The sequence below is a fragment of the Corvus moneduloides genome, chromosome 23 (genome assembly GCF_009650955.1).
Source record: "Corvus moneduloides isolate bCorMon1 chromosome 23, bCorMon1.pri, whole genome shotgun sequence".
Lineage (NCBI taxonomy): Eukaryota > Metazoa > Chordata > Aves > Passeriformes > Corvidae > Corvus > Corvus moneduloides.
This window is the reverse complement of record NC_045498.1, coordinates 5,029,664-5,090,611: the sequence shown is the minus strand read 5'-3', so window position 1 is coordinate 5,090,611 and position 60,948 is coordinate 5,029,664. Positions and strand designations below refer to the sequence as shown.

The following is a 60,948-nucleotide window of genomic DNA, read 5'->3' as shown; positions in this document are numbered from 1 at the left end:
ATTCCCAATCCTGCCATAAACCAGCCCCTCTCCATAAGCCTTCTCCAAGTGCAGCTTCTCCTTCCCTGAATGCAGCTCCAGGGCCTCCAGGACAGCCCCAGGACCACCCTGGGAAGCTCCAGGATGCCCCAGAGCAGCTCCAGGATCACCCTGGGAAGCCTCCAAATCCCCTGGGAAGCTCCAGGACCCTTCTGGGAATCCCCAAAGTCCCTTGGGGCAGCTCCAAGACCCTCCTGGGCAGCTCCAGAACTCGCCTGGGAAGCCCCAAAGTCCTCTGGAAAACTCCAGGATATCCCAGAGCAGCTCCAGGATCCTCTTGGGAAGCATTAGTCCTCTGGGAAGTTCCAGGACCCTCCTGGGAAGCCCCAAAATGCCCTGGGGAAGCTCCAGGATACGCCAGGACAGCTGCAGGACCCTCCTGGGAATCCCCACAGTCCCATGGGCAACCCTAGGATGCCCCAGGGCAGCTCCAGGACCTTCCTGGGAAACCCCAAAATCCTCTGGGAAGCTCCAGGATGCTCCAGAGCAGCTCCAGGGCAGCCCCAGGGCCTCCCAACAGCCCCAGGACATCCCTGGGAAACCCCAGGATGCTCCAGAGCAGCTCCAGGACTCCCCAGGGGCAGCCCCAGGGCCCCCCAACAGCCCCAGGACATCCCTGGGAAACCCCAGGATGCTCCAGAGCAGCTCCAGGACTCCCCAGGGGCAGCCCCAGGGCCCCCCAACAGCCCCAGGACATCCCTGAGAAACCCCAGGATGCCCCAGAGCAGCTCCAGGACCTTCCTGGGAAGCTCCAAAATCCCCTGGGAAGTCCTAGAACCCCCCCAACAGCCCCAGAACCCTGACATTCCCACCCCTTCCCTGTGTCTCCGTTGCCTCCCCCTCTCTCCAGGACCACTCCATGGGCAGTTTCCCACCCTATCCCAGGGAATGGCAGCACGTGGCACCCACGGGGGCTGCAGATCCCGGGCTCACCCTCGCAGGGACACCTCTCCCGGGCTCCCCCACATCCAGAGGGCTCATCCCTATCCACATCCTGCCCGGAGCCCCTGCAGCCGAGCCCCGGGAATCCTCTTAGGGGACTTTTAGCGGGATAATCGCATTGAGCCACCCCCTTGGTGCCGGCACAAACCCAAAAGGGAAAGGGGAAGGTGCCGAGGAGCCGGCAAAGCTGAGCTCCTTAAGGAATTAAGAGACATCGGAGATGGGAGAGCTCTGATGGAATCTCAGGACAAGGCTGAGGCTCGGGGGTTTGTCCATCCAGGGAAGCAATTCCCAGGGGATTGGTGTCACACAGCTTGGAATCTGCAGCACCAAAGCATTCCCAGTGTGAGCTTGGTGATCCCAGAAAAACCAAAGGAAGCGAAAAACTGCCAATGGAACTGAAAACTCCATTGCCATGAAACTTCCTGCTGTCCAAAAGCAGCTGGAAAAAAATCCTTCGGAGAATCCTTTAGGGACATTGTTTTCATTATCTCTTCCCCCAAACAACGTGTTCCCAGGACTAGCACTTCCTCCACAAAGCTGGAAATTTCATGGAATAGCCTTCCCTGCTGGGAGAATTCCGGCTGGTTTTCCAAACTCTTCCGCACCAAGGCCTCTCTGGACAACCTCCCTCCTCCCTGAGTTTGTTTATATGCTTTGAATCCCGTTAGGAAACCATTCCCTCCTTCAGCGCTGCTTTATCCAAGTTTCCATATTTAGTTCTTCCAGCTATTCCTGTTCCTGAACCAGCTTTCCTGCCGGGACCTGCTGCATCCCAGTTTTTCCCTCCAGCAGCTGCCACGGCGGGGGGGAATTATCCCACATCCTCCCTTCCCTGATGGATGCTTGTACCCACTGACCCACCCCGATCCCAAATCGCTCCCCAGGCCCTAATCCCGCGATTGGGAACGCAGCGAGGGCCGGGTGCCGGTGCTGTCCATGGGATGGAGAGCTGGGAATTGTGAGGCTGGCGGGATTTTAGGGAGGGACAGAGTTAAGGAAGGTTTCCTCGTGGCACGTGGCTCCATGTCAGCCGGCAGAGGCAACGCAGGGAAAGCGCCGGAGGAATTCACTGGGAGCAGGGAGACGCTGCTTAGAGGGAAATCGGTGTTTGGATCCCGGCAGCCAAGGTGAGTCCAAGGGCAGCGCTGGAATCGCCGCCTCTCCGCCCAAATTCCTCCTTCGCCGGGATCCAGGGCTCCGGGGGTGTCCCCATTGTGTCCCTGTCCCCCTGGGTGTTCCAGCGGGATCGGGGCCGGGAGGGTTGTGCATTCCCAAATCCCAGGCTGAGCAGGATCGGCTCCAGCTCAGCCCGGAGGCTCCCGAGGTGCCGGGCTCTGGCTGGGGACTCTTGGGGTCCAGGTGGGGACAGCAGGGAGGTGGCAGCTGCTCTTGGGGTCCAGCTGGGACAGAAGGGGCAGGTGGCAGCTCCAGAGTCCAACTGGTGGCTGGAGGGTCCAGCTGGAGGATCTTGAGCTCCAACTGGGGGGTGTGGGTTTGGTTGGGGGCTTTGGGGTTCGTTTGATGGGTGTAGGGCCCAGTTGTTGGGTGTAGGGTCCAACTGGAGGCTCTCAGGGTCCCGTTGATGGGTGTAGGATCCAGCTGGAGGCTCTCGGGGTCCCGTTGATGGGTGTAGGATCCAGCTGGAGGCTCTCGGGGTCCCGTTGATGGGTGTAGGATCCAGCTGGAGGCTCTCGGGGTCCCGTTGATGGGTGTAGGATCCAGCTGGAGGCTCTCGGGGTCCCGTTGATGGGTGTAGGATCCAGCTGGAGGCTCTCGGGGTCCCGTTGATGGGTGTAGGATCCAGCTGGAGGCTCTCGGGGTCCCGTTGATGGGTGTAGGATCCAGCTGGAGGCTCTCGGGGTCCCGTTGGTGGGTGTAGGATCCAGCTGGAGGCTCTCGGGGTCCCGTTGATGGGTGTAGGATCCAGCTGGAGGCTCTCGGGGTTCGGTTAATGGGTGTAGAGTCCAGCTGATGGGTATAGGGTGCAGTTGGAGGCTCTGGGGTTCAATTGCTGGCTGTAGGCTCCGGTTGAAGGGTACAGCCTCTGTCTTGCACCTTTTGGGGTTCAATTGCTGGGTGTAGGATCCAGCTGGTGGTTCCTGAGCTCTGTTTAATGGCTCCAGACTCCAGTTGAAGGCTGTAGGGTCCAGCTGGAGGCTTTTGGGGTCCAGCTGCTGGCTGTAGGTTCCAGTTGAAGGCTGTAGGGTCCAACTGGAGGCTGCTGGGGACCGGCTGCTCCTTCCATCATCTCTTCGGATCCACCTGATGGCTGCACGGTCCTGCCACCGCCCTTTGGGGTCCGGCCGCCACCTCCCTTCGCGCTGCTCCCGGGCCGGTCCCTCGGGGGCTGCCGGTCCCTCGGGGGCTGCCGGTCCTTCAGGGGGTGCCGGTCCCTCTCCGCTCCGCCCGGGCCGTCGGGGCCGGGCCCGGGGCTCCCCCGCCCGCCGCTCCCAGCAGCCCGCCGGGAACGGGGGAGGAGCGGGCACGGGCGGCGGCGGCGGCGGCGGCGGCAGCGGTGAGTGCCCGCGGGGTGCGGCGCTCCGGGCGCCCGGGACAGCGGCGACAGCCCCGGGCCCCGCGGCCACCGGGCCGAGCGGGGCCGCACCTGCCCCGGAGCATCCCCGGCCGCCGGCGGGGGAGCGGGGGAGGTGGATTTTGGGGATGCCCGGTACAGCTGCGGTACCGGGGAGCAGCGGGATGCGCGCTCCGGGAGCCACGGGAGGGGGGATGGAGGGAGAGGAGGGGTCTCGACCCCCGTGGGGACAACGCCGGGGGTCCCCGCGTACCCCGCGGCTGCCGGCACCCCTAAATCACCCCCCAGGCTCTGAGCTGGGATGCGAACCCCTCAAAATCAGCGCTGCGCCGAAAACGGGGGAGCTACGGCCGCGCTCCCCCCGTTCCCGAGGGCTCCCGGGGCCGCTTTCCCGGAGCCTTTCCCGGTGCGGGGCGGGCAGCTCTTCCCGGCCGGCGGCTCGGCACCGGGAGCGCCTTCCCGTGCCATCCATCATCCCGCTGAAAGCCCGTTGACGTCAACCCCGTCCCGTGCACGGCGGTCCCAGCACCGGGAAAACCGGGATAGGGACCGGGAAAAGCGGGGAGGGTCCTGGGGAGGGTCTGCCCCAGGACATCGCACGGGGCTCTCCTCGTCCTGGGCTTCCCGGCGTCTCCAGCCTGGGATTCGTACGTGGATTTGCCTCTTCCTCGATCCAGAGCCTCTCCCGCCCTCTGTGGGGTTTGGGGCAGGTGCTGTGGTCGGTTCTGGAGGGAAAATTAAGGAGTGGGTGAGGAAGGGTGAGAGGATGCCCTGGGACGGGCAGAGCTCCTGTGCTGCTCCCTCGTGCCGCAACCACGGGGACAACAAGTGGGGACAGCCCGAGGGCAGCGTGGGCATCACCCTGGCACCCCAACGGGCACGGGCCTGGCTGCTCACAGGGTCCCCTCTGTGCCCCCAAATGGTGCCCAGGGCCACATGTGGGAGCTGGCATTAAGCTGCAGGATGGCTCCCATGGCAGGTGATGGCTATGATGGCCTCTGTGGTGGTCAGTGCCCACCCTCAGGGATCAGAGGGGCTCTGTGGTGGTCAGTGCCCACCCCCAGGGGTCTGACGGGCTCTGAAGTGGTCAGTGTCCACTTTCAGGGGTCCAGGACCCATGGCAAGGGGGCTTCTGAGGCTGAACGCCATCCCTGGGTGCCCAGGGAACATCCCGGGGGCTGCGCTGCCTGTCTCGATTGTGCGCTGGGAGTGGGAGGCTGCGGATCCTGTGGGATCACGGGATGGGCTTCACTTGCAGCCCAAATCCAGGGCTTTGCTGCCAGCCATGGGAGCCTGGGATCATTTTTCCACCGTAGGACAAGGGACCACCTGCCCAAACCAGCCCTGGCTGCTCCCAAACCAGCCCTGCCTGATCCCCCTGGCTGCTCCCACACCAGCCCTGCCTGATCCCCCTGGCTGATCCCAAACCAGCCCTGGCTGATCCCAAACCAGCCCTGGCTGATCCCCCTGGCTGCTCCCACACCATCCCTGCCTGATGCCCCTGGCTGCTCCCAAACCAGCCCTGCCTGATCCCCCTGGCTGCTCCCAAACCATCCCTGCCTGATCCCCCTGGCTGCTCCCAAACCATCCCTGGCTGCTCCCAAACCAGCCCTGGTTTCATCCCCTGGCTGTTCCCAAACCAGCCCTGCCTGATCCCTGGCTGCTCCTCAGCTCTCCCCTCCAGCCCCAGCTCTCCCTGGGCCCGTTTCTTCCCGCACCAACACCTCCCCAAGGCCACTCCTGCTGTGCTCACACCTCTCTCTCGCTGTTCCATCTCCAACATCCCTTTGTGAGGCTGAACTCCTGCCACCTCCCACATTCCCAGCGCTCCAGCTTTGTCCCCATTCCAGCCTTTGTGGGACAGGGACAGAGGGTGACATTGCAGCATCTTGAGCTGCTTGGCCCCAAATCCAGGGGTGAATCCCCCTCATTCCATCCCCCTGGAGCTGCTGCCATCCCTAGAGCTCAGCTCTCCATAGGCTCCCGCTGCAGCGCAGCCCTTCAGGAAGCACCACACGGATACAAGATGCAGTTTAAGGTGGTGAAAATCCCTAATTTTCCTGCTTATTAAATCCCGAGCCGTGTGGCAGCAGCTCTTGGCGTCCCTGTCAAGGCGCTTCAAATGTTTTGTCACCACATCTCCGAGAGCAGGGAGAGAGCCTCGGTCGGGAATTACTGGGAAGGGATTGACAGCTCCGCTCCTCCCGCTGCCTGCCAGGCTCAGGAGCTGCTTCCTTGCCCTGGGATGCTCTGCTGGGAGCCTCTCCAGGCTCCTCATCCTCCCCACGGACAGAGAGACTCCTGGAGATGGAGGTTTCACCCTGGAAATCGGGAATTGTGCAGATTTTAGCTGTTGGCTTGTGAAGCAACACCAGAGCTTTTGGCCTCATCTTCTTCCCACAAGTTTTCCAGGGAGCAGCACCTTGCTGGGATCATCCTGTGTCCCTTCCTCCCATCCTCCTGCTCTTCCAGGGATGCAGGAGCCGGTGCCAGCCTTGGTGAGATGCCCCAGCTCCCCGTGCCACAGCGAGGGGTGTTTGCCGCAGGCTCTGCCCCCTCTTGGCATCGCTCCGGCTCCCAGAACTCTTCCCAAGTTTTCTGCTGATCCCTGAAGAAGCTCGGGAAGAATTGTGCAGCCTTAGCAATTAAAAAAGCAACTTTTTCTGCAAACAAAGCTGCTCGCCCCCGACTCCTGCTGGGCTCAGGAGCCAGCTGGGACCTGCGGGATGGATGCGGCCGGGCAGGGAATGTCAGATCCAGCCAGGCTCTTGGCACATCCCTCTGCTGGACGTGGATTTGGGGGTGTGGGTGGGTTTGGTGACCCATCCTGGAGCTGGTGGCTCATCCCTGGAGACCCCAGGAGCACTGGGCAGGTGCCAGCGGCCAAGGGTGGAATTTGGTCAGCGCTTTGGATCCTGAGGGATTTCGGGCTACGGAGCCCCTGGAAGGCTCCAGCGTGGAATGGGGAGGACAAGGGGGATCTGCGGGGCGCTGGTGGAAGGAAAGCAGATGTTCCCTGCTGATAGGAGCAGCAGAAAGCTGGAGCTGAGAGCAGCCCTTCCCCTGGAGGAAGCAGCTCCATGAAATATTGATGGGATTCACACACAGCAGCCGAGCCGAGCGCGCTGCATTGCAGAGCTCGGAGCCAAGCAGCCGGAAAGGCAGCGGCAGCCGGGAATGGGAAAAGCTCCTCTCCCATTCCCTCCGTGCCGGGGCAGATCAGCCCCGGCCCTGGCATGGCCGTTCCAACCCTCGGTGCCACCGGGAGAAGGGTTGGGATCTGAGCGGGGTGACCCTGTTCCAAACCCATCCCAACGCCGGTTTCTTGCATCCCCATGGAGCTGTCCCAGTTTTTGGGGCCACGCGGCTGCAGCGTCCCACTGGCCACAGTGGCTGCTTGGTGCCAGCTCCTGCGTGTCCCCAGCGAGGTCCTGCTCCGTTCCCAGCTGCCCACAAGCAGCGCCGAAGTGCCAGCAGGGCCGATGATCCATGCTCTGTCCTGGGATTATCTCCAGGATGAGTTGGACCATCGGGAATGCCCGCTGCTTGCCGCAGTGTCCCCGTGGCTCTGGTGGCCAGTTGGGCTCGGCGGGCGCTGGCCGTCCCCCAGCCTGGCCCTGCCGGGTGGCTTTTGCTCCTCGGATTCCTTGATGTTGCCAAGGAAACGCTGGGATTCAGCACGGATCTGATTTAACCGGGCGCAGACGTCACGCAGGGACACGGGGGACAGGGACGGCGTGGTCAGGACGCTGCCTCCGGTGTCCTGCAGCCCCGAATCAGCCCACCGGGGAGGGCTCGGACATGGATGACCTGGAATTCCACACCTGTCCCACCCTCCTGGTGGAAGATGGGCACGAGGTGGGTGCAGGAGAACGCTGTGTCCCACCGGAAGATGTTTGGTTCTCCACCCCGGCGCTGCTGGATGGATCCTTCTGGAGCTGTGGCATCGGGAGATGGACGCATCCTTTGGGAATGGGGATGGAAAGGGAATTGCCACGACTGAGGTGTGTTTGGGCACAGCGCGTTTGAGGAAGATTCCCATGGGACATTCTTCCCGTGCCACTGCTGCCTGGAGACCCCACACAGGGCTGTGGCTCCCAGTCTGGATCCCACTGGTGCTCCCAGTCCATCCCCACGTCCAGGAACAAATGGAAGCACTGAGAGCACCTGGAGCAGCCCCAGCTGCCTTCAGGCTGCAGGAATGCCGTCCCACAAGAGCCATTCCCGGGTCTCTGGAAGAGCTGAGCCCCTGGGGACATCCCTGGGCCATGCACTGGTCACTGTCACCAGCATCCCCCGAGCTCTCCACCCACACCACTGCCACCAGCGCTTCCCATCCCGATGGAAAACCAGGCCAGGCTCCCATCCCAGCACCTGCCCTTTGGAAAACCATCCAGACCGGAGCCATCCTGTGGGATTTGCTCCAGGGCCTTCCTCCTCTTCTTCCTCCCAGCCACGGCTTTGTTAAACCTCGCTCATCCAACAGCCAGGCCTTTCTCCAGGGGCTTTTCCTGTGGGATCCCCTGAGCACAGCCCCATCCAAACTTCCCACTTTTTCCAAGAAATGGAGCACATTCGGAGCCATCCTTTAATTTGAAGCCGGTGCAGCAGCAATAACCCTGCACCTGCAGCAAATTCCAGCCAGGACAGAACTTTCCTAACCTGCCAGAGCCAGGAGATGCTGAATTCCAAGACCTGGAGCTCCTCCCAGATTCCCAGCTCACGTGCACCCAATTATCCCCCTTGTTGGGCAATTAAAATTATACGAGCAGCTGCCTATCAAAGCTGAAGCAATTAATTAGAACTAAATGCTTTTAGGGGAAATAAGCCCATGCCTTATTCCCAAATTCTTGGAGGAGCTGGGATGCTGCAATTCCTGCTGTGTTGTTGCCCAAGGACTGGCAGGGCCTCGAGGTGGCAGCTCTGGCAAGCTTTTATTCCCAAAAGTTTTAGGGAATTTTAGGACCTTCCTGCTCCAGACATCCGCAGTTTTCAGTGCTGTCCCTCCAGGCTCGAGGCAGCCCCAGCACAGGGGGCAGGAAGAACCTCCTGTCCCACTGCTGGGGGTTTCCAGCCCCGTTTTCCCCTGGGAACACCCACCTTGAGGGTTTTGAGGGAGCAGACAGCTCCCAAAATCCCTCTGCCTCCTTCCCTGGCAAGGCAGCATTCCCAGCCACCCCCACCGTGCTCATTTAGCACCTTCCTCCTCCTCCTCCTCCTCATTTCCCACCTGTGTGGGGGCACCTGTGGGGCTGCTCCCTTCTTCTCCAGAGCTTTTCCCAAAGCATCCATTTCTCCCTTCAATATTTTGCCCCTCATTCCTGTTTCTGTGGCATATTTGGGGTCAGCGCTGCCTCCCAGGCCTGGGTTGGTCCTTCCCACACCTGTAGCCCCTGGCACTGCCTGGTCACCGGGATCTGTCCCCTCCTGGGGTCACTGGGATCCATCCCCTCCTGGGACCGGGATCCTTCCTCTCCTGGGGTCACCGGGATCCATCCCCTCCTGGGATCACCAGGATCCTTCCTCTCCTGGGGTCACTGGGATCCATCCCCTCCTGGGGTCACTGGGATCCATCCCCTCCTGGGATCGCCAGGACTCATCCCCTCCTGGGATCACCGGGATCCTTCCCCTCCTGGGGTCACCGGGATCCATCCCCTCCTGGGATCACCGGCATCCATCCCCTCCTGGGATCACCGGGATCCATCCCCTCCTGGGATCACCGGCATCCATCCCCTCCTGGGGTCACTGGGATCCATCCCCTCCTGGGATCACCAGGATCCATCCCCTCCTGGGGTCACCGGGATCCATCCCCTCCTGGGATCACCAGGATCCTTCCTCTCCTGGGGTCACTGGGATCCATCCCCTCCTGGGATCACTGGGATCCATCCCCTCCTGGGACCGGGATCCTTCCTCTCCTGGGGTCACCGGGATCCATCCCCTCCTGGGGTCACCGGGATCCTTCCTCTCCTGGGGTCACCGGGATCCATCCCCTCCTGGGATCACCAGGATCCTTCCTCTCCTGGGGTCACTGGGATCCATCCCCTCCTGGGACCGGGATCCTTCCTCTCCTGGGGTCACTGGGATCCATCCCCTCCTGGGATCACCAGGATCCTTCCCCTCCTGGGATCACCAGGATCCATCCCCTCCTGGGGTCACCGGGATCCGTCCCCTCCTGGGATCACCAGGATCCATCCCCTCCTGGGGTCACCGGGATCCGTCCCCTCCTGGGATCACCAGGATCCATCCCCTCCTGGGATCACCAGGATCCATCCCCTCCTGGGATCACCGGGATCCTTCCTCTCCTGGGGTCACCGGGATCCATCCCCTCCTGCGGCCACCCTGTCCTGCCTCGAGCCCCACTTTTCCCAGCCCTACCACTCCCAGCAGCTCCATGGCATCTGGATCTGTCTAGAGGGATCCAGGGGAGTCATCAGCTCTCTGAATCCCGGCCCAGGGATGCTCCCAGCACATCCCACCCCGCTGGACCACTGTGCCCCTGCTCGGGGCTGGGAGGAGAACTGGGTCAGCCGTGTAACCATGGAGATGCTGAGGGAGATGCTGAAGCAGCGCCAGCGCAGCCCCGGCTCTCCAGAACCCTGGAAAGATTCACCCGCCCTGGCACCCTCTGGATCCGGCCGGGATGGGGCTGCGAAGCTGAGCTGAGCCTCCTCCTCCTCCCCGGCGCAGGGCCGGTAAGCCGCCTCCATCTCCTCTTTTTTTAAAATATTTTTTTGGGGTGCCACGAGCGGGGAGGGCAGAGCTCGGCCCCCGCGCCGCCGCGATCCAAACGCAACAGGGATCCCGTTTTTCCTGCCGCTTGTGCTCCTCCATCGGCGCTGGGGGATGCTCCAGCCATGACACGGCTCCCGCCGGTGTCCGGGGGCTCCGTGCGTCCCTCGGGATCTGGGGCTGGCTCTCCGGGGAACTTCCCGGCGCTGCCGGTGGTTTTTGATTCCCGCAAGGACGGAGCGTGGTCGCGGTAAGCGCTGCGGGGGCTGCGGCGCTGCCCCGGGAGCTCGGGAACGCGTTCCCATGGCACGGCAGGAGGGGGCTTGGATGCGGCGTCAGGGAGGATGGCTCCGAGGATCCCGCCGGCTTGGGATACAGGGAATAAATACATGGAGGGGAAGAGGGAAATGCGTGTTTGAAGGGAAAACCGGTGCCGTTCCCTGAGTCCCCCCGCGCTGCCGGGAAGGGGGAGCCGGGGCAGGGGCAGCAGCGGGGCTGCGGATTCAGCGTCGGGATGAGGGTGCTGTGGTGGCATCGGGGGTGCTGTGGTGGCATCAGAGGTTCCGTGGTGGCATCAGAGGTTCTGTGGTGGCACCAAGGATGCTGTGGCCATGCCGAGTGTGCTGCGGCCATGCTGAGGGCACTGTGGTGGTACCGAGGACGCTGTGGTGGCACCAAGGGTGCTGTGGCCATGCCAGAGATGCTGTGGTAGTGCTGAGGGTGCCATGGCCATGCCAAGGGTGCTGTGGTGGCACCAAGGATGCTGTGGCTGTGCTGAGGGCACTGTGGTGGTGCTGAGGGCACTGTGGTGGTGCCGAAGATGCTGTGGCCCTGCCAAGGATGCTGTGGCCCTGCCAAGGATGCTGTGGCGGTACCAAGGGCGCTGTGGCTGTGCTGAGGGCACTGTGGTGGTGCTGAGGGCACTGTGGTGGTACCAAGGGTGCTGTGGTGGCACCAACGGTGCTGTGGTGGTGCTGAGGGCACTGTGGTGGTGCCAAGGATGCTGTGGTGATACTGAGGATGCTGTGGCCCTGCCAAGGATGCTGTGGTGGTACCAAGGGTGCTGTGGCTGTGCTGAGGGCACTGTGGTGGTGCTGAGGGCACTGTGGTGATACTGAGGATGCTGTGGCCCTGCCAAGGATGCTGTGGCCCTGCCAAGGATGCTGTGGCTGTGCCAAGGCCAGCTCAGCTGTGGCAGCCACAAGCTCCAGCACTCAAACCCAGCCTCCAGCCCAGCTCATCTCAGCACCAGGCACCCCCTGAGCCCCCAACCCAGGACCTGCTCCGGGGCAGAAACAGATTGTGCAGAGAGATAAGGGGTAAAATCACGGGCAGGGGAAAGCAAATCCTCCCTTCGGGCTGAGGAGCGCGCTCCGCTTCCTTTGCGGCGGATTATCCCTGTGTGTGTTGCATTGGAAATGATCCCATTAGCGCTCTGCTCTCCTGATCTAATTTGCTCCCACCAGAGCCTGGTGCTCTCCGGGCGGCTGGAGCGGCGAGCAGGGGACAGCAACAGGAGCCTTTTGTGTTCTCCTGGCCCTATAGGGTTGGGTTGTTCAAGGGATTTCTCACCTGGAACGTGGAGGGGCCTGGGCTGGGCCTGGCTGAGCCCTCTGGCAGAGGGATTTGTGTTTGTTCAGGCACAGCCTCATCCAGGTTTGCCTGTGGGGAAACTGAGGCACGGGGTGCGGCGGGACGCTGCGGCTGGGGAAGAGTTTGGGATCCATTCCCTGTGTCGGGTGCATCCTAAGGGAAAACTCAGAGATTGCAGCGGGTTTGGAGCCGGAGGGTGGCATTGGAAAGTGTCATCCCAAAGGATGAGCCCAAGGCAGCGGATCAGCCCTGATCCCTCTTCAAGGAGGTGCTGGACATTGGCACATGCCTGTGATGGGGCAGCTCCGGAGCTGGGATGCACCTGATGCCAATGGCTCCATCCGTCCGGAGCTGGGATACATCCCACACCGATGGCTTTATCCCAGGGGCTCCATCCCTCTGGAGCTGGGATGCATCCCACACCGACGGCTTTATCCCGGGAGCTCCATCCCTCTGGAGCTGGGATGCATCCCACACCAACAGCTTTATCCCAGGGGATCCATCCCTCTGGAGCTGGGATGCATCCCACACCGATGGCTTTATCCCAGGGGATCCATCCCTCTGGAGCTGGGATGCATCCCACACTGATGGCTTTATCCAAAGAGCTCCATCCCTCCGGAGCTGGGATGCATCCCACATCAACAGCTTTATCCCAGGGGCTCCATCCCTCTAGAGCTGGGGCTCATCCCACACCAACAGCTTTATCCAAAGAGCTCCATCCCTCTGGAGCTGGGATGCATCCCACACCGATGGCTTTATCCCAGGAGCTCCATCCCTCTGGAGCTGTGGCTCATCCCACACCGATGGCTTTATCCCAGGGGCTCCATCCCTCTGGAGCTGGGATGCATCCCACACTGATGGCTTTATCCCAAGGGCTCCATCCCTCTGGAGCTGTGGCTCATCCCACACTGATGGCTTTATCCCAAGGGCTCCATCCCTCTGGAGCTGTGGCTCATCCCACACCGATGGCTTTATCCCAGGGGCTCCATCCCTCTGGAGCTGGGATGCATCCCACACTGACGGCTTTATCCCAGGAGCTCCATCCCTCTGGAGCTGTGGCTCATCCCACACCGATGGCTTTATCCCAGGGGATCCATCCCTCTGGAGCTGGGGCTCATCCCACACTGACGGCTTTATCCCAGGGGCTCCATCCCTCTGGAGCTGGGGCTCATCCCACACTGACGGCTTTATCCCAGGGGCTCCATCCCACATCAATGGCTTTATCCAAAGAGCTCCATCCCTCTGGAGTTGGGGCTCATCCCACATCAATGGCTTTATCCCAGGGGCTCCATCCCTCTGGAGCTGGGATGCACCCCACATCAATGGCTTTATCCCAGGGGCTCCATCCCTCTGGAGTTGGGATGCACCCCCCATCAATGGCTTTATCCCAGGGGCTCCATCCCTCTGGAGCTGGGATGCACCCCACATCAATGGCTTTATCCCAGGGGATCCATCCCTCCGGAGCTGGAGCTCAGTGCTGAGCCCCCCTGGGCACAAGGAGTGGGGAGAAGGCCGTGGGTCAGTGCCTGGGCAGAGCCAGGGGGGAAACCCCAGCCAGGAGGGAGCTCGTTAATGACATTAATGACTAAACACCCGCTCACCCTTGGAATTGATAAATCCACGAGTTCAGCGGTGCTGGAGCTGATCCCACAGCTCCTGCCAGGTCTCATCCCAGTCATACCCTGAGTCCATGATTCCCATCAGGTCCCGTCCCAGCCGTGCCCGCTGTGGAGCAGCAGAGCCCCCAGCCTGCCCCACTCCCCCTGCCGCAGCTTCCCCGCGCTCGTGCCCATCCCTCTCTCCTGAAAGGGAAACATTTTTCCAGGCGCTGCCTCCATCCATTATCACAAAGTGGCTTCGCTTGGCCTGCAGTTAATAATTCACCTTTCCCTGGAAGATGGATGCTCCATCCCGCTGGAGTTTAAATATTCATGGGCAAGGGAAGGCGGCAGGGCCGTGCGGGAGGTCTGGCATCCACCTCCAGTGCATTCTCTGCTCCAGGGATTCCCATCCCGGGGTGGAATCACCTGGAGCAGGCTGACCTGGACACGGTTTGGAGAAGGGGATGTGCAGGGAAAACTTGGCCGGATGCGATTTTGGACACCCTCAGGGGTGGATGGGGCTGTCCCCTTGTCCCTGGCTGGGCAGGTTGGTGACACTCAGAGCCTTCTGCCCACCCTGGTGTCTCCTGGCTGTTGGGAGTGTCCAGGTCCTACAGGGAGCTGAGGCAAGGCTGGGTGTTCCCCCGGGGGGTCCTGCTCTCATGGGTGGGAAAAAAATCTTGGAATATACTGAGATGAAGGGAATCCACAGGGATCATGCAGTCCAACCCCTGGCCCTGCACAGACATCCCAACAATCCCACCCTGTGCATCCCTGGGAGCGTTGTCCAACAATCCCGGAGCTCTGGCAGCCTCGGGGCCGTGCCCATTCCCTGGGGAGCCTGGGCACTGCCCAGCACCCTCTGGGGGAAGAACCTTTCCCTGATTTCCAGCTCTCTCTGCATGGTGCCACCTGAATTTCCCGGATTTGTGAACACTTTGAGGGGACCGCCCATCCCTGCGGGGATGCGACAGCGGTGCCACAACCGCTGCCACCCCTCAGTGCCCAAGGCGTCTCCGCTTTGTCCCCGCAGCTGATCCCGGGCAGCAGAGCCGGTGCCGGTGCCGGCGGGCGCGCTGACCATGTTCAACGGGGATGCCAGCTCCTCATCCGCCCGGAATGTGGTGCGCAGCTCCAGCATCAGCGGCGAGATGTACAACCTGGAGAAGAGCGCCCGCGGCAGCGCCGACTCCGTCACCCTCACCGCCAGCAAGAAGCGACGCTCCAGCCTGGGCGCCAAGATGGTGGCGATTGTGGGGTTGTCCCAGTGGAGCAAGAGCACCCTGCAGCTCAACCAGACCGGTGAGAGGCCACCCTGATGCCTACCTTGGGGTTTAGGTGCCCACCCCTCGTGCTTTGGTTGCCTGGGTGTGATGGAGGCACCTGAAAATGGTGGCCTAAAAATGGCCCCTAAAAATGGCGCCCTAAAAATGGCGCCCTAAAAATGGTGCCCTAAAAGTGGCGCCCTAAAAATGGCGCCCTAAAAATGGTGCCCTAAAAATGGCCCCTAAAAATGGCCCCTAAAAATGGCGCCCTAAAAAAGGCCCCTAAAAATGGCCCCCTAAAAATGGCCCCCTAAAAATGGCGCCCTGAAAATGGCCCCTAAAAATGGCGCCCAAAAAATGGTGCCCTAAAAGTGGCGCCCTAAAAATGGCGCCCTAAAAATGGCTCCTAAAAATGGTCCCTAAAAATGGCCCCCTAAAAATGGCCCCCTAAAAATGGCCCCCTAAAAATAGCCCTAAAAATGGCCCCCTAAAAATGGCTCCTAAAACTGGCGCCCTAAAAATGGCCCCTAAAAATGGAACCCTAAAAATGGTGCCTAAAAATGGTGCCTAAAAATGGCTCCTAAAACTGGCGCCCTAAAAATGGCAACCTAAAAATAGCCCCTAAAAATGGCCCCCTAAAAATAGCCCTAAAAATGGCCCCCTAAAAATGGCTCCTAAAAATGGAACCCTAAAAATGGCCCCTAAAAATGGAACCCTAAAAATGGAACCCTAAAAATGGCCCCCTAAAAATGGCCCCTAAAACACCCTAAAAATGGCTCCTAAAACTGGCCCCCTAAAACTGGCCCCCTAAAAATGGCCCCTAAAAATGGCCCCTAAAAATGGAACCCTAAAAATGGTGCCTAAAAATGGCTCCTAAAAATGGTGCCTAAAAATGGCGCCCTAAAACTGGCGCCCTAAAAATGGCAACCTAAAAATAGCCCCTAAAAATGGCTCCTAAAAATGGCCCCTAAAAATGGTGCCCTAAAACTGGCGCCCTAAAACTGGCCCCTAAAAATGGCGCCCTAAAAATGGCGCCCTAAAAATGGCCCCTAAAAATGGCTCCTAAAAATGGCTCCTAAAAATGGCACCCTAAAAATGGCACCCTAAAAATGGCTCCTAAAAATGGCCCCTAAAAATGGCCCCTAAAAATGGCACCCTAAAAATGGCTCCTAAAAATGGCTCCTAAAAATGGCACCCCCAAAAAAAACCACCAAAAAAAGGACAGCTAAAAATGACACCTAAAAAAGAACCCCCCAAAAATACACCTAAGAATGAAACCTCCCCCCAAAAAATACACGTAAAAAATGACACCTAAAAATGAAACCCAAAAAAATGACACCTAAAAATGACACCCCAAAAATGAAACTTTAAAAAGCCACTTAAAACCCCCCTTTTTAACCCCCCAACCTCGGTTTTTAGGTGCCCACCCCCCTTGCTTTGGTTGCCTGCGTGTGATGGAGGCATCTAAAAAAGATGCCTAAAAATGACACCTAAAAAACTACACCTAAAAATGACACCTAAAAAACACCCCTAAAAATGACACCCCAAAAAATGCACGTCAAAAATGACACCCAAAAAAGGCCACCCAAAAAATCCCGTTTTAACCCCACTCCAGCACTTCTGCAGGTGCCAAATTTGCCAACCCAAGGTGAGGATGTCGCTGGAGCTCTGCCCAACCTCGGTGTCCCCCTCACCAGTAACTCCCAGTCCTGGCTGCGGGCAGGAGCTTGGAGAAAGGACGCTCTGGGAAATATTTAAATATTTAAATATTTAAATGCTTTAAAATAGCTGTTCAAGGGGCGGGGGAAGCACAAAGCTCCTTTTAGCGCAGGCTTTTCCCCGCTTCTTGCTTTCTATCCCTGGCATTCCATAATCTGGGAAAGGAACGGTTAACCCGGAGCCCTCCCGCCATCCGAGAAGTGGCTCTGAAGGGGTTAAATTCCCCCCCCAAAAAAAGCACAGCCGCACCTGGAATGGCAGGGCCGGGATGCTCCCTGCTCCAAACCCTTCCGTGGGGACAGCCCCGAAGGAGCAGGACAAAGGCGGCGATGCCACCGCGCACACATGGGCACACGGCGGGGGCCGGGGACAGTGCCAGGGGTGTGCCACCCTCCTCCCGCTGCCATCTGCCACCGCCCGGGACACGTGGGGTGGAGGAAAGGGGGCATCAGGCGGTGTTTGGGGCTGTGCCCACGCTTTGGGGGTTGCTGTCCCCTCTGGCACGGGGACGGGGCGAGTTTGGAGGCCAAGGGGGCATCAGGCGGTGTTTGGGGCTGTGCCCACGCTTTGGGGGTTGCTGTCCCCTCCGGCACGGGGACGGGGCGAGTTTGGAGGCCAAGGGGGCATCAGGCGGTGTTGGGGCTGTGCCCACACCCTGTGGCACTGCGGGGTGCTGTCCCCTCTGGCACGGGGACGGGGGCACAGGGGGATTTTGGAGGCCAAGGGGATGGAGAAAGGGGCCATCAGGAGCGTTGGGGCTGTGGCACTGCGGGGTGCTGTCCCCTCTGGCACGGGGATTTTGGAGGCCAAGGGACGCTGCCAGCACTTGTGGGGTGACTGGGACAGGTCTCGGGTGCAGGGGGGACTCTCAGCCACCCAAAGCCACGGTGACATGGGAGCAGAGCACGGTGGCGGCTGGGGTGGGGACACGGGGACACGGGGCCGGCCCGGGGCTCTCCTCTCCTGCCGCACCTGGGTGTGTGCGTGTGGGATCCCCTGGGAATTCACCCGGGGAACGGTGCACAACTCCCCGGGAATGATGCGCGGCTGGAAAACAGGGAGACAGGAAGGCAGGGAAGGGCTGGAGGGCAGGAGCCGGAGCCGATCCCGTCTCCAATTCCAGAGGGAGGCCCCAAAAAGCTGCGCAGCACCATCCGCAGGAGCACCGAGACCGGGATTGCCGTGGAGATGAGGACCAGGGTGACCCGGCAGGGCAGCCGGGAATCCACGGACGGCAGCACCAACAGCAACAGCTCCGACGGCACGTAAGGAACGGGGCAGGGATTGGGAACGGCGCCGGGATCCTTCCCGAGGTGTCCAGAAGGATGCTCCATGAAAATCCTTTGCAGGTTCATCTTCCCCACCACCCGGCTGGGCGCGGAGAGCCAGTTCAGCGATTTCCTCGACGGGCTGGGGCCGGGGCAGCTCGTGGGGCGGCAGACCCTGGCAACCCCCCCGATGGGTGAGCAGGGGCAGCGCCCGGGGGGCTCCGGAGGGAGGGAAGGGAGGGGAAGAAGCTGCGTGGTTCTTCCCAGGGCTCCATCCCAGCACATCCCGGTCCGGGCATGGCTTGGGAATGCTGTGCTCCACACAGGGGAGCATGCAGGGATCAGGGCAGGGCATCCCTGAGAAGCGGCAGCTCCGCTTTTTCCTGGGGCTTCCTTTTCCAAGCACCCTGGAACCAAAACCCCCACCTTTTGTCCCACTTTTCCCTTTGAAATCTCAAATGGGGATCAAAAGTTGCACCCTAAGTCTGAATTCCCAGCCAGCAGCAGCGTGTCTCCAGCTGGGGACAGACACCGAGGTGTCCACCCCAGATCCTGCTGGGGCCGGAGATGCCGGGAATGGGAAGAGCTGCTCGGGGAAAGGGGAAAGGGGAAAGGGGTGGTTGGACCCTTCTGAGTTCCTGGCCCCTGATCCCTCCTGTCCCAGCCTCTCCTTTTTCTGCAGAATCACCCGGCCAAGGCCCAGCCTGGGTAAATCCCAGCCTTTTTCCCGTCACGAGGGATAAAATCCCAATGAGAGGCATGGAGCTGATGGGGAGGAGGGGCTCCCACCCCGATCTCTCCTTGCTGCTCAATCCAAGCTCCTTCCCATCCACTGAGCCCCTAATTCCCAACAAATCAGGCATCCAGCGGGACGCTGGGGGTGAGGACAGTGGTGTCCCCTGGAGAGGACGGTCCCACCCATGGCGAGGACGGGCGGCTGTGCTGTCCCCAGGGGGAGGTGACCATCAGGGATGGCCCTGAAGGTGTCTCCTCACTTCCAGGCGATGTCCACGTCGGCATGGCTGACCGCAACGGGCAGCTGGAGGTGGACGTGATCCAGGCGCGGGGACTCATCCCCAAGATGGGCTCCAAGTGCATCCCGGGTAGGTGGCTGTGGAGGGCGGGGTCAGGGATGGAGGGAGGCGGGTGCCGTGCCGGGATCATCCCAGGATCCTGCTCCACATCCCCGTTTCTCCCGGTTTCCCACGGCAGCCACCTACGTGAAGGTTTACCTGCTGGAGAACGGCGTCTGCCTGGCCAAGAAGAAGACCAAGGTGGTGAAGAAAACCTGTGACCCCTCGTACCAGCAGCCGCTGCTCTTCGAGGAGAGTCCCCAGGGCAAAGTCCTGCAGGTGGGCAGGGACACCTTCCCCTATATTCCAGGTGGCTCCAAGCCCCGTCCAACCTTTCCTTGGACACTTCCAGGGGTGGGGCACCCACAGCTTCCCTGGGCTGGGATGCCCTTCTTGGAGCTGGGATGTCCTCCGTGAGGTCTGGGAGGCTCTCTGTGAGGTCTGGGGTGTTCTCCTTGAGGTCTGGGGTGTTCTCCTTGAGGTCTGGGATGACCTGCTTGGGGTTGGGATGCTCTCCTCAGGGTTGGGGTGTTCTCCTCGAGGTTGGGATGCTCTCCTCGGGGTTGGGATGCTCTCCTCGAGGTTGGGGTGTTCTCCTCGAGGTTGGGGTGTTCTGTTTGGGGTTGGGATGCTCTCCTCGGGGTTGGGGTGTTCTCCTCGGGGTCTGGGATGTTCTCTTTGAGGTCAGGAATGCTCTCCTCAAGGTCTGGGATGTTCTGCTTGGGGTTGGGATGTTCTCCTCAAGGTTGGGGTGTTCTCCTCGAGGTTGGGGTGTTCTGTTTGGGGTTGGGATGCTCTCCTCGGGGTTGGGGTGTTCTCCTCGAGGTCTGGGATGTTCTCTTTGAGGTCAGGAATGCTCTCCTCAAGGTCTGGGATGTTCTCCTCGGGGTTGGGATGCTCTCCTCAAGGTTGGGGTGTTCTCCTCGAGGTTGGGGTGTTCTGTTTGGGGTTGGGATGCTCTCCTCGGGGTTGGGGTGTTCTCCTCGAGGTCTGGGATGTTCTCTTTGAGGTCAGGAATGCTCTCCTCAAGGTCTGGGATGTTCTGCTTGGGGTTGGGATGTTCTCCTCAAGGTTGGGGTGTTCTCCTCGAGGTTGGGGTGTTCTGTTTGGGGTTGGGATGCTCTCCTCGGGGTTGGGGTGTTCTCCTCGAGGTCTGGGATGTTCTCTTTGAGGTCAGGAATGCTCTCCTCAAGGTCTGGGATGTTCTCCTCGGGGTTGGGATGCTCTCCTCAAGGTTGGGGTGTTCTCCTCGAGGTTGGGGTGTTCTGTTTGGGGTTGGGATGCTCTCCTCGGGGTTGGGGTGTTCTCCTCGAGGTCTGGGATGTTCTCTTTGAGGTCAGGAATGCTCTCCTCAAGGTCTGGGATGTTCTCTTTGAGGTCAGGGATGCTCTCTTCGAGGTTGGGGTGTTCTCCTGGAGGTCTGGGATGCTCTCCTTGAGGTCAGGGATGCTGTCTTTGGGATCTGGAACACCCTGTGCCAGGGCCTCCCCACCCTCGTCGGGTGAGGGGACCAAGGACCGGGATCCCCAGAGCCCTCCCTGCACCCTTCACACCTTCCCAACCCCGACCACAGCAGGGTTTGTTCCCAGTTTCTCCATCCGGGCACGCCGAGTTTGCCAAGATTTCCCTGGAATTCCCACCCAGCTCCATTAACCCCTTCCCTGCCCGCAGGTGATTGTCTGGGGCGATTACGGGCGCATGGACCACAAGTGCTTCATGGGGATGGCCCAGATCATCCTGGAGGAGCTGGATCTCTCCAGCGCCGTCTCGGGCTGGTACAAACTCTTCCCAACCTCCTCCCTGGCCGACTCCAGCATCGGACCCCTGACCCGCCGCCTCTCCCAGTCCTCCCTGGAGAGCTCCACCAGCCCCTCCTGCCCGTAGAGGCCGGGATTGGGAAGGAGAGATCCAAGGAGACCGAGCAGAACTGGTTGTAGAGAGCTGTAAATATCCTTTTTTTTTTCCTTTTTTTTTTTTTTTTCCCTTTTTTTTTTGGTTTTCTTTTTTTTTTAAATTTTCAATCTCCTTCCCCCTAAAAAATCCGCCCTGGACGCCCTCTCCGGGCAGGGAGAGGGAGCGAGGGCCGTGTGTGAGGCAGGGGGGAAGGAGAGGCAAAAATCCCCTCCGAGGGCTGCGACTGCCAACGATCCCAGACTGTTCCCAGACCTCGTCCTGGAAGCTCCCAGCTTCTCTCCCGCCCCCGCTGGGAGCAGCTCAGTCCGGCTGAGGACGAGGTTCCTTTCCTCCCATTCCCTTTCCCTGCCTCCGAGGAAAAAGTGGGAAAAAACCCCCACGGAACTCAGAACAATTCCGACTCAGCACTACTTTTGTTTCCCAAGGAATGTAGCATCTTCTCTTATGTAGCTTTGCCACGTGCTGACAACACACTCACTGCAATATCCAAGAGAACTCCGGATGGACCGGGAACATCTGCCAGTCTCATCCCGTTTGGTCGCTTTCCCAGCACTTTCGGTGGCCATTTCCCTGCCTTTTTTCCCCGAGTTTTTGGTTGTTTTTTTTTTCCTTTTCCCGGGAGCATGTAGCCTGTGACCATTGCCAAAGCAAGAGGGGACAGGGAAAGGGACGCTCGCATCCCCTCGGCGTCCGCTGGGCTTCTCCTCGTGTCTCACCGCTGACCGCGCTCGTGTCCGGCCAAAACCAGACCCAAAGGACAAACTCTGGGAATGCCTCGTGGGAGACGGGAGAAGGCGACCCAACGGAGCGGGAATACCGGGATCCTGGCGGATCGGCTGCTTCCCAGCCCCTTCCTTCCCAGCTGGAGGGCTGGGATGCTCTCCTTGAGGTCTGGAATGCTCTCCTTGGAGTTGGGATGTCCTCCTTGAGGTCTGGCTGTCCCTCCTCGGGGATTGGGAAGCCCTGCTCGGGGTTGGGATGCTCTCCTCGAGGTCTGGAATGAACTCTCCTTGAGGTTGGGATGCTCTCCTTGAGGTTGGGATGCTCTCCTTGAGGTTGGGATTCCCTTCCCAGGGTTTGGGATGCCCTTCTTGGGGTCTGAGATACCCTCCTTGGAGTAGGATGCCGTCCTTGACGGCTGGGATTCCCTCCTCAGGGCTTGGGATACCCTCCCTGAGGGCTGGGATGCCCTTCCCAAGATCTTGGATCCCCTCCTGGAGATGCCCTCCTTGGAGCTGGGATCTCCTCCTCCTCCTCCTCCAGACCGGGCCATCCTCCTCGAGGTTTGGGATTCCTTTCCCAGGCTCTGGGATGCTCCCCTCGAGGTCTGGGACATCCTCCTCAGGGTTGGGCCGCCCTTCTGGAGATCTGGGATGCCCTCCTGGATACTTGAATTCCAAGCAGGAGCGGAATCCAACCCTGGCTCGCTCCAGGGGAACATCTCAAGAGCAGCTCTGGAATTCGGGGCACGGACGAAGGACCGGGAGTTCCTTTGCAGGATGAGCGTTTTTGGGGTTTTTTTGTTCGTCCGTTTTGTTTGTTTTTCCAAGCAGCATTTTGGTTCCCTCCGAGGGATCCAGTTCTTGTAGCAATCCCGGGAATTACGGAAGCTTTTTTTGAAGGTGCCTATTGAAATTTGCTGAAATTACTCAGGGGAGACACCACTAGAAACTCTTGGTTTCTTCATCAAATATTCCTAAATCCAATGACTGTCCTGAAGGATCAGTTCCTAAAAGAGAAGGAACAAAATCCCGACACACCAAAAGACGAGGAGTTTTTGGAGACTTGAGGAGGACAAGAGGTTCATGGGGAATTTCATGGGGCTGGCTCTGACCTTCAGTCTTCACCACAAAGCACCCCACAGCACAGCTGGGGTTTTTATAGGATTATTTCTTGGCGAAACACAGAATTCCACGATGCACAGAGCACAACAAACCCACCTGGGCTTCTCCTGGTGGCACCGGGAATGAAGAACCAGCTCAGCCACAGAGGAACAAACCCAAACCTGAAGGAAAAGACTGTTGGGATGAAGCTGTTCCCTCCACAAACCCAACCCCAAAGCTGGGGCTCCATAAAATCAAATCTCAGAGTTCTCAACCCCAAATCTGGGGTCCACAAATCCAAATCTGGAGAATCATAAATCCAACCCCAGGGGTCCACAAACCCAAACCTGAGGGTTCACAAATCCAGACCTTGGGGTCCAAACCCCCAAACCTGGGGTTCCACCAACCCAAATTGGGATTTCACAACCCCAAATCCGGGCAATCAAAACCCCACACCTGAGGGTTCACAAATCCAAGCCTTGGGATCCACAACCCCAAACCTGGGGTTTCATCTCCCCAGATCTGGAGGTTCACAACCCCAAACTTGGGGGTTCACAAACCCAGATCTGGGGTCAACAACCCCAAATCCGGGGAATCATAAACCCAAACCAGGGGCTTCACAAATCCAAATGTTGGGGTCCACAAACCCAAATCTGGGGTTCCACCAACCAAATCTGGGCTTCTACAACCCCAGAGCTGAGGGTCTACAAACTCAAACTTTGGGGTCCTCAAACCCAAATCTGGGGTTCCATAACCCCCAACCTGGGGGTCCTCAAACCCAAATCTGGGGTTCCATAACCCCCAACCTGGGGGTTCTCAACCCAAATCTGGGGTTCCACCAACCCCCAACCTGGGGGTTCTCAAACCCAAACCTGGGGTTCCATAACCCCAAAGCTCCACAGCCCCAAATCTTGGGGTCCACAAATCCCCAAACTTGGGAGTCCACAACCCAAATCTGGGGGTCTACACACTGAAACTTTGGGGTTCCACAACCCCACACCCATGGCTGGCAGGACTCGGCTGTGCCGTGGCCGATTCACCCGGCACCGGCACAATTTCGGCGCCGTCGTGACGGGGACTCAGAGCTGCTGCCGTGACTTTGCCAACTCCAAACCACTGAGAAGGGAATTGGCCGGATCCTGCTGAGCTGGGATGGAGAAAAGTTCAGTGAAGGATGAAGGATGATGAAGGATGAAATCCTCCTCTGCTGGTTGGATCACAGGCCGTAATTCCTGGATGGAGACTCCTGGGAATGTGGGATGCCCCGAACCTCCCGTGGTTTGGGGAACAAACTCGGTGCCTGAAATGCTGAAACAGGAACAAACAACAGCTTGGACTCGATGTTCCCTCCCGAGCACGGAACAATTCCACGAGGCCGACGGAATCGCGGCAAACGGAATTCCGTGAGGCTCAGCCTGGCTGAGCCTGGGCTGGATTTTTGACTCTCCGTGAGGGAAAGCATCCCAAAAGGAAAAGCTTTCCTCTCTTCCCTCCGCCTTCACCACCTCGATCCCAGCGGGAAAACAAACTGCAAATCTGCCGAAGTGCTGGGACTGTCCCCCACGGAGCAGGAGCGTGGGCAGAGCAGGGAGCTGAGCAGGGACCTGGGCACAGCTTCCCACCCCCTCCGCGTTCCCAGCCCGCCGCATTCCTGCTTCCCTGCTCCAGGAACATCCCACGGCCGTGCCGTGCCGGGGAGAAGAGGCGGGGGACGAGCGGCAGAACGCGGCGACCACGCGCTCCAGAGGGCCAACAAAAGCATCCCTGGGTTTGTGCTGGAAAAATCCCGGTGAAATTCCACCTGGGAGCGAGGAAAACCCGGAGATTTGGGCTCGTGGATCACTGAGGAGGAGTTGTGGGGGGGGGAGACAAGGACAAAGTGCAGCACAGGGATTCCTCCTGCTCCTGGAGAAGTGGAAACACCGTGGAGCGACACCAAAATCCAACGGAACATTCCCTCCTTCCCTTGCAGCCCCCCAGGAGCCGCCACTCACTTCCCAGCGGGAATGACCCACCTTGAACTGGTGTGGGAAAACCAAACTGGGGGAAGAGCCGGGGTTGTGCCCCGCTGGGGTTGCAACATCAGCTCCTCATTTCTCAACCCCCCGAACCTCGTGGCAGACGTTTTCCTTCCTCAAACGACGAGAAAAACACGGCCAAGACAGCCAGAAATCCCAAACTCTGCCCTGTGCCAGCTCCCGAGAAAAGGAACTTTATCCCAGGATAAATTCCTGCACTCCAAGGTTGGTTTTTTGTTGTTTTTCTGGGGGAATATTTTCTCGCAAAGGGCGTTTTTGATGTGCAAGGAGATTTGCAAAAGCGGCTGCACTGGAAGGGATTCTTTGATGCTTTCCTCTGCTTTCTAGCAAGAGAAGAAATCCAAACCATTGGATTTGCCAGAGATTTTTCCCTGGAAAGAGGAATGAATGTGGAATTAAGTCAGTTTTGCAGCCCCTTTGACACCCAGCCCCCACCCAACACTGCCAGAGCTGAAATCCAAACCCCCAGCTGGAATCACGAGGATGGATTTGACCGAAAAAAACCCCCTCGGAATGATGCTGAAACATCCCCTAAAAGCTGATAAAATTCACACAAAGCACAGAAAACACTCCAAGATTCCAGGCCTGAGTCATCCCTGGTTTTCCACCAGCCTGGAATGGGCCGGATTTGCCAAAGTCCAGTGAAAATTTCCAAGAAATTGGGATCAATCAGAATCCAGCTCGTGTTTCATCACCATCAGGGCACGCCGAAAACCTGGGAGAGGAGGTTTAGATGGAGTTTTCCCAAAATCCAGTGGGATACAGCACCAATTCCCTGAACCTGCTGCCACAGAGCATCGGAGAGGGCGGGAAGAATTCCCTGCACCTTTCCCAGCTCCTCCAACCTTTGCTGCGGGAGTTGGGAGCTCCTGGTTACAAACAGAGCAGGAATTCCTCAGGACTTGGGAATTCCAGCCCGGATCTGCGTTTTTGTGGGATGAGATTCCACAGTTCCCACCTGGACTCACAAACCCCTGGCAGGGCCAGAACACTTTTTCCTGCTACAAAAGAATTCCCTAAAAAAAATCTGCGCCAGGGATGTTTTTCCAGGCAGAAGATTTTTCTTCCAGTTGACTCGGACGCTTCTTTCCGGATGGATGGGAAATGCCTGGACAATGCACACAGGGAAAGCTCTGGAATGTGTGGGATTGGCCACAGGTTTGGAAAATATGGAATTGTGCAGGTCAAGGAACGGCGTCCAGGCTGAATCCAAAGCCTGAATGTGTTTTTCCTCATGGATGGGAAGAGCTCTCCCTGCTTTTCCTTCGGGGTTTCACGGCTGCAGATGGATCTGGAGAATTCCCTGCAGGAACAGCAGGGTTTGCATCGGCCTTTTCCAATGTTTTTGTAGCAAAGCTGTTCCAACTGGAAGTCTTCCCTCTGCTCCACAGGATCCCAGACTGGTTTGGGTGGGAAAGACCTTAAAATCCATCGAATTCCAGCTTCCAGAAGCTGCTCCAAGCCCCACCCTGGGACACTTCCAGGGATGGGGCAGGATTTCTTTTTCATGGAGAAACCCCCTCCCAGTCCTTGGCTGGCTTGTTAAAGGTGCAAAAATCTCCTTTAAGAGTTGAAAAACAACAGGAAAGACTTTTTAGGGAAAATAAAGCATCCCAAATAACAGGGTTGGAATTCTGGGGGTCACTCCGTGACCGGGTGGGACAATCCCGCTCACCTGAGGAAGATTTTGGCTTTAAAAAGACTTGGAAAAGTCTCCAGCCAAGGACCCAAGTGTTGGTCTGGGTGTCTGAGGAACCTCCACGCTGTGGGACCCCCGAGCATCCCTCAGGAACACTGGGATGGACTCCAGGAATCCGAGAGAATCCGGGAGAATCCAGGAGATCCCAGTGCTCCCCCAGGGCCTGGAGCTGCCGCGACGCCCGTGCCCGGCTGGAGCTCCGGTTGTTGCTATACCTCATCCTTTTCTTTTCCTTGGATCCTTCCCTTTTCCCCTCTTTTTCCATTCCTTTAGGATCCACAGCTTGTGCACTCGGCCACATCCAGGTTTTTTTTTTTGTTTGTTTCCCTGTGGAATGAAAAGCAATCCATGATTGGGGTGGGCGGCTCCCACCCACTCCCAACCCTGCTCCCTTTGGGATTTAAGCCCAAGGCAAAGGAATCCCGGGATGATCCAGAGGGATCCCTGTGTCCCTTTTCCATCCCCTCTGTCCATCAGCCCCTCCAGAGCTGCCCTGAGCCCCCCAAAACCTTCCCAGGGGTGGGCGAGGGGCTCCATTCCAAAATCTGGCGCTGTTCCCACTCTTGGAAGGGGCACAAATCCCTCTCCAGAGCCCTTGGAGGGGCACAAATCCCTCTCCAGAGCTCTTGGAGGGGCACAAATCCCTCTCCAGAGCCCTTGGAGGGGCACAAATCCCTCTCCAGAGCCCTTGGAAGGGGCACAAATCCCTTTCCAGAGCTCTTGGAGGGGCACAAATTCCTCTCCAGAGCCCTTGGAGGGGCACAAATCCCTCTCCAGAGCCCTTGGAAGGGGCACAAATCCCTTTCCAGAGCTCTTGGAAGGGCACAAATCCCTCTCCAGAGCCCTTGGAGGGGCACAAATCCCTCTCCAAAGCTCCTGGATGGAAAAGGAGCCTCTGGAGCAGGCAGGGAAGGTGTCCCTCTCCTGGGACACTGATCCCATTCCCTCCAGGATCCCAGCTCCCTCTGGCTAAAAAGGGAATTTTCTCCCGCCCCAGGGAAAATCCTGAAGGAATTCCCGATCCCGAGGGCCTCTGGAAGGAGCAGCTCCCCCCCTCCTGAATGTTCAGAGCACTTTGAAGTTGGTGGCCTTGATTTCTTAAAGGGCTTTGATCTTTTCATGCCGTGAAAGGAGAGAATCTTCCCCATCCCGTCGTCCTCCTCCTCCTCCCCAGCTCGGAATGAATCCCAGGAACGAGCACCTGGAATGTTCAGGATGATCCAGGGCTCCGGAATCTGTCATTGATGCCTCAAGTTTACACCTAAAAACAGCTCTGGGGGAAGCAGGTTGGGAATTTCTCCTGGAATTTGGGTTGGCAGCAGCAGGGAAATAAAAAGGGGGGGGGGGAGGGAAAGCCCCAAATGGATTTTTAGGAGCAGCCAAAGTGGAGTTTGGGAATGTTTATTCCATCTGAAAAAGTCTGGATTTCCGTTCCAAATTAACGGGATTTTTATCCGTGATAAGGAATCTTTAAAGCCAGCTTCCCCCTAAAGAGCTGGAGGGGGAATAAAAGGGTGGGAATGACGAGGGATTCAAGGCAAGGAGATGCTCCCAGAGCTCAGCCAGGAATTCCAAGCCCCTGGAAGCTGAGGCTGAAAGGAGGGACAGGGCTGCAAGTGCCAAACCCCACAAGGACACCGAAATCCAGCCTCAAATCCCCCAAAATTCCCATGGAAAGGAATCACCAGGAGAGCCCCGTGAGTCTGGGGAGGTGTCAGAGCCCAATTAACCACGAGTTAATTGGCACTAAATGAGAAGGCGACAGCAGGGAGGGGGATGAGGGGAGGAAAGGAGAGCCAGGAAAGGACTTTCCTTGGATATTTCCGGATTTCTGGGAGCTGGGATGGGAGCGCTGCCTCCACCACCCCCCAACCTCGTGCTAAACTTCGGTTTCATGACAGATTCCTCCCATTTCACAACTCCACCCTCCCCCAAAACTTTAAAAACCACCGGGAACGGGGGGAACTGGAGCATCCTCGGAGCTCCAGTCCCACATCCAAGAGAAGGGGATGGGTTTGGGATGGCTACAGAAGAGTGGGAATATTTAAGCAACGAGCAAATGGTGATTTTCTACCTGTGTCCTGTCCTGTTTTCTATGTGTGTGCTCCTTTCTTAAATGTCAAACTCTTGTATTTTTGTGGTTTCTATCTGCGGGACCGACGGCTCTGAGGGCGCACGCTCTGTTTTGTAAAATATTCCTAAAGTTTTCTTTCCCCTCCCAAAAAAAAAGGAAAAAAAAAAAAAAAAAAAAAAAGGGGGGGAAAAAATAAAAATCTGAATTATTCACCTTTTAATTGGCTTGTACCTGCATGTACAGTATTGGGGCAGCAAGTGAAGATGATTAAAGCCAGCTTGAAAACTTTTTGTTGTGTTTGAGTTGAGCTTTTCCCCCCCCAAAAAAAGTCATCCCACAACCCCCATGGATATCATGGGAAGGAGGGGAATGGGAAAAAACCCTTTTTTTTTACCCTGGAAAAAGCAGGTTGGGCTTGAAGAGAGAAATGCCACAATTAAGAAAAGATCCCACGAACAGCCCCAAACTTCCCTGGTTCCCAAATCCCCTCCAGCTTCCCAAGAAAAATGGGGAGGGAGCTTTTCCCAAGGCCATGGAGGGGCAGGACAAGGGGGAATGGGCAGGGTTGGGTGGGATTTTGGGATGGAATTCCTCCCTGGGAGGGTGGGGAGGGGCTGGGATGGAATTCCCAGAGAAGCTGGGGCTGCCCCTGGATCCCTGGAAGTGCCCAAGGCCAGGCTGGAGCATCCTGGGATTGGGCAAGGGGATGGAAAGAGACCCAAACCATTCTGGAATCCCACAATTCTCTGATTTTCCCAGTTCCTTCACATTTCTGGACGAGCCTCGGCCAGGTTTTGTTAAACCCGAGCTTAAAGCTGCAAGGAAATACCGGAATTAGAGCTGGAATTAAGTCATTTAATCGCAGCAGCCGCAGGAATTCTGCTCCACCTTCCCTCCACCCCAAAGCTGAGGGGTTTGTATACAAAAGTGTCAGCTTTGGATTGTGCCTGGGCTGTGCTCCCTCAGCTCCCTGGCATTTGGGACAGAGCCCAAAACAGAGGGAATTCGGGCTGATTTTTGGGATGAAATTCCCTAAATTCCCGCACCTGGAGTGACCAGCAACACCAGAGCAATCCACTGCAATGTTTTATTTGGGAATTTACATATCCACAGGAGAGAGCAGACCACGAGTCTGACTTGTTGCTGACTTTTGAAGCAGTTTTGGGTTCTACTGGAGATGAGAAAAGAAATCTGCCTAAGATTAAAATGTCCCAAGCGAGCCAGGAAAGGGGTGGGGGGAACCAGGATTACACAGGAACAACGACAACAAGAACAGAACAAAACCAACCAAAAAAAAACGACCAAAAAAAAGGAAAAAAAGTATAAATTAGGATGTCAGAGTCATTCTTTTTAAAAGTGTAAGAAAACTCACAGAGGGGCTCTGGGCCCTGGAGAAGTTAACTCTGGTTAGATTGTTAAAAGTGAAATCCCATCAAATCCCAGCATCAGCCAGAAAAATTCCCTCTGGAGTGCAAGTTTTTCACATTCCATCAGCTTTGTCCCCACTCCAGGCGAGATTCCTGCTTGCTCAGGGGGGGAGGGACAGGACTTTGGTTCCGAGGAGGGTGGGAGCAGGGAGAGCTCCGCTCGAGGGAGGAGGTAGCAAGGCTCGCTTGCCCCTGGGCTCGGCTTAAATCCAGTCCCTCAGCACCAAACGAGGTTCCCCACCCTTTCCCCCTCCCCCCCAAAAAAAATCTGTTAACACTGGAGTTGAAGGGAGAAATCCCGGCTTTCCAGGTGGGATTAAGTCCAGATTTCCCAGTCCCAGCTGTGCCCAGGTGCCCAGCAGGGCATCAAGTGCTACCCAGGAGCTCTGGTGGAGCTTTGTGCAGGGAGGGGTCCCCTCCCTGTGTGCATTGACTGTGCTGAGGACGGCGCGCTCGTGTCCTGCTCACCGAGCTGTCCCCGCGGCTGTGACAGTGAGAAAGGCAGAGATGGAGCTCAGGGATGGAAAAAAAAAACCCCATTCGGGTTGGGTTGGGCTGGGCCCCCCCGAACCCAAAAGCAAAAACCCCAAATGTCTCATGGAGCAGGTTTGGAGAACAGAACAAAGGCAGAAACGGTCACGAGGCGAGGGCTCATTTCCACAGCGGGGAGCTGAGGGAGGGGTTGCTGCCCTGGGCTCCTCCTCCTCCTCCCATGGACTGTCCGTAGCCCATCATTCCGTTGGCTCCGTAGAAGTTCATCCCAGCCATCTGCTGGGTCATCTGCAAACGGGACAGGAGAGAGGTCAGGGAGGGTCCTGGACACTGCCCACGGATCCCAAAAATAGCCGAGCTCCTAAAGAGGAGCAGGGTGTGGCTCCCAGGTGTGGGAGGATGTCAGGGCAGGTTGGATATCAGCAGGAATTTCTCCATGGAAAGGGTGGTCAGGCCTTGGAATTGCCCAGGGGGGTTTGGAGTCTCCACTCCTGGAGGTGCCCAAGGCACCCTCAGCGCTCTGGGCTGGGGGATGAGGTTGGGATCGGGCACGGGCTGGACTCAACCTTGGAATTCTTTTCCAGCCTCACCAACCCTGGCATGTTCAGCTGCTCCCAGTGCCACCCTGCACACTCCAGGGAAGCCCAGTTTACCTGACCCCACACCCATCTCATCCCCACCAAGCACAAACCCCCGGCGATCCCCCTCATTCCTCGGCGATCCCCGCACCACCATCCCACTCACTCCCAGGAAAAACCCTGGAAAAAGCCTCCAGGTGCCTCCCCAGGCGTGTCCCCCTCACCTGGGCGAGGTTCCACTGCAGCTGCTGCGCTGGCTGGACCCCGTACACGGGCTGGGGCACCGCAGCCACTCCGGCCACGTATCCGGGCTGCTGGGCCCCCATCATCCCGTTGGGAACGCCCAGCACGTTCCCCACGTATCCCGCCGGGATGGCCATGGGTGTCACCATGCCGGTGGCTCCGGGCTGGGCCAGCATCCCCACGGATGGAGCCATCATGCCCCCCATCATGCTGCTGGAAGGGGGAACTCCTGGGAAGCCGGGATAGGGAGCGGCGGGATAGCCCATCTGAGCCGGCGCCATGAACATCGCTCCTGGGAAAGGCAGGGAGGGAGCAGGGAAACACGGATGAGTTCGTGGTCAGGGCTGGAATGTCAGAATTCCAGTCACAGTCTGGCTGTGGTGTCCAGGCTCAGCTGGTCCTTGTGATGCTCACAGCTCTCAAGGAAGATGGAGAGGGAATTCGGGCAGGGACATGCGGGGATGGATTCCCAGTGCCAAAGGGCAGTGTTAGGTGGGATATCGGGAAGGAATTCCTTCCTGGGAGGCTGGTGAGGGGCTGGAATGAATTTCCCAGAGAAGCTGTGGCTGCCCCATCCCTGGAAGTGTCCAATGCCAGGCTGGGTGGGGCTTGGAGCAACCTGGGGCAGTGGAACGTGTGGGGCTGGAACGGGATGAGCTTTACACTCTCTTCCCACCCAACCCATTCTGGGATTCTCAGGGATCACCCACATTCCCACTTCCCCTGGAATTTTTTCCAGCCACCTTGGTCCCAGCTCCCGCCAGGGTTACCTTGTGCTGGTGGCTGGGGTGTCTGGGAGCCGTACAGGGACAGGATGGAGTCTTTGGAGAGCTGCTTCTTCCCCACTTCCTCCCCTTTGCCTCCGGGCTCCGGGAAGAGATTCAGGTTTTCGGGAACCGAGCCGGCGCTTCCAGAGGTTGGCATGGAACCAACGACCTGGACAAAGAGACAGGATGGGGGCAAAATCCAGCATGAGGGGAAAATGGGGAATATCCTGGCCGAGTTTCTTTTTACAGGGATGTGGGGGGGGGTTACGGCTTCAACATGGAAGAGGGAGATTTTAGGATTTCATTAAGGGAAACGTAGATGAAGGAAGATTTAAGGCAGCCGATCGATGTGTGTGGTGAAACTGGGGCAGAGCATTCCCACAGAAGCTGCTCCATCCTTGGAAGTGTCCAAGGCCAGGTTGGAACACCCTGGGATAGCAGAAGGTGTCCCTGCCCTTTAACATCCCTTCCATCCCAAATTATCCTGTGGTGCTACAAGCCGACCTGGCTTTTCCAAGCCACCAAACATTCCCAGCTCACCTTCCTGGAGTCCGAGCTGGATCCCACGGATGCGAAGAGGTCCAGGTCCTTCTCCAGGCTGCTGGGCCGGCCGTTGGTGACGGGCGTTGTCACCGGAGCGTCTGGCAAGGACAGAGGTGTCCTGGGTGTCCCCACAGGGCCCCAACCCTCGGACACCTCTGTGCCAGCAGTGCCACCCCACCCAGGGACCTGATCCCGACCTCGCTCATCCCTCTGGAGCCGGGAAGGGACTGGAGCAGGACTTGGGAAGTGCCCCTGGGTCCTGTTTGTGCCATAAACCTCCAGCTGCTCCAGGATAAAGGGAAGCCCATGGAAAGCTGTTCCCAAGCAGCACTGGAGCAGTTCAAGCAGAATATTCCTGGAGGATTCCTGGGATTTGTTCACCTGACAGGGAAAATTAGCACTGGAACTCCTCAAATGCCCACAATTTCTATACCAATTTCTCTTACCCAGGCCCAGTAAATCCATGACTGGCTCAGATTTAGGAGAACTTTTCCTGGATTGCTGCGTTTCGTCTTTCTTTTGAGGCTGAGGGGAAAGAAAAACCACAAATCTTGTTCAGCTTTTGGGTTCACTCTGAAACGCCAGAGGTTTTAATCAGGTTAACACTTAAAATCCCTTTTTTCCAGTGGATTTAAGTCACAAATAAAAGCGAAACTCTGTTTGATCTTCCGAAACGAGAATTTCAGAGTGAATATTTCAGTTTTTTATTGTCCCAATAGGTTGTCAAACCCAAGCAGGCTCTAAACTAGGGAGAAGCAGCTGCTGGAGCTGGAAAAATCAGCAGGGAATAGCTGGATTCCAACCTGCACATCTGCTCAGTGTCTGGGGAGCAGAGCAAAACAAGCTCCCACCACTGGTGACTCAAAGCACCCAGGGTGTGACTGAGGCCAGAAAAATGCTCCCAGAGCAGGCTGGAATCCCTCTGCTCTGCCTCAGGGATGTCTCCATAACTGCTCCATGATTTTCCTCCTGATCTTACCATTTTCACCTTCTCAAAGATGATGGGCTCCAGTTTTCTTTCTGACTCGTTGCTCCTTTTCCATTTGTCATCCTTTTCTTTCTGTGAGGGAAAAATCACTGATGTGAGGGAAAAAATTCCTGATTACAGCAAGAAAAAGTTCACAACTGGTGCTGTTACAGATCTAAAACCCCTCAGATCTAAAAACCCTCAGAAACAGCTGAATTTGAGGTAAATTTTTGCACTTGTCCTGTTCTCAGCAAGGAATTGGATAAAACCCTGCCAAGATCTCCTCCAATCATTATCCTTGGACATTTATTGCCTCTCATTTCCATCCATCATCCTTTTCTTTCTGTGAGGGAAAAATCACTGACATGAGGGAAAAACTTCCTGATTACACCTAAAAAAATCTCACACCTGAGGCTGTTACAGATCTAAAACCCCTCAGATCTAAAAACCCTCAGAAGCAGCTGGATTAGAGGTAAAATTTGCACTTGTCCTGTTCTGAGCAAGGAATTGGATAAAACCCTGCCAAGATCTCCTCCAATCATTATCCTTGGACATTTATTGCCTCCTGCTTCCATCCATCATCCTTTTCTTTCTGTGAGGGAAAAATCACTGATGTGAGGGAAAAAATTCCTGATTACAGCAAGAAAAAGCTCACAACTGGTGCTGTTACAGATCTAAAACCCCTCAGATCTAAAACCCCTCAGAAACAGCTGAGTTTGAGGTAAGTTTTTGCACTTTTCCTGCTCTGAGCAAGGAATTGGATAAAACCCTGCCAAGATCTCCTCCAGTCATTATCCTTGGACATTTATTGCCTTCTGCTTCCATCCATCATCCTTTTCTTTCTGTGAGGGAAAAATCACTGACATGAGGGAAAAACTTCCTGATTACACCTAAAAAAATCTCACACCTGAGGCTGTTACAGATCTAAAACCCCTCAGATCTAAAATCCCTCAGAAACAGCTGAGTTTGAGGTAAATTTTTGCATTTGTCCTGTTCTGAGCAAGGAATTGGATAAAACCCTGCCAAGATCTCCTCCAATCATTATCCTTGGACATTTATTGCCTCCTGCTTCCATCCACACAAACCACTCAGCTAGAAGAGAAAGAGGGAAGAAAACAGGAATTTAAAGCACCCCAAACACTCCAACCCCCTGAGTTCTGCCATGTCAGTACACGTCTGTGATCCTGCTTTCGTTCCCTCTCCTGGATAACCTGGAATCAGCTCCAGCAGCAAAACCCACTCAGCATCCTCAAATCTGCTCAGTGCTGCGCAGGAATTCACTCCATGGAGAACATGCAGCCCTGGAGAAGGGATTGCCCTGGATATAGGGAACATTTCAAGTGTTTTAATCACTAATTTAGGCCTCCAGACTCACCCTGAAGGCGTTGATGTCGATGCTTCTGTCCATGTATTTCTTCTTCTCGTATTTATCCCGGATAAAACTCTCCACAGCTCTGCAGCAGCTGGTTAAGGACAAAGGATTCCAGAATAGAAGCCTTATTTGACACGGAGGAACAAGGTACAGGCTGTAACTAAATTAAATCATTGTTTAAAAAGCATTTCTAGCAGTAACTTTCTTATTAAAATAATTTACTCCTGGATCTCAACTCGGTTTTTGCCCGTGGGTTATTCCAGGTTATTCTAGCGCTATAAAAGAAGAATTAAATCAGGATTTAGGCTCTTGCTGTGTTTTCTCCACCGTTTTTTGTTTGCCCCAAGCATCCCCTCAGCACATTCATGTCACCAGCACAGATTACAGTGGTCACAGCTGGGCCCTGCACCTCAAAAAGCACCTCAGGTACCAGGTTAACTCAAAAAACGATGGGGAAAGGTGCTCCTGTGGGGTTTTTTTAGGTTCACATCATTACATCCCTGTTTACTCAGCACTGCTGCAAGGTGGGAATCACAGCTGAAGTTTTCAGGAGCACTAAAAATTCCATCAGAGAATCCCAGCCTGATTTGGGTTGGAAGGGACTTTAAAGCCCACCCTGTCCCATGGGCAGGGACACCTTCCACTATCCCAGGGTGCTCCAAGCTCCACCCAGCCTGGTCTTGGGCACTGCCAGGGATCCAGGGGCAGCCACAGCTGCTCTGGGAGATCCATTCCAGCCCCTCACCAGCCTCACAGGGAGGAATTCCTTCCCAAAATCCCACCTATCCCTGCCCTCTGGCAGTGGGAATCCACCCCCTTTATCCTGTCCCTTGTCCCTCCATCTCTCTTGCAGCTCCTTCAGGTCCTGGAAGGCCACAATTAGGTCTCCACGGAGCCTTTGGAACACTCAGCACTTTGGAAAATCCAACCCTCCCCTTCCCCTCCAGGCTCCAAAACCTGTGGCAGCCTCCTGTGGTGACACTGGTGTCCCCGTTCTCCACCCCCAGAGCTCTGCAGCAATTCCCTCATTCCCATTCCCTGCCTCAGGGAACTCCTCCTCCTTTAGGGAGGTTTCACCACAGAGTTCCAGGATGGAAAGGCTCCATGTTTTTCCAGGGAAAAAGGATGCTGGTCTGTCTGGGGCCTCCGGAAGTTCTCGGGCAGGTAGGCTTCGTAGAGACGATTGGCTTTGCCATTCCCCATCTCCTGCACGCACTGGAATCCAAAAAAATTCCTTGAAATTTTCTTTTCCCGGACATTAAAGCTCTGCCACAGCATCCCAGCCCACCAGGGAAGTCCATCCCAAAGAACTCAGGGAGATCCTCCACTGTTCACTCCCGGAAACCTAAGGCAGCTGCTCCAATCCCCTCCCATCCAATTTGCCAATCCTAAGCAATATTTAGTCTAAGGCAGGATAAATATCCCCTTAGCAATCCAGAATCCCTCTGGAAATCCCTGGGAAGCTTGAGGAGAGGTGGGCAGCAGCTCCAGGCAGCAGGAATTGGTAATTTAACAGAGACTTGCAGCTCCTTTGGCTTTACCCTCTGTTGCTCGTTGAGCCTGGAATGAGGACATTTTCCCTCCCAGCTGGAATTCTTCTCCCTCCTCCACTTCCCACATTTTTTGGGCTATCCTGGCTTGGTTTAATCCCAAATTTATGAAGCCCCAGGAACAACAACAAAAAAAAAGCCCCTCACTGTGTTATCCCAGCCCTTACCTGAATCTGTTCCTGCGTCCACTGGTCGAGGTTGACGGATTTGACCCTGGATATGTGAACTCCCAGGTTCCTGTGGATCCCGGCACAGCGGATGCAGATGAACACCCCGATATTCCAGGATGCCCATCGTGGCCCTGGGAAGAGACAGCAAAGTGTTTCCCACAGAGCCAACCCCTGTTTTGGCTTGGAGCAACTGGGAAACTGCACCCAGTGAACCGGGATTGAGGCCTTTGGATTCTCAACCAGGCTGGAAACTGGAATTCCACATCAGCAGGATGTTCCCAATCATTATCCTTGGGGATTTATTGCCTCCCTCTTCCATCCACACGAACCAAACAGCTCGAAGAGGAAGAGGGAAGGAAAGAGGAATTGAAACCACCCCAAACACTCCAACCCCCTGAGCTCTACCATGTCCGTGATCCTGCTTTTTTCCCCTTCTTTCCTGGATAACTTGGAACGAGCTCCAGAAGATTCCCTACAGCAAAAACCCACTCAGCATCCCCAAATCTCCTCAGTGCTGCGCAGGAATTCCCAGCTGAGCCAGGAGAGCAGCACCCAGCCCAGCATTTGGCCCCCAAAACCAATCCCAGCCCAAGAAATGATCAGTTGACTCCACAGTTTCCACAGCTGGGATGCAGATTCCCGGTTTTCATGCGGCTTGGACAGGCAGGACAGCTCCAAGGTGTGGGTGGGAGATCATGCCAGGGATAAAAACCACCCCCCAAAGGAAAGATTAACAAGCTTAGATCTACTCAATGCACCCAGGAATCCCAGCAGGGCATTCCCCAGGGGATACAGAGATCCACAGGAATTCCCAGCCCTCTCCCAGCCAGGCCAGGCCCTCAATCCTGCTCAATATTTTAGGAATATTTTCAAATTAAACCCCCTGCCTTGAGCTGCCAGCTCCAGTCCAGAGTCCCAGCTCCCAGCACAAACTGGTGTCCCAGTGCATGGGAAACTGGGAAAACAAAGATTTAGGGATCCAACAGCCTCCACCAGCCCTTTTCCCAGACATTATTCTGGATGATGAAGAGTTATCCTGCTTTTCTTGCCGCAGCTAAAATAGCAAAACCTCCAGTTAATGAGAGGGAGGTGGGAGGGGGAAGAGGGGGAAAGTGTAATTTCGAAGCCCTAAAAAAGCAGTGCTGCATTTGAGGCCCTGGAGATGCTGTTAACAGTTTAATTCCCATTCCTGGGGAAAACCTGGAGCATCCTGAGGGATTTGGTGCTGTTAGTGATATCAGGGACCCTTCCAGAGCAAAGGTACCCAACCTCTAACAGGTAACTCCAGCAGCTCTTCCAGGGAATTCACTTTAAAAATGTCTTTATTAAATCTTCTGGCCTTTCCTGCCATTATTTGATGATTTTTTCCTCTCCAGGAGAGGCCTTTGGGAATGATATCAATTTCATGGAGCTGAGGAATTCACTTCCCAGACCTGATTAGAAGCACTGTACCTCAATTCCTTTATTATACCCTCCAAAATGCAGGAATGACTCAAATCCATACCTTTAGCACCACCTCAACATGCCCAAAAATCGGGAACAAACCCCTTAGCCAGGATCCTTCCCGTGATTTCCACACGGAATTCTCTCCCAGATCCACCCCCAGGGCTCTAACGTGAGACTGCTGGAAGGATTAGCATGAGATTCAAGGTTAGATTTAAACTCCAGATAAATTTAGCCTTGATAGGACTAAAAGGATTAACGGGCAGCTCCTGGAGTAATCAGCTCACTGGGATTGTCACATGGACCAGCTCAAGCCACCACAACCTCCCACTCAAACATGACTCAGGGGTAATGTCACACCCTCCTGCTGCTCCAGTGTCCCCTCAGGGGTCTGGGATAACACTACAATCCCAGCTGGAATGTGCTGCAACTCCTAAACCCAAATTCTGAGAGAGCCAATATGGAGGAGTTTCGTTTTGTTTCAATTAAAATGAATATTGAGGCTTTTGAAACTCCTCCCTGTAATAAACACATTATACAACCAGGGGTGAGCTCTTCCCTGGGGAGATTCCAGCTGGGATTTGGGTGTCCTTGCACACAGCCAGAAGGTGCTGCAGGAAAGGCTTCAAATCTGCAGGGAACAGAGGAGTGAGGTTGGTTTTATCCAGAGCCAGGGGACAGATTGTGACCCCAGCAGCTCAGGATTCTGCTCTGTGGCAAGGAAGGACTCCAGAGCCACACAGGGAGGAAATCTGGATTTTCCAAAATGCTCCCTGAGCCTGCAGCCACAGCAAACCCTGCTGGGGTCAGGTGGGATCCAACACCCTCCAACACCCCTTTCCCAGACCTCCAGCTGAACTAAAGCAACATTTTAACCTTCAAATGTCTTCTAAAAATGTCTTTTAAATTGTCTCATAAAGCCCTCAGTTTGTGGGTGGGGGGAAGGGTTTGGTGCAGATGTAAACAACCTCCCACTTCCCTCTTCAGAGCAGCTCCCACTGACACATCTCCCACTAAAAATCTCCCTGCAAGTGCCCGGTGGCTCAGATTTTGCTTTTTAGAGCTTTTTGCAGGCATTTCCCCGGGGTTTCACAGCTGTTTTCAAGGTGACTTGACTCGAAAAAGCCCCAGGTGGCACCTCCAGATGTGACTTTCACCCTGCGCTGCAGCTTTTCACTTCCCCAAAACCCAACCCCAGCTCAGACTGTGCAGCAGCTCCAGTGATAAAAGGGGGGGAAAACGCCTGGGTTGGAGTTTCGGGTCAAATTTTTCTGAGAAAAATGGGTTTATAATGATAAATAACTACAGAGGAGCTTTCATCAGCGCTGCTGAGCTGCCTGGGAGCATTATCACCCCTCACAAAAATTGGGCACACCCTGATACCCACCACTAATTGCAAGAGGGAGCACCTCACCCTCCTGGCACAGGGAATGATGGAATTATCTCCCAAAGAGCTGAGGACAAGGCCAACAGAACCATTCAGCTCCTTAAACCACTAAAAAGAAATAGTTTCCTGCAGCAATCCTTGATGTTACAAAATGAATTCCCCTGGGGCTGAGCACCCTCAGAGCCACCAGGCTGAAATGCAAACCCCATTCCCACATGGAAAACTGGGAGTTTGCTCCAGTTTCAACCAGTGTCAGCCTTGCCTGGAGCTGCCACCACTTTTGTCTCATTTTTATGGATAATTTTAACATCCATGGAAAGCAAAGTCACCTGGCACCAACCCTGCTCTGCTCAAGTTCGAGGCCCTGGGCTTCACCTCAGGCCTGCACAAATCCCTCCTGGATAGAAGGAAACATCGATTTTGAGTAAAAATCCCAACGTTTTGAAAAGCCTGGATGCCCACTCAGCTCTGGCACAGGATTTAGGTTAGCTCAGACCCCCTTGGGATGCATTCCCAGCCTGGCAGGGGCTGCAGGAGGATCACGAGCTCCAAAGCATCCCTTGCTCGGTGAATTTTCATTTCGAGCTGCAGTGAATATTTGAGTGCATTCCCAAGCAGAGGATGAATCCAGCAGGGATTCAGTGCCCAGCCAGTGCTCCATGACACAATTCCAGAGCCTGGTTTACATCCCAGCCTGTCAAAATAAACTCCACATACCAAGCTTGGTCGTGCCAGCTCCAGTCCACATCTAAGCTCTGCTCATTAATGCTCCAAGGGCTGCTGAATGATCTGAATGACTGAAAAGGATCCTAATTCCCTTTAAAACCTCAGCCTAATTCCCTTTTAAACTCCCAGCCTGAGGAGCCTGCTCTAAATGAGTCACTTGCTCCAAGTTCACGCCCTGGAGTGGTTTTAATTGAGAAATCCCGAGGGGATTCACTCCTCACCCTTTACTCAGGCACCAAATTCTGGCCCAAGCTCCTGAGGCGACTTTTTGCAGTAATAACTCTGCAGAAGGCATTTAAAAATAAACCAGGATCTGGCTGCTCTTTTGGGAAGGGAGGGAGGCAGGAAAAAAAAAAGAGTTGCTTCCATAGGCAGGAAGGAGGGAGCATCCCAATTCCGAGCCTGCTGAAATATTCCCAGTGGAAATGAGCAGCCAGCTGTTCCAGGGAAACGTGCCCTCATCCATGGATCCCAAAACTGCTCCATGTCTGTCTGTGGAGTCATCTAACCATCCCCTGGGGAAAAGGGATGTGGGGAATTCTCCCTGGAGCAGGATAATCCCTGCCACGGGACATTGACACCCCTCAGCTTTCACTGGGGAAAAATTTCTTCGAATCCAAGCTGAAAAGTCCCCATTTCTTGCAGAGCCAAACGAGGAAAGAAGCCAGGATCCAAGAGGTTCCTCTGCCTCGTGGTTTCCTTGTTCTGGGAAGAGATTGCTCAAGGATTTACTGACACTCATCCTGCTCAGAGCTGCGACAAAGCCTCTCTTGCAAAACAACTTCCTCTGCTCTTCTCTGGAAATGTCTATCCTGTGCTTCCAGGACTTTGGGCAACCAAGGGAAACTCTAAAAACCCACTCAAATCAGCTTCAGGACCTCTAAATTAAGATATTTCGTTATTAACACTATTAATTGCTGAGCTGAGCATGGATCCTGCTGCAGGGATTGTTTCCACCTCAGATTTGGGATTAACACCTGCTGCGCTCCCAGATTTAGGCCCAGACCGAGTGATTTGTGCAGCTTTCAGAGGATGCTAAAGCCAAAAACCTCACTTTATCACACACAAAAGGTGCTTAATAAGGATCTACACCTAATCAAGTAGATTAATCACCCCAAAAATCAGCTTTATACCGTCCTTTGAGAGAAGAAAGGGCTGTTTTGGGATTTTCTTCATTCTTTTTCTCCTCCCTGTAATGACAGGCCTTAACCACGTTTTGCAGGAAAAAAGGTGCTGGCTCTACTTTCTGCCAGAAAAGCCTTGAAAACTTCCAGTTTACCAAAACCCACCCAATATTTGAGGGCCCTGTGGCCTTGAAGACCAAGATTTATGTGATTTTGAGTAAAGATGAGCAGCTTTCAGTGCAGCTTTATCACTGCTCCCATCGTGTTCTCTGAAGTGCAGATGGAGGGAGGTGGAGGAAATGAGAATTTCTGTGAACAGCAGGGTGGGGCTTTCCTGCTGCTGCAGAAAGTGATGGTTGTTCCTTCCCTCAAGAAAACGGCGACAAGGACAATTTCAAGCAGTACTATCATCAGGATCCATGAAAAACAACTGGGTGACATCACCAAGACTGATGGTGACACAGCCTAAAAATATAAATATACATTAAAAAAAAAAAAAAATCAGTCAATTCCACAATCCACGGACTTCCTGGGGCATCATTTTTGACCAGAACCACACATCAGTCAATCTTAGAAATTACAGATCCCAAGGAGGTCTGAATTTCCATGAAATGCACAAAATTTAGGTGATAGGTGCCCACATGCACCTGTAAACAGAGCAGCAGGATGGAAGCTCTGCCATCACTAAATTGAATTTTGATGCTGTAAATAGAATTTTGCCACCTTTTAAGATGCTTTCAATTCTTAATTTCACATTAAAAATATTCAGACTCTGTTTTCCAATTTCAGCTGAGTTGGAAATTCAATTTTGCATGTTTTTAGAAGCCACCAAGTCCTTAAGAAAAGCTCTGAGCAGAGGAAGAGTGGCAGATCCTGGGTCAGTTTTTGAAGAATTGAGAACCTTTTCAATATCTAGAGTTAAACATGGACTATCCCTTGGAATTCCTAGGGAAAAGGTCAGGAAGGAATGGCATATTTTGCCAAAAACAGAGGCAAAACCAAACATTAAGGCCCAGGCAAATCCAGCTTCGCACTCACTGCTCAACAACAGCTCCTCCTAAAAGCTCCTCTTTTGTCCCAGATTTCCTGGGACACAGGGAACAATCCCTACCAGGGATCAACCTGGAGGAGCCCTGAGCTATTCCTGACTTTTTTGGTTGGTTTCAAGACCTACTTTGCATTTTGGAGCACGAGCTCCCTTTGCGCTGCAGCGCCCGGCACGGGAGCTGCCGTTCCTTACGTAACTCCCGGCAGTTTCTATAGGAACAAACTTTACTCCAGCTGCAGCCCTGGGATTCACACGGGGCTTTGGGTTGGTTTTTTTTATTTTTTTGGGAGCTTTCTTTGCCACCTCCACTCCCCAGGTGGGTCAGCACAGAGAGCCCAGGTGCTGCTGCTCCGAGGATTATCCCTATTTCTGGCAGATGGAGGGACACGGAGCTGAGCGTGACTCAGAGCTCTGCTTAAAAGGGATCTTCCTACAACTAATTCCACACTAAATCCCTGTTGGGAACGCTGATGCTTTTTTTCCCTTGCTTGAGTGGGAATTGACAGCTCCAGGCAGGGTCAGGGCGGACAAAGCTGTGTCCTCTCCCAGTTTTACCCTGCTCAGGTGAAGATTCCTGAGGGATAAGCTGAATTTCGGAGCATTGCCACTCCCTGTGTGCACAAAGCTCTCTCAGATCGGAATTGAGAAGAGCGGAAAAGCAGAATCATGGAAGATCCCAGAATATTGTGGCTGCAGCAAATGAACACACAGCCCACATGCATCCCTCTGGCAAGATTCCCTTACATAAGGCTGAGCTTTCTCCTCATCCCAGATTTCCTAAGCCAAGCTGAGCAGTTCCAGCCCCACCACTTTGAGTTTGTGAAGGCACAGGCTGCTCCACTCCCCCTCCATCAGCATTCCCATCCCGATCCTGCTTCCCATCCCGATCCTCCTTCCTCCCATGCAGCTGTTCCAGCAGCTATTTAAAAAGTTCCTCTTGCAATTGCTCTGACTGCAAAGGGAATTCAGCTGCAGCTCAAGAGGCTGCTGGAGGAGGAGGAGTTGAGTCACGCCGATTTTCAGGCAATATTTGGCTGAGATTAAGAGGAGTTAGGCTGGACTAAAGCAGCTCCCCCAAAAGATAATTCCCAAATTCCACTGGAAGTCAGCCTCCCTTAACCACCTGCTCCAGCCCTAAGCTTTTCCCCCTTCCCATCCCATATTTATCCAGCTCCGGGAAGGGATTTTCCCCATCCTACACCTTTTCTTTTTGTGAGGAATTGAACCTGGATTTGTGCTGCGTTCAGCAGCAGTTCTCCCATCTAACCCCTCGGCATACAAGGGATGGATTTGGGCCTGGAACCCATGGATCTCACAGGACAAAGGGATCAAGGGAATAGCCAGACAAACCAGGAGGAGCACAGGGCAACCTGAACCTCTGGGCAGCCACGGCAGCGCCCGCCGGTGCTCCCGGGGGAGGAAGCTCCCGCTCCGACGTCACCACTCCGGGATCCAGAGAGCCTGCTGGATGCATGGATGGGACTGGAGAGCAAAGGGAAGAGTTTGGGAGAAGGAGAGAACCAAACACCATTAGCTGGGGGGTGCACGAGAGCAGCTGGAGAGGCAGAAATGAATTCCCTTCGTGTCGCTCAATGGGAATTTTCCAAATCCTGGGAGCTGCCGGTGGAGCCCAACTGGGAGATTTCACCACATCCCTCCCTCCCTCAGCCATCCCAGCTCCAGGCTCCCATTCCAGGCAGGGAATCTGCTGCTGGAGCTGTGCAGCAGCCCCGTTATCTCACACACACAGAGAGAACAGCAGCACCACGGCCGCCCTCGGAATGGCTTCACCACAGGAACGGCACTGGCAGGAAAAATCCCACCTGCCCAGCAAATGCTGCTCTTTGCAGGTGTTTTTTCAAGTGATTCCCACAGCACAGGCCACCAAGGAGAGGATTTTAACTCTGCAGTGCTCACCCTGCCCTGGCTCAGCTCCCCCAAACACGAGGTTGGCAACAAAAAGAGGAAGAAGCAGCACGAGATCTCCCACAATTTCCTGCAAAACAACAACCTCCGAGCAGGGTTTGCAAAAACTCCCTGAGATTTCACCGAATCTCCGACTGCCTTGGGTTGGAGAGACCTTAAAGCTCATTTAATTCCACCCCTGCCACGGTTAGGGACACCTCCCACTATCCCAGGTTGCTCCCGGGGTACTCCAGTCCCTGCACAGAAGAACAGCTTTGCTTCCAAACAGCCCTGGAAGTGCTGAGGGCACCATGTGGAGCCACCACGGGGCTCCTTTCCATAGGCAAAGTGGAATGTTGCAGTTATTCCAGGAGGAACATCAGGCCTTCCTTGCCATCAGCGCTGGGAGAGCTCCACTTTCACCAAAAGTACCCCAAAAACTGTAGGAATTCCCTGGAGCTCTGGGCAGAGACAGCTCCTGTGGCACCACATGGACCAAAACTACCAAAAGTGCCCCAAAACCTGCAGGAATTCCTTGGAATTCTGGGCAGAGACAGCTCCCCTGGCCACACATGCCCTGGAGGAGGAGATTTCCCACTTCCAGGAATCTCATTAGTGCAGGGGATAATTACTGGATCAGATAACTGAGGCCAACCCCAGCCTGCTCTCCAGGACTGGTGCAATCCCCATTCCCAGCCAGGAGCGGCTTCCAGCTTTGGAAAGGCTGAGCTCCACATTAGGACTTCGTTATAATTATAATAATTAACTGGAATTCTGCACTTCCAGGACGTGCTGTGACCGGGAGAAGCTCCACCACGGCATCCCCCTGGAGCTGTGGGGTTGAATTTATCCCCGTTTTGGTGGAATTTGCTATCTCAGACCTGGGAAGCCGAGATAAAAGGAGCTATTTCTGCCCTCGGGGCTGGCAGGAGGTGCCAAGAGATAAAGGATTGGCACGGGAGGGGAACATCCTGATCTCCAACACCGCCAGGTGTGCTCCAGGCAGGTGGGAAGGATGAGGTTATTGTGGTTTGGGGCTTTTTAGGTTGAAAAAAAAATCATAATAATATCAATTTTAATGCTGGTCAAGGGGGCTGTGCAGTTTTTGAGGTCACACTGAGGTGACCAAGCCCTTTCGGCCAAGCCCTGCTCCAAGTTCACTTCCAGCAGCTCTTGGGAAAGAGGCTCAAGTCCAGATCTCCAAGTGATTATGGCAGCTCATTAAAATGGGATTTTGGGCAACTTTTAACTCTTGTGCTGCAGGAAAACAAAGCATTTCACAGCAGCAACCACAGAGCAGCACCAGGGCACAAGGAACAATTCCTTTCCTTTGTTTTATCCTCTGCAATTCAAACGTTTACTTTCTCAGATAGACCAGGGTCATAACATGCCTGGAATCAGAAAAACATGGAATGGTTTGGGTTGGGAGGGACTTTAAAGCTCGTCCTGTCCCAGGCTGGCCTTGGACAATTCCAGGGATGAGGCAGCCACAGATTCCTGGGCCAGGGCCTCACCACCCTCACAAGGAAAAACCAGGTGGAAAAGGAAGCAGAGGACAAAAGTCTGGAATTCCTCCAGTGGTCCATGATCCCAGGCTGAGGTTTCAACTCCTTCCCTGTCCTCACACCATCCAGGTCAGATCCTGCCGCTCACATCCCAGCCCCGGGTGACAGGATGTGACTCCCCAGCTGGAATTCCCTCGATTCCACAGCGCCGGCTTTTCCAGGTCCCTTTTCACGCCCCCACCCACCCTGGGGTGTTTCCCGGGAGCCGCTGGATTCCCACAGGGACCTCTGGGGCCGTTCCCTCCCCATCTCCCCCCCGGCTTCCAGGGGCACCGGGAACGCAGCTCCTCCCGCCGTGACTCGCACCAAACCCAGCTGTGCTGCAGCCAAAGATTTGGGAGATTTCCCCCCAAAACCACCGTGGTCTCTCCCCAAAACCATCCTGTTCTTCCCCCCACAAACCACGGCGTTCTTTCCCCCAAAACCACGGCGTTCTTTCCCCCACAAACCACCGTATTCCTGACTCAAACCCACCCTGTTCTTGACCCCAAACCCACCGTGCTCTCTCCCCCAAACCCACCCTGTTCCTGCCCCCTAAGCCACCCTCTTCTCTCCCCAAACCCCACCACTTTCTCCCCCGAAGCCCCCGCGCTGGCCCCGAGCAACCCCCGTAACCGCCGGGGCAGCACCGTTGTCCCCCCGCCACCACCGGAGCGCTCCCCACCGAGCCCCCGGCGGAAACACAGCGCGGTGCCCACCCCCACGAGGCCCAACCGAGAGTGTCCGACCCTCGGGGGAGCGGCGACACCGGAGAGCACCGAGCGGCGAGGCCGGTGGGAGGAGGGCACCGAGGGGGTTCAGCAGGCCCCGCCGCCCATCCGCGCTACCTTTGGCCTGGCAGTCGGCGCAGAACTTGTTCTCGTCCTCGGCCAGCAGCCCGGCCAGCACCGCCTGGTAGCGCTCCACGTCCCGCACCGATTTTCCCGTCATGGCGCGGCCGGCGCTGCCCGCCCGCGGGTCACGGCCGGCCCGCCCGCTTCCTGCTTCCGGTATGGGCGGGGCTACAGCCGGGGGAGGAGCCAATCAGCGCCGGCCCCGCGCGGGTACACCTCCCCCGGGCGCCGCCGGCGCTCGGCGCTGATTGGTTACGGCGCGGCGGCGGGAGCCAATGGGGAGAGAGGGGAGGGGCCACCGGGGTATGAATGGGGAGGGTCACGTGATGGGGAGTGGGGGCGTGGGGACAATGGGGGGACAGCGGGGGGACAATGGGGGGAATCGGGGGGATAATGGGGGGACAGCGGGGGGATAATGGGGGGAATCGGGGGGATAATGGGGGGACAGCGGGGGGATAATGGGGGGACAGCGGGGGGACAATGGGGGGAATCGGGGGGATAATGGGGGGAATCGGGGGGATAATGGGGGGACAGCGGGGGGATAATGGGGGGAATCGGGGGGACAATGGGGGGACAGCGGGGGGATAATGGGGGGACAGCGGGGGGATAATGGGGGGAATCGGGGGGACAGTGGGGGGACAGCGGGGGGACAATGGGGGGAATCGGGGGGATAATGGGGGGACAGCGAGGGGATAATGGGGGGACAGCGGGGGGATAATGGGGGGACAGCGGGGGGATAATGGGGGGAATCGGGGGGATAATGGGGGGAATCGGGGGGACAGTGGGGGGACAGCGGGGGGATAATGGGGGGACAGCGGGGGGACAATGGGGGGAATCGGGGGGATAATGGGGGGACAGCGGGGGGATAATGGGGGGACAGCGGGGGGATAATGGGGGGAATCGGGGGGACAGTGGGGGGAATCGGGGGGATAATGGGGGGAATCGGGGGGATAATGGGGGGAATCGGGGGGATAATGGGGGGACAGCGGGGGGATAATGGGGGGAATCGGGGGGATAATGGGGGGAATCGGGGGGATAATGGGGGGACAGCGGGGGGATAATGGGGGGAATCGGGGGGACAATGGGGGGAATCGGGGGGATAATGGGGGGACAGCGGGGGGACAATGGGGGGGAATCGGGGGGATAATGGGGGGAATCGGGGGGACAATGGGGGGAATCGGGGGGATAATGGGGGGACAGCGGGGGGATAATGGGGGGAATCGGGGGGATAATGGGGGGACAGCGGGGGGATAATGGGGGGAATCGGGGGGACAGTGGGGGGACAGCGGGGGGACAATGGGGGGAATCGGGGAGATAATGGGGGGACAGCGGGGGGACAGTGGGGGGACAGCGGGGGGATAATGGGGGAATCGGGGGGACAATGGGGGGAATCGGGGGGATAATGGGGGAATCGGGGGGACAATGGGGGGACAGCGGGGGGATAATGGGGGGAATCGGGGGGACAATGGGGGGAATCGGGGGGACAATGGGGGGACAGGCAGGGCATGGGGGACACAGGGATGCGGAGGTGATGGCCGGGGGCTCTGGGGGTGCCAGGGGTGCTGGCTGGGAGGTTTGGGGGGCTCAGGGGTGCTGGGTGGGGGATCTTGGGGGGCCCTGGGGTGCTGGGATGCTGGGTGGGGGTCCAGGGATGTGGGATGGAGGGTTGTGGGGGGCTCCGGGATGCTGGATAAGGGGTTGGGGAGGACTCAGGGGTACAGGGGTGCTGGGTGGGGAGGTTTGGGAGGCTCAGGGATGCTGGTCGGGGCGTTTTGGGGATCTCAGGGGTGCTGGGTGGGGGTTTGGGGTGCTGTCCCTGGGCTGGAGGGGGAGCTGGCGGTGCAGGGGGCTGGTGGCCGTGCTGAGGAGAGGATTTCAGGAGCGGCAGTACCCGAAAAACTGCGATAAAATGAGCAACGGCATCGCCAGGAGACAGAAATCTGTCACCGGAGTACTGTGGGAACCAGAAAAAACCGGGATTACATAATCCTGCCCAAAGTGCCACTCGTGTCCCAGAAGGGCTGGCACACAGCTGCCCGGGGCACGGGCAGGAGCATCCCAGCAGCCCCAAAAGGAGATGCTCCCAAAACATCCCGGATCCTTTTTTTGTCTCCAACCCCCGCGTTTTGGTGCAATTCCTTCCCTACCAGGCTGGGACATGGAGGGAACAATCCAGGAGAGATCCCAGCCCAGAGCGGGGCATCCCCAGTCCCAACTGGTCCCTACTGGGATGGCCCCGTGCGCACCGGGGAGGGTGCCGAGCCCTGCCCCGAAGCCCCGAGCCCCCGCAAACGCGGTGAATCAGCGGCGCATTGGGGAGCCTTGGAGCTCTCAGGAGGAGGAGGAGGAGGAGAAAATCGCCGGGATGAATCATCCCGAGTTCCCTGGGAATGGGAATGGGAATGGGGGTGTGAGCGGGACATCCACCCGCCCCCATGGGAACTGCCCCTGTGACCCCGGGCACAGCCCCGCTTCCCTCCCAGTACCACTCTGGGGACACGGGGACATCCCTGAGGGGCCGCGCGGGGGTCACAGGGCAGGAATTGGGGCAGGAATCCCCCGGGAGTTTCCCAGGGGTGGCAGGAACTGGTTCCCAGTGCCAGCCCCACCACAGGGTGTGGGGGAACCGCGGCCGCAACACCCGGTGGCACTGGGATGGCACCGTGATGGGGGCACCGTGATGGGGGCACCGCGGGGACATCCTGGGACATCCTGGCTGGGCTGTCCCCGCCCCGAGCTCACCCCTGTCCTGTCCCACCCCTCGTCTGTGCCAAACCCTGTCCCAGTTGTGCCAATCCCTGTCCCAGTTGTGCCAAACCCTGTCCCCATCGTGCCAAAATCTGTCCCCATCGTGCCAAATCCTGTCCCCATCATGTCAAATCCTGTCCCCGTTTTGTCAAACCCTGTCCCAATCGTGCCAAAATCTATCCCAGTCGTGCCAAATCCTGTCCCCATCGTGCCAAATCCTGTCCAAGTCATGCCAAATCCTGTCCCAATCATGCCAAACCTTGTCCCAGTCGTGCCAAACCCTGTCCCCATCGTGCCAAATCCTGTACCAATCATGCCAAACCCTGTCCCAATCATGCCAAACCCTGTCCCCACCGTGCCAAACCCTGTCCCAATTGTGCCAAACCCTGTCCCAATCATGCCAAACCCTGTCCCAATCGTGCCAAACCCTGTCCCAATCGTGCCAAATCCTGTCCCAATTGTGCCAAATCCTGTCCCCATCGTGCCAAATTCTGTCCCAATCATGCCAAAATCTATCCCAATCGTGCCAAATCCTGTCCCACTCGTGCCAAATCCTGTTTCCATCGTGTCAAATCCTGTTCCAATCATGCCAAATCCTGTCCCCATCGTGCAAAATTCTGGCTCCATCCAGCCCCAAACAGCCACAGGCTCACCTGAGGGGGGCGGGACCCTGCCCTCATCCCTCTGCTCCATATTAATGAGCCCCTTCCTCCTTCTTCTCCTCCTCCTCCTCCCTCTCCTCCTCGTCCTCCTTCCCCTTCCCCGGCCCTCCCGGTGTCCCCGCGGGTCCCGCTCGGTGCCAGCCGCGCTCGCCATGGCCCGTGTCACCCTCGTGTCGCAGCTCTGGCTCCTGCTCCAAGCCTCCTGCCTCTGCCTGGCTCAGCTCGTAAGTCCCGTGCTCGATCCCGCTCCCCTCCGGGCTGGAATGGGGATGGAGAAGGGATGGAGAAGGGATTAGAAGGGATGGGGAAGGGACATTCCCCATCTCCGCTCCCTCGCGGTGCTGAGCACTTTCGGATTATTCCCTTGCTTTTCCCAGGAATGCCCCCCGGGGAGGGTGGGAACAGCCGGGAGCCACAGCCCCGACCCGCCGGGGACTTCTCCGGGCGGGAAGTGGGGACTTGGGAATTGGGGAATTGTTGGCTAAACAAGTTGAGTTTGATTTCCCCTCTGGAGTAGCAGTGGAGGGTCTTTCCCCCTGGATTTTCTGGGAAATTGGCTTCTGCTTTCCTGGGATGTGCTGCGGATCCGGACTGAGGGGGGCCGAGCAGGGCTGGGGGGGCTCTGACCTGCCCGGGGTTGTCCCAAGGCTCCGTGGGGGCTGTCCAGGGGTCTCCGTGGACTCCCCACACTCACCCGGGGGCAGGAAAAAATGGGTCTGGAAAAAGGGGAGCTGAGTCCTGGAGAGGGGCAGGCAGTGCGATCCCACCTGGAAAAACTCTCCTTGCCTTGCAACTGCAAAAAAAAAAAAAAAAAAAAAAAAAAAAAATCAGATTTTAGAGATTTTTGGGAAATTTTTCCATGTGGCTCCTGAGCTGCCGGTTGGGAACTGGGGGACAGCTCCTTCCTAAACCCCCCCGGGATCCCCGTGGGGGCAGGGGCTGGGGCTGGCCAGGGGAGCGGAGCGAGGGGGATGTGGGAATTTCGGGAACAAGGAACCCTTTGGAATTCGTTCCTTGGGCAGGACAAAGGTGCCATTCAGGGGTGATCCCAGGGATGGGGACTCGCTCCCTCCCTGGCTCAGGGGTTGATCCAAGGTGGAGCCGGGGCTCTCCTGTTGTGTGCGTGAACCAGCAGTACCTCTCATCCCTACGGATTTATATTGATCCCTAAATATTTATTTAAAATAATTAAATTTAGGAAATGTAATTTATAATTACTATTATAATAAATGACAAATAAATAAATCCAATAAATCCGATAAAATTCATAAATAATAAATCATTTAAAAATAAATTTATTTTAAAAACCACACATTTTTATTCCTTTTAAATAAATTTATTTTTAAACAAATCTTTTAAAAAAAAGATTTTAAAGATATAATATTTAAAATAAACCAGCCTGGGAAGCTGGAGGAGCTGCAGGAATGGGGCCCAGCCACCGTCTGCTTCCCATTTCCAGGAACACCGAGGGTTCAGTCTCCAGGACTGGAATCTCTCCCCCCAAACTCCCTGTTAGGATAACAGAGGGTTCTTTGCCGACTCCTGTGCAAACCTCAAAGCCAGGGCCGGGCTCCGGGAGCTTCCCTGAATGGAGCTTTTGTCCGGAGCCCGGGAGCGGAGCCAGCCCGGCCCAAGGAGAGCTCACACAGAGGGGCTGGGGGTCCCCACCTCATCCCGGGCTTTCAGGCACCGAAATCCTGCCAGTGCTCCCAAAAATCCCACTTGCAGCTTAGAGGGGCCTTTGGAAGCGCTGCTGTCACCCCATAGACACCCTGATCTGTCAGGGCAGGAGCTCTGGGAGTGCCAGGGAAGAGGGGGACAGAGGTGGGGTAGAAATGCTTGGAGATCCTGCTCCATCCAGGCAGGAAACCCAGGGAAAGAGGGAGCAGAGATGGGGTAAAAATGCTGGCATCCCATGGAGATCCCACTCCATTGGGGCAGGAGATCCTTGGACACCAGGGAGAGAGGAAAGAGGGGTAAAAGCTCTGGAATCCCATAAAGACCCCACTCCATTGGGGCAGGAGATCCTCGGACACCAGGGAAAGAGGGAGCAGAGAAGGGGTAAAAATTCCATCCCATGGGTATCCCGCTTTGTTGGGGCAGGAGCCCTGGAAGTGTCATGGAAACAGGGAGCAGAGATGGGGTAAAAATTCCATCCCATGGAGACGCTGCTCTGTTGGGGGCAGGAGCCCTGGAAGTGCCGGGGAAAGAGGGAGCAGAGATGAGAAAGAAATTCTGCCATCCCATGGAGATCCTGCTCCACTGGGGCAGGAGATCCTCGGACACCAGGGAAAGAGGAAAGAGGGGTGAAAACGCTGCCATCACCCCCTGGAGGCCCCACCCTATGGACACCAGGGCAAGAGAGGGGAGAAATGGGATAGAAACTGGGCAGGGAATGAGGAGCTGGTGGTCTCAGTGTGGGGAAATGTCCTGGATTTCCCCATCCATCCATGGGAGGGGCAGAGCTCTGACCCCTCGAGGTGTTCCCCATCCCAGCTCCCTGTGGGATTCCCAGCAGCTCCCTGTGCCCCCCACACATCTCGGGGCCCTTCCTGACGTGGATCCCATCCCTTTTTCCCATAGCGAGGGCCACCAGGAGAGCCAGGCCCGCGAGGGCCCCCCGGTCCCCCAGGAGTGCCAGGAGCCGATGGCATCGATGTGAGTGCCTGGGAAGCTGGGAGGGAGGGAGGGAGGGGACACGGGGCACAAAAGGGACATTGTGGGTGGCACAGAGGGCCGGGGGTGCCGCTCTGTGCTGTTCCCACTCCTGATTTAGGGCAGATGGAGCATCCCCTGCTCTGCTGGTGGCAGCAAAGGTGGCACAGATGCTGCACCCCATTATCCAGCTCCATCCACAGCTCGGGAATTGGGGCCTGGATTGGTTTTTGGGGAATGCAGGACAAGGAAGTTGGAGGATGCTCGGAGGGGTTGGGGAAGGGACCACCCCAGAGGTGCCCAGTGAAGGGGGGAGCTGGGAGGGGGACACTGGGGACCAGGACATCCCAGTGGGGTTCCCGCAGAGGGATGTGGTGGGGGATTGTGGCTCTGGATCCTCCATGGGCTGGGGAATGGGGGCCCGAACAGAGGGGAGCCCTGTGAGGCGGCAGAAAGTGCCCTTTCTCCAGGATGCGGTGTTATTTTAGGGTTATTTATACCCAGCACAGCCGCAGTGCTTTGGAAACCCCAGCACAACCCCCCCCAAACCCCCCCAACCCCAGCACAGCCCTCACAAAATCCCAGTAAAACCCTCACAAAAGCCCCCCTCAGAAACCCCAGCAAACCCCCACAAAACCCAGTAAAACCCCCCCAAACCCCAGCCCAGCCCTCACAAAATCCCCCTCACAAACCCCAGCACAGCCCTCACAAAATCCTGCCTCACAAAACCCCAGTAAAACCCTCACAAAACCCCCCCAAACCCCAGCACAGCCCTCACAAAATCCTGCCTCACAAAACCCCAGTAAAACCCTCACAAAACCCCCCCAAACCCCAGCACAGCCCTCACAAAACCCCGCCTCACAAAACCCCAGTAAAACCCTCAAAAAAACCCAGTAAAACCCTCACAAACCCCAGCACAGCCCTCACAAAACCCCAGCACAACCTTCACCGATTCCCCCTCAGAAACCCCCAGCACAACCCCCCAAATCTCAGTCAAACCCTCACAAATCCCATCACAACCCTCGCAAAACCCTCACAAACTCGAGTAAAACCCTCAAAACCTCTCCAAAACCCCAGCACAGCCCTCACAAACCCCCAGCACAACCCCACAAATCCCAGCACAAACCCCCACAAATCCCAGCACAAACCCCCACAAAACCCCAGCACAACCCCAAAAAATCCCAGCACAACCCCACAAACCCCAGCACAGCCCTCACAAAACCCCAGTAAAACCCTCACATACCCCAGCACAACCCTCACAAAACCCTACCTCACAAAACCCCAGCACAGCCCTCACAAAACCCCAATAAACCCCCCACCAATCCCAGCACAACCCCAAAAAATCCTATCACAACCCCACAAACCCCAGCACAGCCCTCACAAAACCCCAATAAAACCCTCACAAACCCCAGCACAACCCTCACAAAACCCTACCTCACAAAACCCCAGTAAAACCCTCACAAAACCCCCCAAAACCCCAGCACAGCCCTCACAAAACCCCAATAAACCCCCCACCAATCCCAGCACAACCCCAAAAAATCCTATCACAATCCCACAAACCCCAGCACAGCCCTCACAAAACCCCAATAAAACCCTCACAAACCCCAGCCCTCACAAAACCCCAATAAAACCCTCACAAACCCCAGCACAGCCCTCACAAAACCCCAATAAAACCCTCACATACCCCAGCACAACCTTCACTGATTCCCCCTCACAAACCCCCAGCACAACCCCACCAATCCCAGCACAACCCCAAAAAATCCCGTCACAACCCCACAAACCCCAGCACAGCCCTCACAAAACCCCAATAAAACCCTCACAAACCCCAGCCCTCACAAAACCCCAATAAAACCCTCACAAACCCCAGCCCTCACAAAACCCCAACCCACTCTTCCCAACACCGGCCCCACCCTGCCCTGCCTGTGGGATCCAGCACCTCCCTCCAGTCTGAGGAGTGGGACAGGGATCCCGATCCCCCAGAACGGGGACAGATCCTTTTCCCACCTTTTCCATCTTTTCCGCCTTTTCCACCTTTTCCATCTTTTCCACCTTTTCCCCTTTTCCAGGGTGACAAAGGCCCCGCCGGAGCCCCGGGCTCTCTGGTGAGTACCCATCCCTCCCTCAGCTTCCCGCTGCTCCCACTGCTTCCAGAGGGGCTCATCCCAGCCTGATCCCACTTTTTCTCTTTCCCAGGGTGTCAAGGGTGAGCCCGGAGCCCCCGGTCCAGATGGGCCCCCAGGGAAGCCGGGCATTGATGTGAGCACTGACCCCTGTCCCCCTGTGGTGTCCCTGCCTGTAGGGTCCCAGCGGGGTCACAGCAAACTCCTCCTGTCCCCGGTGTCTGCCCCACATAAAACGTGCCCAAATCCCTTTGTGACGGAGCTGAAAGCACCTTGGGAATCCCAAATGAGCTCGGGAAGAGCTTCTGCCACCCCTTCCCGTCTTTGGGATCCCAAAAGAGCTCATGAGGAGCTTTTGCCACCCTTTCCCATCTTTGGGATCCCAGCAGAGCTTCTGCCACCCCCTCCCACCTTTGGAATCTCAAAAGAGCTCGGGAATTGCTTCTGCCAGCCCGTCCCACCTTTGGAATCCCAGAACAGCTCAGGAAGAGCTTTTGCCACCCCTTCCCACCTTTGGAATTCCAAAAGAGCTTGGGAATTGCTTCTGCCACCGCTTCCCACCTCTGGAATCCCCAAAAAACTCAGACAGAGCTTCTGCCACCCCTCCCCACCTCTGGGAATTCCAGCAGAGCTTCTGCCACCCTTTCCCATGTCTGAAATCCCAAAAGAGCTCAGGAAGAGCTTCTGCCACCCCTCCCCACCTCTGGGAATTCCAGCAGAGCTTCTGCCACCCTTTCCCATGTCTGAAATCCCAAAAGAGCTCAGGAAGAGCTTCTGCCACCCCTTCCCACCTTTGGAATCTCAAAAGAGCTTGGGAATTGCTTCTGCCACCGCTTCCCACCTCTGGGAATTCCAGCAGAGCTTCTGCCACCCTTTCCCATGTCTGAAATCCCAAAAGAGCTCAGGAAGAGCTTCTGCCACCCCTTCCCACCTTTGGAATCTCAAAAGAGCTTGGGAATTGCTTCTGCCACCCCTTCCCACCTTTATAATCCCAAAAGAGCTCAGGAAGAGCTTCTGCCACCCCTTTCCGCCTTTCGGACCCCGGAAGAGCTTCTGCCACCCCTTCCCACTTCTGGAATTCCAGCAGAGCCCCTCCTGTTTCCTCCAGAACAAATCCAAAGCAATTCCGTGTCCCCACTGTCCCCACTTCCTGGGCACCCACACGGTGGCACCGGTGACTTCCCGCTGTCCCCTCCTTGGCACAGCCTGGCAGAGGTGGTGGCAGGAAGGGGACGGAGCTGCCACCTCCCCCTGCCCATCCCCAGGGCCCCTGGGTGGGGTCTTGGGGTGTGGGATGGGTGCCCGGCGAGCTTTGGGTGGGTTCCTGCCCCATCCCAGGGATAAAACTGGGATCGGGGATGTGTCCCTGCCAGGGCTGGAGGTGCCCGGGGGTGTGGGGACCCTGCAGGGCATCCCTGGGCCATGGAATTCCACCCTTGGGTCTTCCCGATGGACTCAACCCCAGCAGGAATTCCTGGCTGGAGAGCAGGAGCATTGGGAATAACCCCGCGTGCCTCTTCCCGTGCAGGGCCTGACGGGAGCAAAAGGGGAGCCAGGACCCATCGGCAGGCCCGGAATCAAAGTGAGTGAGGGGCAGCTCCGGGCTCCCACATTCCCAATTTCCCACCTTCCCAGACTCCCACCTTCCCAGGCTCCCACCTTTCCAGGAATCCCACCTTCCCAGGAATCCCTCATTCCCAGGCTCCCACATTCCCAGTTTCCCACCTTCCCAGGCTCCCTCGTTCCCAGGCTCCCACATTCCCAATTTCCCACCTTCCCAGGCTCCCACCTTCCCAGGCTTCCACCTTCCCAGGAATCCCACCTTCCCAGGCTCCCTCATTCCCAAGCTCCCACCTTTCCAGGCTCCCACATTCCCAATTTCCCACCTTCCCAGGCTCCCACATTCCCAAGCTCCCACCTTTCCAGGCTCCCCCTTCCCCTCCCAGACCCAGCCTGGGACCATTCCCATCGCTCTGGGAGGGATCCATGGATGCAGGAATTGGCTGATGGAGTTTTTGGCCCTGAGGCTGCATCCAGGGAGGGGGAATTGGAGCAGCTGCCGGAGCAGATGCTCCTTTTCCAGCTCCTCCTTTTCCAGCTCCTCCTTTTCCAGCTCCTCCTTTTCCAGCTCCTCCTTTTCCAGCTCCTGACTCTCCTCTTGTGTCCTGGCAGGGCCAGCCCGGACTCCCAGGGCCACCAGGGCTCCCTGTGAGTATCTGCTGCTCCCATGGCTGGGATGGCACCTCCCAAATCCCCCTGGATGCATCCTTGGTGGTGGGGTGGGAATCACCCTCCTTGGGGCAGGAATTCTGGGGGATTTCAGGAATTTGGATCAATTGTAGCTTTTTTTTTTGTTGCAGGGTCCTTCCCTGCCAGGACCCCCCGTAAGTGCCATACTGGGGGTGGGATGGGTGGCCTGGGATCCCGCTTGGAATTCTGCTGGAGGAGCTCAATCCTCAGCACCCCCACAGGGCAGGAATCAGGATGGGACCTCTCTCATTCCATGAATTTCTCTCCCTTCTCCCTAAGGGGCTTCCAGGCCAGGTTGGACTTCCTGGGGAGATTGGAGTGCTGGGACCCAAGGTGAGGAGTCAGGAGGGGACAGGGAAAACATCCCCTCCTTCCACCTGGATCTGCTTTGGAATTCCAAAAGAGCTTGGGAATTGCTTCTACCACTCCTTCCCACCCCTGGAATTCCAGCAGAGCTTCTGCCACCCCTTCCCACCTCTGGAATTCCTCTGCTTTTTGGGGCTCCCGGGATAATCAGGGATGATCCTGAAACATGGGAATGGAGGGGTTCATGGAAAACCTCCCCTCGTTCCACCAGGATCTGCTTCCAGGGCTCCTGGGATTATCAGGGATGGTCGTGACACGTGGGAATGGAGGGGACGTGGAAAAATCTCCCCTCGTTCCACCTGGATCTGCTTCCCTGCTCTTCAGGGCTTGTGGGATAATCTGGGATGATCCTGAAATGTGGGGATGGAGGGTGCCATCACCCCGGGGATGTCCCCATTCCTGCTGGGACATCCTGGCTCTCCAGGTCTCCACCTCCCCTCCCCATCCCAACTTTTCTTTTCCTTGTTCTTCCCTAGGGTGACCCCGGACCCGACGGCCCCAGGGGTCCCCCAGGCCCTCCAGGGAAACCCGTGAGTATTCCCAGCCGCTTCCAGGAAGGGAGAAGCTTCCCCAGCCTCATCCCGGGGATTGGGGCCAGAATTCCAGCTCTGGCTCTCACTCCCACCCCATTCCTTGTAAACCCATCCTGATGTTAAATCATGGAATTCTGATGGGATCTCCTTCCCTGCAGGGGCTCCCGGGACACCTCCAAGGCCTGGAAGGCAGCGCTGATTTCCTGGTGAGAGCTGCCATGGCCCGTCCCCGCTGGCACCAGGGTGTCCCCTGTGTCCCACGTGGAGCAGGAATTCCCTCCCTCCCTCTCTCCCAGGCTTTTCCAGGTCATTCCCAGCTCATCCTTGTCCTTCCTCTCCCCCCAGTGCCCGACCAGCTGCCCCCCAGGCCCCAAGGGCCCGCAGGGACTGCAGGGATTGAAGGTAAGGAAATCCCAGAGATGCCATGGGGGGGGGGAAGACCGGGAATTGTCACCTCCAGGATGTGCTGGAGTGAAGGATCCTTCCCTGGGATCTCTGGAGCACTGGGAAATGGAGCCTTGGAGGAAAAGGTGCTGTGGGAAGGGTCCCTGTGGGCCCCCAGCCCCTACCTGGGGGTGGCACCCTGTGCCAAAGTCCCAACCCTGGCTGTGCCACCACCTTGGGATGTTCCCAGTGGGATTCTGAACCCCACAATGTCCCCAGTGGGATTCTGAGCCCCACAATGTCCCCAGTGGGATTCTGAGCCCCCCAGTGTCCCCAGTGGGATTCTGAGCCCCCCAGTGTCCCCAGTGGGATTCTGAGTACCCCCAATGTCCTCAGTGGGATTCTGACCCCTCCCAATATTCCCAGTGGGATTCTGAGCCCCACAATGTCCCCAGTGGGATTCTGACCCCTCCCAATATTCCCAGTGGGATTCTGAGCCCCACAATGTCCCCAGTGGGATTCTGACCCCTCCCAATGTCCCCAGTGGGATTCTGAGCCCTCCCAATATTCCCAGTGGGATTCTGAGCCCCACAATGTTCCCAGTGGGATTCTGACCCCTCTCAATATTCCCAGTGGGATTCTGAGCCCTCCCAATGTCCCCAGTGGGATTCTGACCCCTCCCAATGTTCCCAGTGGGATTCTGAGCCCTCCCAATGTTCCCAGTGGGATTCTGACCCCTCCCAATGTTCCCAGTGGGATCCTGACCCCTCTCAATGTCCTCAGTAGGATTCTGAGCCCTCCCAATGTTCCCAGTGGGATTCTGACCCCTCCCAATGTTCCCAGTGAGATTCTGACCCCTCTCAATGTCCCCACTGGGATCCTGAGCCCCCCCTCAATGTCTCCTGTAGGATTCTGACCCCTCCCATTGTCCCCACTGGGCACCCCAGGGTGGGATGGGGTGGCAGGGTGGCTCTGGGGGATGCGGCCACCGGGCTGGTGCCACCACCCCACAGCTTTTCCAGGGATTTTCCTCACGGATTTCCTCTCCCCCCTCAGGGACACAGAGGCCGCCCCGGCGCCCTCGGAGAGCCCGGCAAGCCGGGAGCACAGGTGAGTTTCCCAGCAGGATTCCAGTGGGATCCCAGCAGGATCCAGGTGGGGCTGTCCCTGTAGGGCTGGACCCAGGGAAGGAGTTTTGGGAAGGGAAAGGGAAAAAGAAGGAGGGAGGAAAGAGGAAAATGGGAAATGTGGGAAGCGGAGACCAGAGGAGACCAGGGTGGCCTTCCCATGGTGGCTCCCTGGGCAGTGCCACCTGTCCCCATCCCTGCTGGGGGCCAGGTGGTGTCCCCAGGGTGCTTTGTCCCTACACTGCCTCCAACATTCCCTGTTTTCCATTCCCAGGGCCCCAAGGGGGATGTTGGTGCCTCTGGAGAACAAGGAGTCCCAGGCCCTCCGGTAAATCCTTTATTCCTCTTTTTCCAACTGCTCCAGGATCTGGGGGTGGCCTCTTTGTCCTTGTCCCCACACCAGGGAGGTGACACCGGCGTGTCCCCGTTCCCAGCACTGGGAACTGAAGCAGAGCCTTCATCCCACCCCTCTCCCAGCCATGGATGCCACCACCTCTCCCTCTGGAGAGCTCCGTGGGCACCTGCCTTGTTACTAGGGATAATTCCAGATAAATCCCTGCTGTCCCCTGAGTCCCCCTTGCTCCGGAGGGAATTAAAGCCGCTGGAATTCTTGGAGCACTTTGAAGATGGAAAGCAATTACCGGGCTGAGCCCTGCGAAGAGCACAACTGCTTTGAAGCTGAGAGCTCCGGCACCGGGAAGCGGCTCCAGCTCGGGCCCGCTGGAGTTATGGAACTGACAGCTGGAAAAGCACCTGGTGTGGGGCTCTGGAATTAGGAGGGGCTGGAATTCCTCGTGGTTGGCAAAGCTGGTGGATTCCCAGCATCATTTTTGCTCTAATTGCTGCTTCCCCCTGTGCTCCCGGAGTTTTTTCCAGCTAATCCGGCTGTGCTTTCCTTCCCTGCAGGGACCTCAGGGCCTCAGGGGGTATCCCGGGATGGCAGGACCCAAGGGCGAGGCGGTGAGTGCCCGTGGCATCCCCTGACTCTGGGATCAGGGCTCCAGATCCCACGGAGATCATTCCCGGGAGCATCCCTCCCATGGGATCATTCCCAGGAGCATCCCTCCCACGGGATCATTCCCAGGAGCATCCCACCCACGGGATCATTCCCGAGAGCATCCCACCCATGGGATCATTCCCGGGAGCATCCCTCCCACGGGATCATTCCCGGGAGCATCCCACCCATGGATGGGATGGGATCATTCCCAGGATCATCCCACTCATGGGATCATTCCCGGGAGCATCCCTCCCACGGGATCATTCCCAGGAGCATCCCACCCATGGGATCATTCCCAGGATCATCCCTCCCACGGGATCATTCCCAGGATCATCCCACCCATGGGATCATTCCCGGGAGCATCCCACCCACGGGATCATTCCTGGGAGCATCCCACCCATGGGATCATTCCCGGGAGCATCCCTCCCACGGGATCATTCCCGGGAGCATCCCACCCATGGGATCATTCCCAGGATCATCCCTCCCACGGGATCATTCCCGGGATCATCCCACCCACGGGATCATTCCTGGGAGCATCCCACCCATGGGATCATTCCCGGGAGCATCCCTCCCACGGGATCATTCCCGGGAGCATCCCACCCATGGATGGGATGGGATCATTCCCAGGATCATCCCACTCATGGGATCATTC

At 56.6% G+C, this 60,948-nt stretch overlaps 3 protein-coding genes across 8 annotated transcripts in view; 2 read left to right on the top strand and 1 right to left on the bottom strand.

Moving 5' to 3' along the window:
- The first annotated feature begins 1,811 nt into the window (after positions 1–1,811).
- Positions 1,812–28,602, top strand: RIMS3 (regulating synaptic membrane exocytosis 3). Of its 4 annotated transcripts, none has more exons than XM_032132110.1 (7): positions 1,812–2,111; positions 14,474–14,742; positions 17,548–17,689; positions 17,774–17,886; positions 18,694–18,795; positions 18,905–19,044; positions 20,437–28,602. In XM_032132110.1, exons 2-7 carry the CDS (start codon positions 14,523–14,525, stop codon positions 20,647–20,649), a joined length of 930 nt encoding a protein of 309 aa, XP_031988001.1. In that variant the 5' UTR covers positions 1,812–2,111; positions 14,474–14,522; the 3' UTR covers positions 20,650–28,602. The 4 variants fall into 4 exon arrangements, with proteins under 4 accessions (XP_031988001.1, XP_031988000.1, XP_031987997.1 ...); XM_032132109.1 differs by lacking the exon at positions 1,812–2,111 and adding an exon at positions 3,464–3,499; XM_032132106.1 differs by lacking the exon at positions 1,812–2,111 and adding an exon at positions 10,120–10,209.
- Positions 28,603–29,387: 785 nt separating this feature from the next.
- On the bottom strand, positions 29,388–46,613 carry SMAP2 (small ArfGAP2). Of its 2 annotated transcripts, none has more exons than XM_032132104.1 (10): positions 46,449–46,613; positions 36,421–36,554; positions 35,833–35,918; positions 34,707–34,785; positions 33,344–33,424; positions 32,811–32,889; positions 32,362–32,462; positions 31,825–31,990; positions 31,036–31,346; positions 29,388–30,521 (listed from the first exon to the last, which is right to left on the bottom strand). In XM_032132104.1, the coding sequence occupies exons 1-10, from the start codon at positions 46,549–46,551 to the stop codon at positions 30,393–30,395; spliced, it is 1,269 nt and encodes a 422-aa protein (XP_031987995.1). In that variant the 5' UTR covers positions 46,552–46,613; the 3' UTR covers positions 29,388–30,392. The 2 variants fall into 2 exon arrangements, with proteins under 2 accessions (XP_031987995.1, XP_031987996.1); XM_032132105.1 differs by lacking the exon at positions 46,449–46,613 and adding an exon at positions 39,971–41,586.
- A 3,300-nt stretch (positions 46,614–49,913) lies between these two features.
- Positions 49,914–60,948, top strand: part of COL9A2 (collagen type IX alpha 2 chain) — a 19,234-nt gene continuing 8,199 nt past the window's right edge. Inside the window, exons 1-14 of one of the 2 annotated variants that reach the window (XM_032132599.1) lie at positions 49,914–50,088; positions 52,448–52,522; positions 54,586–54,621; positions 54,713–54,775; positions 56,168–56,221; positions 56,812–56,847; positions 57,000–57,023; positions 57,169–57,222; positions 57,732–57,785; positions 57,947–57,994; positions 58,134–58,190; positions 59,229–59,282; positions 59,574–59,627; positions 60,206–60,259. In XM_032132599.1, the coding sequence (XP_031988490.1) occupies positions 50,017–50,088; positions 52,448–52,522; positions 54,586–54,621; positions 54,713–54,775; positions 56,168–56,221; positions 56,812–56,847; positions 57,000–57,023; positions 57,169–57,222; positions 57,732–57,785; positions 57,947–57,994; positions 58,134–58,190; positions 59,229–59,282; positions 59,574–59,627; positions 60,206–60,259 (735 nt within the window). In that variant the 5' untranslated portion in view covers positions 49,914–50,016. The remainder of the gene's footprint in view (positions 50,089–52,447; positions 52,523–54,585; positions 54,622–54,712; positions 54,776–56,167; positions 56,222–56,811; positions 56,848–56,999; positions 57,024–57,168; positions 57,223–57,731; positions 57,786–57,946; positions 57,995–58,133; positions 58,191–59,228; positions 59,283–59,573; positions 59,628–60,205; positions 60,260–60,948) is intronic. The other variant, XM_032132598.1, reaches the window with a different exon arrangement.

Excerpts from the sequence above, each read along its gene's own strand:
- RIMS3 (XM_032132110.1), top strand. The coding sequence starts at position 14,523 with ATGTTCAACGGGGATGCCAGCTCCTCATCCGCCCGGAATGTGGTGCGC. Across the intron at positions 17,887-18,693 it reads CCTGGCAACCCCCCCGATGG|GCGATGTCCACGTCGGCATG; the intron begins GTGAGCAGGGGC and ends CCTCACTTCCAG. Across the intron at positions 18,796-18,904 it reads GGGCTCCAAGTGCATCCCGG|CCACCTACGTGAAGGTTTAC; the intron begins GTAGGTGGCTGT and ends TTCCCACGGCAG.
- SMAP2 (XM_032132104.1), bottom strand. The coding sequence starts at position 46,551 with ATGACGGGAAAATCGGTGCGGGACGTGGAGCGCTACCAGGCGGTGCTG. Across the intron at positions 35,919-36,420 it reads GGACGCAGGAACAGATTCAG|TGCGTGCAGGAGATGGGGAA; the intron begins GTAAGGGCTGGG and ends TTTGGATTCCAG. Across the intron at positions 33,425-34,706 it reads TCGACATCAACGCCTTCAGG|AAAGAAAAGGATGACAAATG; the intron begins GTGAGTCTGGAG and ends TTTCCCTCACAG.